General features: G+C 43.2%; 1 protein-coding gene across 1 annotated transcript; it reads right to left on the minus strand.

Annotated features, from left to right (window-relative positions):
- Positions 1-27,263: 27,263 nt before the first annotated feature.
- LOC143788889 (pancreatic alpha-amylase-like) lies at positions 27,264-54,333 on the minus strand. Its single transcript, XM_077278814.1, has 10 exons — positions 54,154-54,333; positions 35,433-35,579; positions 34,959-35,156; positions 34,439-34,669; positions 31,972-32,105; positions 29,985-30,107; positions 28,583-28,682; positions 28,391-28,512; positions 27,970-28,095; positions 27,264-27,639 (listed from the first exon to the last, which is right to left on the minus strand). Exons 1-10 carry the CDS (start codon positions 54,319-54,321, stop codon positions 27,450-27,452), a joined length of 1,539 nt encoding a protein of 512 aa, XP_077134929.1. The 5' UTR covers positions 54,322-54,333; the 3' UTR covers positions 27,264-27,449.
- Positions 54,334-72,089: the final 17,756 nt, after the last annotated feature.

Genomic DNA, 72,089 nt, shown 5'->3' on the forward strand with positions numbered 1-72,089 from the left:
CGTGGAACTAGCGGTGGTGCCGGTGGACATGGGTGAGTGAGAGAGGGTTGGAGATGGTATTCTTGCCGGTGCCCTACATGCAGTGTTTCCTACTACTAACCTGGTGATTCCCTGACTGCTTTGGCTTGGCGACGAAAGCTGCACAGATACTGCAGGTGGCGCGGGAAATGGTGGGCTTACAGGGAGGGAAGGGATGTAGCGTTGCTGACTAGCTTCATTGGCCGAGGGTGCTGCAACCTTTAGGGACGTTTGGTAGTTAGTCCAGGCTTGCAAATGCATGGTGGATAAATGTCTATGCATGCAACTTGTATTTAGACTTTTAAGATTCTGACCTCTGCTTAAGGTAGTTGAACATTTTTGACAGATGACTTTGCGCTGATCATTTGGATGTTGTTTAAAAAAATGCCAGACTGCACTCTTTCTACTATCGGATACCTTTTCAGGCATTGCAGACTGAGCTTCTTTAACTGGATGGCCACGCTGTCCTCCAACTGGTTTTGTTTTTGCCACGCGTTTTTTCCCAGATACGGGCCCGGTAGATGGAACCTGTTGTGATGTTGATGCCTGCTGCGGCTCCTCCTCCTCCACTTCAGAACTACTGCTGCCTGCACCCTGTTCCCCCAATGGCTGCCAATCGGGGTCCACAACTGGGTCATCTATGACCTCCTCTTCTATGTCGTGTGCAATTTCGTCTGTGTCACCGTGTAAGCCGGTGGTATAGCGTTCGTGACGGGGCACCATAGTCTCCGCTGGGTTTGATTCTGCCTCAGTACACTGCGAGGGCAATGTTCTGGTCTGAGTCAAAGGAACAGCATAGTAATCTGGCTGTGGCTGTGCATCTGTGCACTCCATGTCCGATTCAACTTCTAATGGGCATGGCCTGTTAACTGTTTCACTGTCTAACCCAGGAACGGTATGTGTAAAGAGCTCCATGGAGTAACCTGTTGTGTCGACTGACGCATCCTTAACTGTTGTTTTTAGTGAAGAACACAAGGAAGCGACTTGTTCCTGACTGGGAGCATCCACTGACGATGCACTGCTCTGACATTTGGCACTTTCCGAGGAGGAGGCGAAAGAGTTAGAGGCAGAGTCAGCAATGAAAGCCAATACTTGTTCCTCCTGCTCCGGCTTCAAAAGTGGTTTTCCTACTCCCAGAAAAGAGAGCGTTCAAGGCCTTGTGTAGCCAGACAACGAACCTGGCTCAACAACTCGAGACTTAGGTGCTGTACTGCTTTTACCACGACCACCTGATACTCCACCACCACTACCATCATTACCAGCTGACAATGACCGCCCACGGCCACGACCTCTTCCACTAGACTTCCTCATTGTTTCCAAAACGTAACCAAAGTAACGCTATTTGTTACTGTAAAACAACTTATCAGGTGAACTCAAACTTCTGTAGGATTTATATATACCTTTATAGGTGCCTGACACTGAAAGGAAAATCAGGCCCAATGTTACACACTAGGTTTTCTGTGCCCCAATAATTTGAGACAGGACAGGACCAGCACTCAAGCAGAAATGCCAATCTTAATCTCCCACTATTTTTATTTTTTTTTCTGGGAGAATTTACCCTAAAAAAAAAAAAAGGCCCAGTATTACACAGTGGTTTTCGGTGGCACACAATGAGAGACAGATGCCACACACAGCAATGGCACGGAGGCAGACTTGCCAATATTTATCTCCCACTAATTTTTTTTGGGGAAAAGGGAGAATGTACCCCCCAAAAAAAAAAAATGGCCAAGTATTACACAGTGTTTTCGGTGCCACACAATGAGAGACAGATGCCACACACAGCAATGGCACAGAGGCAGACTTGCCAATATTTATCTCCCACTAATTTTTTTTTTGGAAAAGGGAGAATTTAGCAAAAAAAAAAAAATGGCCAAGTATTACACAGTGTTTTTGGTGGCACACAATGAGACAGATACCACACAAAGCAATGGCACGGAGGCAGACGTGTCAATATTTATCTCCCACTAATTTGTTTTTTGGAAAAGGGAGAATGTACCCAAAAAAAAAAAAAAATGGCCAAGTATTGCACAGTGTTTTCGGTGCCACACAATGAGAGACAGATGCCACACACAGCAATGGCACGGAGGCAGACTTGCCAATATTTATCTCCCACTAATTTTTTTTTTGGAAAAGGGAGAATTTAGCAAAAAAAAAAAATGGCCAAGTATTACACAGTGTTTTCGGTGGCACACAATGAGAGACAGATACCACACACAGCAATGGCACGGAGGCAGACTTGCCAATATTTATCTCCCACTAAATTTTTTTTGGGAAAAGGGAGAATTTAGCAAAAAAAAATGGCCAAGTATTACACAGTGTTTTCGCTGGCACACAATGAGAGACAGATACCACACACAGCAATGGCACGGAGGCAGACTTGCCAATATTTATCTCCCACTAATTTTTTTTTTTTGGAAAAGGGAGAATTTAGCAAAAAAAAAAAAAATGGCCAAGTATTACACAGTGTTTTCGGTGCCACACAATGAGAGACAGATGCCACACACAGCAATGGCACGGAGGCAGACTTGCCAATATTTATCTCTCTGCAGTTATCTCAGAAAAGTATGGCAGGCAGCTATAAAAAGGACTGCTGCACACAAAAGTGTGGACAAACACACAAGATAGCTGTGCAGAAAGGAAGGAAAAACAGGATTTGTGCTTTGAAAAAAGCAGTTGGTTTGCACAGCGGCGTACACACAGGCACAGCAACGCAGCTATCAGGGTCAGGGAGCCTTCTAGTGCAGCCCAATGAGCTACAGCGCTGAGGAAAAAAAAATGTAGCTTCCACTGTCCCTGCAATCAAAAAGTGGTGTTGGACAGTGGAAATCGCTACAGCACAAGCGGTTTGTAGCTTTATGTACCCTGCCTATCACTATCCCTGCTTCCGAAGAAGCTGCAGCAACCTCTCCCTACGCTCAGATCAGCAGCAGTAAGATGGCGGTCGGCGGGAATGCCCCTTTATAGCCCCTGTGACGCCGCAGAAAGCAAGCCAATCACTGCAATGCCCTTCTCTAAGATGGTGGGGACTGAGATCTATGTCATCACGCTGCCCACACTCTGCGTGCACCTTCATTGGCTGAGAAATGGCGCTTTTAGCATCATTGAAACGCGACTTTGGCGCGAAAGTCGCGTACGGCATGGCCGACCCCACACAGGGATCGGCTCGGTTTCATGAGACGCCGACTTTGCCAAAAGTCGGCGACTTATGAAAATGAACGATCCGTTTCGCTCAACCCTAGTCTGCTGGCGTCACATTTCGTTTGCAGAGCCCCTAATGTACCTAAACAGTAGAAATCCCCCACAAGTGAAACCATTTTGGAAAGTAGACCCCCTAAGAAACTCATCTAGATGTGTTGTGAGAGCCGTGCAAATAAAAAATATATTTTTTCCACAAAAATTATTTTTTAGCCCGCAGTTTTGTATTTTCCCAAGGATAACAGGAGAAATTGGACCCCAAAAGTTGTTCTCCAATGTGTTCCGAGTACGCTGATACCCCATATGTTTGGGTAAACCCCTGTTTGGGCGCACGGGAGAGCTCGGAAGTGAAGGAGCAGTTTTACTTTTTCAACGCAGAATTTGCTGGAATTGAGATCGGACGCCATGTTGCGTTTGGAGAGCCCCTGATGTGCCTAAACAGTGGAAACCCCCCAATTATAACTGAAACCCTAATCCAAACACACCCCTAACCCTAATCCCAACGGTAACCCTAACCACACCTCTAACCCAGACACACCCCCAACCCTAATCCCAACCAAATTCCCAACCGTAAATGTATTCCAACCCTAACCCTAACTTTAGCCCCAACCCTTACCCTAACTTTAGCCCCAACCCTAACTGTAGCCTTAACCCTAGCCCCAACCCTAACCCTAGTCCTAACCCTAACCCTAGCCCTAACCCTAACCCTAACCCTAGCCCTAACCCTAGCCCTAACCCTAACCCTAGCCCTAACCCTAGCCTTAAACCTAGCCCTAACCCTAACCCTAGCCTTAACCCTAACCCTAGCCCTAACCCTAACCCTAGCCCTAACCCTAGCCCTAACCCTAACCCTAGCCCTAACCCTAACCCTAGCCCTAACCCTAGCCCTAGCCCTAACCCTAGCCCTAACCCTAATGGGAAAATGGAAATAAATACATTTTTAAATTTTTTTAATTTTTCCCTAACTAAGCGGGTGATGAAGGGGGGTTTGATTTACTTTTATAGTGGGTTTTTTAGAGGATTTTTATGATTGGCAGCCGTCACACACTGAAAGACGCTTTTTATTGCAAAAAATATTTTTTGCGTTACCACATTTTGAGAGCTATAATTTTTCCATATTTGAGTCCACAAAGTCATGTGAGGTCTTGTTTTTTGCTGGACAAGTTGACGTTTTTTGTTGGTAACATGTTCAGGCATGGGAGATTTTTTGATCGTTTTTTATTCCGATTTTTGTGAGGCAGAATGACCAAAAAACAGCAATTCATGAATTTCTTTTGGGGGAGGCGTTTATACCGTTCCGCGTTTGGTAAAGTGGATAAAGCATTTTTATTCTTCGGGTCAGTACAATTACAGCGATACCTCATTTATACCATATATTTATGTTTTGGCGCTTTTATACGATAAAAACTATTTTATAGAAAAAATAATTATTTTGGCATCGCTTTATTATAAACTATAACTTTTTTCTTTTTTCTTTGATGATGCTGTATGGTGGCTCGTTTTTTGTGGGATAAGATGTCGTTTTCAGCGGTACCATGGTTATTTATATCCGTCTTTTTGGTCGCGTGTTATTCCACTTTTTGTTTGGCAGTATGAGAATAAAGCGTTGTTTTTTGCCTCGTTTTTTTTTTTTTTTACTGAAGGGGTTAACTAGTGATATAGTTTTATAGGTGGGGTCGTTACGGACGCGGCAATACTAAATATGTGTACTTTTATTGTTTGATTTTTTTTTATTTAGATAAAGAAATGTATTTATTGGGAATAATATATATATTTTTTTTCTTTATTTGGGAATTTTTTTTTCTTTTTTTTACACATGTGGAAATTTTTTTTTTTACTGTTTTACTTTGTCCCGGGGGGGAGACATTACAGATCGCTGATCTGACAGTTTGCACAGCACTCTGTCAGATCGGCGATCTGACTCACAGTGCTGCAGGCTTACCAAGCGCTTGCTCTGAGCAGGCACTCGGTAAGCCACCTCCCTCCCTGCAGGACCCGGATGCCACGGCCATTTTGGATCTGGGCCTGCTGCAGGGAGGAGAGGTAAGAGACCCTCGCAGCAACACGATCACATCGCGTTGCTCCGGGGGTCTCAGGGAAGCCCGCAGGGAGCCCCCTCCCTGCGCGATGCTTCCCTGTACCGCCGGCACACCGCGATCATGTTTGATCGCGGTGTGCCGGGGGTTAATGTGCCGGGGGCGGTCCGTGACCGCTCCTGGCACATAGTGCCGGATGTCAGCTGCGATAGGCAGCTGACACCCGGCCACGATCGGCCGCGCTCCCCCCGTGAGCGCGGCCGATCGCGCTGGACGTACTATTCCATCCTTGGGAATTAGGGCCCACCCCACATGGACGGAATAGTACGTCCAATGGCAGAAAGGGGTTAAAAACAGGGTGGCACATGTTAAGGAGATGAAACTCCTAAACCCTTCATCCAATTTTAATGTGGATACCCTCAAATGAAAGCTGAAAGTCTGAACTTCAACTGCATCTGAATTGTTTTGTTTAAAATTCATTGTGGTAATGTCTATAACCAAAATTAGAAACATGTTGTCTCTGTCCAAATATATATAGACTTAACTGTAGGGTATTGGAGTACTCTTGAGAAATTGCCCTACAATTTCTATGGTGCAATATCTCCTGTTACCATTACGTAAATGCAATATTTTGTGCTAAAAACATTTGTGGGGAAAATATGATTTTTTTTACTTTTATAGCTCAACGTTATAAACTTCTGTGAAGCACCTGAGGGTTCAATATGCTCACCACACATCTAGATCAGCTTTCTGTGGGGTCTAGTTTCCAAAATGGTGTCAATTGTGGGGGATTTTCACTGTGTAGGCACATCAGGGGCTCTCCAAACGCGACATGGCTTCCACCAATTGTTCCAGCAAATTTTGCATTCAAAAAGTCAAATGGCGCCTCTTTCCTTATGAGCTCTGCCGTGTGCCCATACAGTGGTTTCCTCCCTCATATGGGGTATTGATATACTCAGGAGAAATTGCACAACAAATTGTATCATGCAATTTCTCCAGTTACCCTTATGAAAATGTAATATTTTGTGCTGAAAACATATTTGTGGGGAAAATTAGATTTTTTCTATTTTTACGGCTCAATGTTATAAACTTCTGTGAAGCACCTGATGGTTCAATGTGCTCACCACACTTATAGATCAGTTCCCTGAGGGGTCTAGTTTCCAAAATGCTGTCAATTGTGGGGGATTTTTACTGTTTAGGCACATCAGAGGATCTCCAAACGCAACATTGCGCCTGCCAATTGTTCCAGCAAAGTTTGCATTCAAAAAGTGAAATGGCGCTCCTTCCCATCGAAGATCTTCCGTGCGCACAAACAGTGGTTTTCTCCCTCATATGGGGTATTGGCATGCTCAGGAGAAATTACACAACAAATTTTGGGGACTATTTCTTCCTGTTACCTATGTCAAAATGAAAAAATTGGATCTGAATAAATATTTTGTGAAAAAAGTTAAATGGTCATTTCTTTTCCACATTCCAAAAATTCCTGTGAAGCACCTGAAGGGTTAATAAACTTCTTGAATGTGGTTTTGAGCACTTTGAGGGTATGTTTCCACAGTCCGGATATGCAGCGCTTTGGATGCAGCAGATAACCGCTCCGTCCAAAGTGCTGCCGGCTTTTGTACGTGCGGTGATTCCGCATGTGTTCATTGAACACATGCAGAATCACCGCATCTTATACATAGACTGTGTAATTTATCTTGCGGAGACTAAGCGTCTCCGCAAGATAAATAGACATGCTGCGGTCAATAAAGACGCGCCACATGTGCGTATACGCAGGTCTCCACTATGCTGTAACATCTGGCGGCTGTACGCAGCGTCCAATCCGCAGCGTTTCCTGACCTTGGAAACATAACCTGAGGGATGCAGTTTTTAGAATGGTGTCACTTTTGGGTATTTTCTGTTATATTGACCCCCCAAACTCACTTCAAATGTGAGGTGGTCCCTAAAAAATATGGTTTTGTAAATTTTGTTGGAAAAATGAGAAATCGCTGGTCAACTTTTAACCCTTATAACGTCCTAACAAAAAAAAATTATGTTTCAAAAATTGTGCTGGTGTAAAGTAGACATGTGGGAAATGTTGCTTATTAACTTCTTAACCCCCGGAGGTATTTTTGTTTTTGCGCTTTCATTTTTTGCTCCCCTTCTTCCCAGAGCCATAACTTTTTTGTTTTTCTGTAAATATGGCCGTATGATAGCTTGTTTTTTGCAGGATGAGTTGTACTTATGAACGATACCAGTGGTTTTACCATTTTATGTACTAGAAGACAAGAAAAAGATTCCAAGTGCGGTGAAATTGCAAAAAAGTGCAATCCTACACTCGTTTTTTGTTGTTTTTTTTTTGCTAGGTTCACTAAATGCTAAAACTAACCTGCCATTATGATTCTTCAGGTAATTAGAAATTCATAGACATGAAACATGTTTAGGTTCTGCTTTATGTAAGTGAAAAAAAAATCCAAACTTTGTTAAAAAAAAACTGCGCCATTTTCCGATACCTGTAGCATCTCCATTTTTCAGGTTCTCGTGTCGGGTGAGGGCTTACTTTTTGCGTGCTGAGCTGATGTTTTTAATGATACCATTTTGGTGCAGATACGATCTTTCCATCGCCCATTATTGCATTTTAATGCAATGTCGCAGCGACCAAAAAAACGTAATTCTGTTGTTTTGACTTTTTTTTCGCTTTGCTGTTTAGCAATCAGGTTAATCTTTTTTTTATATTGATAGATCGGATGATTCTGAATGCAGCGATGCAAATATGTGTATGTTTAATTTTTTTGTATTGTTTTATATTAAATGGGGTGAAAAGAGGCTGATTTGAACTTTTTTTTATATATATAATGTCAGCTGCCGAACCCGATTGGCTCAGCTACAAACAGGCAATGATCAGATTGCCTATATGAAGCTGAATTACTCACTTGATATGAGCGCCGACCACTGGGCGGTGCTCACAGCAAGCCGGCAGTGACAACCATAGAGGTCTCCAGGAGACTTCTGGTTGACATGCAAAACCCACCGGTGACCCACTATCACATGACGGGGGTCACCGATGGGTGGATTTCCGGCGCTATTTCCGGAAGTGCTTGTTAAATGCCGTTGTCAGTGTTTGATAGCGGCATATAATGGGTTAATAGCCGGAAGTGGATTGCGATTCTACCTGCGGCTGTTCCGGGCACGACAGCTGTTCAAAACAGCAGACATGTCCTGGAAAGGATGTGGGCTCACCGCCGGAGCCCACATCAAAGGGAGGGAGTCCGACATCAGTGTAAATATACGCCCGATGTCGGAAAGGGGTTAAGCATTTTGTGTGACATTTAAGGGCATGAAAATTGGAAAAAAAAGTTGGAAAATTGAGAAATTTTCAAAATGTTTTCCAAATTTCCATTCTTTCCACGAATAATCGGAAGTCATATCAAAAAATTTTTACCACTATCATGAAGTGCAACATGTCACAAAAAAACATTCTCAGAATCACCGGGATCTGTTGAAGCATTCCAAAATTATTACCTCATAAAGTGACAGTGGTCAGAATTGTAAAAATTTGCCTGGTCATTAACGTGCAAACCACGTGGGTAAAGGGGTTAAATCTCATTTGCCAAATGTCTGCCCATTCAGTCATCTTATTCAGATTGTTTTGCAATATTGTTATGTCAAGTCATATTTTAGCATCCTACATAGTTTGCTGTCGTCAGCAAAGATTGCCACTTTACTCTCAATCGCATCCACAAGGTTATTAATAAAGAGGTTAAAAAGAATCGGTCCTAGCACGCATCCCTGTGTTCCCCACTGCTGACTGTATCCCATTTAGAGAATGTACCATTTATGACAACTCTTTGTTTCCGGTCATTTAGCCAATTCCTTACCCATCTGCATATAGTTTCCCTCGGTCCTTGCTTCTGTAGCTTCAGTATAAGGTTATTATGTGGAACTAATTTTATTTAACATACAAATACAAAAAATAGTCATTTTACCTCAGTGGTAAGAAAGGGATTTGCCGTGTCTCCCACCCCAACGCACGTTTCGCCGATTCTTATTCCGGGGGTGTGTATGGTAAGAGAAACTGGATGTATATTTAAATATACATTTGTATATATATTATGTGTTGAACGATCTAGGTGTATTTGGGGCAAGAAATTTCCTGTGACCACTGGTAGTTGCTTTTTGCCTAGTCTTTATTCTGGATATGAGGCATCTGTTGATCAATTTATATCAATTTTTTGTATCTGTATGTTAATTTGTAAGAAACACTCCTTTTTTCCTTGCGTTGTGTGTGAGGGTAGGTTGGGTATATTGTGATATGGAGTGTGACCTGTGACACAAAGGTTATTTATGGACTAATATGCATGTATATTAGGTGGAACGTTAGACACGACTTATTCTACATGAATCCAAGCTGGTTGTCCGTTATTATATTATTATCTACAATATTGCCATCCCCATGTACATTTACCCATAGTGATTCTACATTGCTGTGACTCCCCCAATGTCTTCATTGAGCACAGGTTTTAATGTGGATTTTACGAAGATTCACACACCGTCACCTTTTTTATCTTTCCTGTCCTTTCTAAATGTAGAGTAACTTTCTACGTTTGTTACCCAGTCATGGCTCTCATCAAGCCCTCTTTCCGTAATGCCCACCACATCGTATTCTGTGACCGTCACAAGAGTCTCCAGTTCATCCATTTTGCTTGCTAGACTTCTTGCATTTGCCAGAAGACATTTAATATTATTAGCACATTTGTTACTCCTACTCAGCTCCCTGCTTTACTTGCATATCTCAGCCCCCTAAATCCTCATTTACCCCTACTGCCTCCTTCTCTCAGTCTACTCTATCTATCCCCTTATTAACACAACCACCCTCACTTCCCCTCAGATCCCAGTTTAAAAGCTCCTCGAGCCGTCTTACCACTTTTTCCCCAAGCAATGCTGCACCCTCCCCATTAGGTGCAGCCTGTCCATACCGTAGAGCCTGCAGCTGACAGAGAAGTTGTCCAGGAACCCAAACTCTTTCTTCCTGCACCAATTTCTAAGCTACTTACCTATCTCCCTAAGCAACCACTGCCTATCTAGTGATGCTCGTCACACTGACAGTATTTCTGAAAACACCACCTTGGAGGTCTTGTCCTTCAGCTTCTCTCCTAGTTCCCTGTAATCATTCTTAAGGACCTTCCACCTCCCTCTAAATTTGTCATTGGTACCAATGTGTACCATGACCGCTGGGTTTTACCAAGCCCCACCCAGCAATCTGTCTATCCGATCCCCAATATGTCGAACCCAAGCACCCACAGGCAACACAAAGTTTGGCATTCACCGTATTGATGGCAGATGACCCTGTCTGTCCTCCTAATTATAGAGTCCCTTACCACCAACATCTGTCTGGCCTTTGCTGCACTCCTATTTAACTCCTTCATACAGCAGTCATTTTCCTGGTTACTAGGAGCAACATCCTGCTGTAATGATCCCAGTCCGGGGCTTGCATTCCTACTATCACTAAACAGCAAGCGCACAAAAAGAGGATTCAGGGATCCTCCAAAAATTCAGAAAAAAACAGCAGAAAGGCAGAGAAAGACTTGTGTGTGGAGCTGTTCACACAATGAAGATACACAGCATCCAGGCTAACAGCCTAATAGTGACACCCTTCTATTAGATCAGGCAGGCTGCCAAGCGATATCCAAATGCACCCCATGTGAACAGACACCAGAGTTCACAAGACAAAATGGGCCAACTGCACCCCAAAAAAAGTGCAAACTATTATGGAAACAACAAAAGTTGCAATTTTGTTGCACAACTCCGCGTTCTGGAAAAAAAATTTCAACTACTCAAAGCTTTTCAAAGTCCCTTTCAAAGCTATTTTTCTGATATAAAAGCTTTGAATCAGACCCAAAATGTTGGACTCTAATTAACCTCTTTTCCAGTGCTGACTGCATTTTTGTAACTGTACACAATAGTAAGCTTGTTTTCTATTGCTTATGTCATGATTCCACCACTCACACTGTCCTAGGGATGCTGTGGCTGACATCTCTACTATTCTTTGGATTCAATGGCTGGCTAAGCTATCAGTATTGTGAATGACATCTCTACCACCCAAACTGAGACAGGTGTGTTAATATTCTGATTGACAGCTAAGCTGTCCTATCTGGCTGGGTCTGTGGGATTTTATGAAGGTGTCATCTATTCTGGGTAATTACATGGCTATTTAGAACTGTGTTAATTGTCAGACCTTACCAATTGTAGCTTTGCTCAAGTGGTGTGTGTATGCTTTCTCTATACTCTGAGTTGTACTCTGATCTTCTTTGCCAACCAGGGATTTACCTTTTTGACAATTGGTCATACCCCTTCCTGATTCTCTGACCTTGGACTGTTATCTGACTACACTTTGTCTCACGCCTCTGCTTATTACGAGCACTGTTGATTTTGACCCAGGACCTCTTGACTATTCTGCCCCACAGAATGTCCGTGAGTAGTGACTATCATCACATTGAGTAGTGACTAGCATCACAGCTTAGGGCCGTGGTACTAAGTAGGATTTTTTATTCTGTAGTTCTCTCGGAGAGTGAATGCAGACTACATTAAAAGCTGCTTAAAGCACTTGATTTTCTGCTACTTCACTGTTTCCAATCTAAATATCCACATACCCAGACAAAGGATTTGTGCCGAAGCAAGGTTGTCGACATGCCAGCAGGAGAACATTACATAGAATTGAATGCAGTGTCAGTTGTTGGGACTCATCAGAGAAATTGATGTTGGGGGCTTATCCAAAAGCTAAGATATTTCTCTTTCATTTTTAGGTCTGATGCATATACAATGAGCAAATCTGCATTGTGTTGTGCACTGTAACAAAATGAGTTAAGTTCCCCATTAAACTAATACCCTTAATGTATTTATATGGCTGCAATTAGGGATGGACGAACCCATGGATGTTTGGGTCTGTAGGATTCGCCTGAACTTTATAGAAAAGTTTGGTTTGGGTACTAAAACTGTACCCGAACTTGATGCCGAACCCAAACCCCATTCAAGTGAATAGGGGGCCCAAACAGCCAGGTGTTCCCTTGCTTTCCCCTGTGTGAGAGCATGGGAAACAGTGACTTTAACTGGCGGTAACCTTTCAAAAGTCAATTCCAGTGACAGCCACTGGGTATCGCAGTTCCCTTGCTGTCACACAAATGACAGCATGTGAACCAGCGGCTGTGACCAGCTGTGACAATGTTACTGCCATTCAGGCTTCAGCTGATGTTTACTTCTGCCATCAGCATCGCCTGCTCTAACATATAGCAGCAAGAGCAGGGGATGCTGATGAGAGTATTCATCAGCCGGTGCCTATGCATAGCTTAGCTTTACTGCTAAACAACAATTACCCTGATTGCTAACGCACCAGGGCAATCGAGGAGAGCTGAGTAAAAGTGCCAGAATTGACTCATCAAATATGATGCTATACTTTTGGGGCAGCTACAGGCTAATATTTGTAGGCTGGGAAAGGCCCAATAACCTGTGAGTACCGGACTAATGAGCAACCACAACTTTGTCCCTCAACACTCTGGCACTCCCTCATGAGACTCGGCCACTGTGAACTTGGAGCACCCCCAGACGCAGGGCCGTGGGGTATTCGGTACCGGGCCTCTCTGTCTCGGTCCTGGGGTTGTCACGGTGGCTAGACCCGGTCCGTGACCCTGCTAAGGGGCGTCCAATGAAAGGTGTGATGATGGTGCGTGGTGCAAGGTGCGATGAATAACGAGGACACAGGGTTGCAGTCTCTTTACTTCTTTACTGAAGGCTTTGGAATTCGCAATCCAGAGCACTGCTAACAGGGCTGGCTGAGACCGGCCAGTACGAAGGCACATCCAGAGTTTCCCTTTGCAGGTGGAAATCAGTGCCTACCTTCTAGCGCCTGTGTGTTGTAGTACCTCCCTGCTGTCCTCACAACTGTTGTGTCTGTTTCTGATGTTCTTTCTCTCTCCGTCCTCCAGATGATATGGTTAGGACGCACCCGTATGACGGGGTAGGCCTGGAGTTATTTTATAGGGACCCTAGAGACGCCCCTCTCCCACAATTGCCTCCGTTGTCTGCTTAGGTGATTTAGGTGAGACAGCCAACCTAAAGTTAACTGTCCTGCTGCTGTTTGAAGTAATGCTTGGAGCCCAATACTTCCTCGGCGTTCCGGCCACCGGCTACGCGCCTCAGTAGGATGTTGCCACGATCTTAGGGCACGACTCCTACTGGTTCTATTCTCCTTTTTGCTGTGATCTCGTTTCTCACTTCTCCACAATAAACCTCGCTTCTTATCCTTTCTTAAGATACCGCCGCAATGAAGTGCAGGCGCGGTTCCGTAGCGATCTGTCCTTTTCGCTAGGCCTCTGTCAGAATCCCACCCCTGACAGGGACCCCCCTGAATCTTCCCAGGAACTCCCTCTCTCACAGGATGTTGCCTGGGCAAAACCCAGTCAGCTTCTCTCTCACTTCCTATCCAACCCCCAGTTTTACCAGAGTGTGAGGAGTGGCCTAATACATAGAACCCTTTGCTCCCCCTGGAGGCCAGAGTGTGAAGTGTAATGTGTGACTGTGATACCTGGTCAGGTAAACTCCTTTAGTGCAATCAGACATAACATCACTCCCCTTAGTGGCAGAGCGACATTACTGCAACGACTAGGACTCTGGGGCGCTGCAAACTGAGGTGACATCAGTAATGTTACGTCAGTTCACAGCAGCGCTGGTTTTGTAAAGGGGGTATCTGAATTTTTTAAATTTATTTATTAGTATTTTTAATATGTTTATGAGTAATTAAAAATAAATAAATGGTCCCCCCTATTTCTTGATAACCAGCCAAGGTAAAGAAGACAGCTGGGGGCTGGTATTCTCAGGCTGGGAAGGTCCATGGGTATTTGGCTCTCTCCTGCCTAAAAATAGCAGCCCGCATCCATTATGTGTGCCAATTCTGGCGATTTGCCCAGATCTTCCTGCTTTCCATGATGCATTGGCAAGCGGCGTAATATTTTGGGGTTGATGTCAGCTGTGTAATGTCCGCTGACATCAAGCCCAGAGGTTAGCAATGAGGCGCCGTCTGTCAGACACCCCCATCACTAACCTGGTAAGTGAATAGTTAAAAAAAACACAGACACACAGGAAAAATTACTTTATTTGAATAAAGACTCCCCAACACTTGGTCGTTTGCCCATTTATTAATTTTAAAAAATGTCCTACGACGCCCATGGAATCCTATGGAGTCTCGTTCTGAGACAGGTCTCAGAACAAGACTCCATAGTTCATTCCCGTTCAGTGCAGGCACGGAAATTTTCTCGCTTCTGCTTGCTGCAAGTAACCCTTTGGAGTCTCATTCTCAGAACGTTCCCAGACTCCATAGAGTTACTCATAGTCAGTGACAGGCACAGGCTTGAGAAACTCTGTGCGCCGCTGACCTGTAAGGAGCCCGAATTTTACCATTTGGGTTTGCCCATCACTAACTGCAATGTTTCCCACCTAGAGATTTTGAAATTCAAAGGCCCCTGCATATTTAAATGCTGTGCTATTTCATTTATGAAGATGTGAAAAAATAAATAAATGCCTGGCATCATTATACAGCATGGGAGGTAATGCAGGGGTCATCATACAACATGCCAGCTGATGCAGGAGTCATTATACTGCGTGGGAGTTATTGCAGGATCCTTATACAGCATGGGAGGTAATGCGGGGGTCGTTATACAGCATGGGAGGTAATGGGAGGGTCATTATACAGCATGGGAGCTAATACGAGGGTCATCATACAGCGCTGGAGGTAATTCAGGGGTCAATATACAATGTTGGATCTAATACAAGGGCCATAATACAGTTTAAAGGCTACTGACAGGCAGGGCTGGCATTAGGGGCAGGCAGACCAGGTAGCTGCCTAGCCCCCATCTCCTCCAGGGGCCCCCAGCTGAGCCAGTGGTATGCCGCTAGCGGCACACCACATGGCCACTGAGAGGTCCAGCAACGCCCCTCCCATGGCTGATTCAACTTATCAGCATCATAAACGCTGATACAGTTGAAAGCAGTGATGGAGCAGAGAGCGTCTGCTGACACTCCCTCTCCCATCACTCCCCCTCTGCTTGTGACTCAGCGGTCTAACGATGACATCACTTCATCGTGTGACACTCTGTGTTAGCAGTGGAGCCGATGAGACTGCAGAGCAGCAGAGCCTGGAGCAGCATGGGGAACATGGAGGAGGGGTGAGCATTGTGCAAGTGTGTGGATGAACAATGCATTATTGTGTGTGTGAGAGTGCAGGGGCTGCATTATTCTGTGTGTTGGGAGGGAGCTGCGCTGTACTGTGTGTTGGGGAGCTGCACTGTATTGTGTGTTGGGGGAGCTTCACTGTACTGTGTGATGGGGTAGCTGCACTGTACTGTGTGATGTGGTAGCTGCACTCTACTGTGTGTTGGGGGAGCTTCACTGTACTGTGTGTTGGGGGAGCTACACTGCACTGTGTGTTGGGGGGAGCTGCACTGTACTGTGTTGGAGGAGCTGCACTGTACTGTGTGTTGGAGGGGACCTGAACTGTACTGTGTGTTATGGAGCTGCACTGTACTATGTGTTGGGGAGCTGCACTGTACTGTGTGTTGGGAGGGAGCTGCACTGTACTATGTGTAGGGGAGCTGCACTGTACTGTGTGTTGGGAGGGAGCTGCACTGTACTGTGTGTTGGGTGGAGCTGCACTGTACTGTGTTTTGGGAGGGGAGCTGCAATATACTGTGTGCTGGGAGGGAGCTGCACTGTACTGTGTGTTGCAGTGGAGCTGCACTATACTGTGTGTTGGGGAGATGCACTATTCTGTATGTTGGGGGAACTGCATTATACTATATGTTGGGGGAGCTGCACTATACTGTGTGTGAAGGAGAGCTGCACTATAATTTATGTGGAGAGGGACTGCATTTTACTGTGTGTGGAGGGGGGCTGCATTATACTGTGTGTGGAGGAGATGCACTATACTGTGTATGTGTGTAAAGCTGCAGTATATTCTGAGGGGAGTTGCAGTACACTCTATGAGGGGGGCTGCAGTATACTCTATGAGGGAGGTTGCAGTATACTTTATGACGGGGGCTGCAGTATACCCTGAGGGAGACTGCATTATACTGTATGTGTGGGGTTGCAGTATACTCTGTGTGTGGGGCTGCAGTATTCTCTATGAGGGGGCTGTAGTGTACCCTGAGGGGGGCAACAGTATACTCTATGAGGGGGTTGCAGTATACTCTGAAGGGGGTTGCAGTATACTTTATGAGGGAAGCTGCAGTATACTCTGAGGGGCGCTGCATTATACTCTATCAAGGACCATCGGAGTGCTGTATGGAAGCTGCATTATACTGTTTCGAGGACTATCTGTCCCCGTCATTCTTCCTCAGCCATTGTAAAAAATCTCGGGAACAGGCGTTTAACAACTTCAATGCCATCGATCACGCTCGTTTAGCGGCCTGAACTCTGCACCTGTAACTACAGCCTAAATGTTTGTGTGATGTGGAATATGTGAGCATTTGGGGTCCCACTTTCTCTAAAACCGGCCCTGTTGACAGGCCATCATACAGTGTAGGGGCCTATATACATTAATAATTCACTTATTGCACTTTGGCATTCTATGGGCGTTTTCTGTGGGTCTTCAAGGGATGTCTGATTGAAATTTTCCATAGCGATGAGCACTATTGCACTTTATTGGCTCCCTTCTAGATAGATTGATTGGTGGATTAACATTGTGCTTCGGCACTAATGAAACATATCCCGTGGTGGACATTTTTTCCATGCGTTACCTCATAGTGAACCACAGTGCGCATGTCCTCTGCTGTCTGCGCCTGGGGCATGGCAGATGGTGCCCGGAAGTGACGTGTGCGGTCCAGTGACATAATCTCGATGAATTTATATAAATGGGAGGACACAGAGTTAAACTGAACATACAATTTATTGAAATTGAAGATAAATACACAAAAACTATCTATTTTACATAAAAAATGGATAATACATCTCAAGATGCAATAAGTGAACTACCCAGGTGAGTATATATGACCTATGGGCCACACAGAGAGCCAAAAAAGAGCCTGCTACTAATCAATGATAACGTAGTGAGCATGATTTAATCATACATCTATGCTTCAGCTTATGACTAGCTGGCCACCAAACAACACATAAATGTCCTATCAACTTCCTTGGCAAGATATCATCATGCACGGTATATTTGTCTCAATATTTACCCATTTTGGTGTTGGCACAGTTGAATCAAACAACTATTGATGTCTTGGATAAAGAGATAGAGGATATCCAGATTAAACTTAAACAGGACATATCAAGTGAAATGTTAACAGCCTTTAATGTGGAATTAGAGCAAGAATATGTGAAGTGGGAGAAAAACATATGTGACACAAAGTCAAAAAATTCCAGAGAGATATTGGAGATCTACAATCTAATACAGTATATAAATGGAACAGAAGGACATATCGACAGAGGGGATCCTCCCGTGCCAGATCAGCTTCCAATGTCTCAATAACCTCGAGTGAGGAATCAGTGAGATCGAGACCCAAATACTATGATTTAAGGAATTCAGGCTTGAATCAGGAGAAGAGAAACGGTAGAAATAAGAATATTCAGAGTAACCAACTGACAAAAAAAGACAAAAAGGGATTAGAGGTGATTAATTTATCCCATTACGTGTTGAATAATGACCAAATTAATGTTCTCCAAAAAGGTCTAACCTTCTCTCCCACAAATAATTTTGATTTATTCACAGCTACCAAAGACCTTTATCTCTTCTCAAGAAAATTGATTTTAAAAAAACTATTTGAAAAAGATGGGTCTATGTCAAATGATGATCAAATTGAAAGGGAGGCACAGCAGGCATTGGAGGATCTCCTGGAAGAACAAACATCAGGTCCCACTGGTAGGTTTCCTAAAAGCTGTTACCCCAAATCAACAAGGTTTCCCCCCTTGTCCCTGAGCCCGGCAGTGGAGATTTTCACCCGATTGGTAAAACAGGATTTTGAAAAAATAAGTACAAGGCGTCAATATGACAACTTGACAGCAAAACAACGGGCAGCCCTACAACAATTGAGGGCTTATGATGATGTTGTAATTAAACCAGCGGACAAGGGGGGAAACATTGTTATATGGCCTAAAGTCCTCTATGAAAAAGAGGCAATGAGACACTTGAGAAATAGGGATACCTATCTTAAATTGGAACATAATCCAATGGATGAGTTCTCTCATGAATTACAGGATATCTTGGAACAAGCCCTGAGTACAGGACTCATTCCTAAAAAAATCTATGATGGACTGCTGACTAGGTTCCCCAAAGTACCCACTCTATACTTCATCCCAAAAGTTCATAAAAATCCCATTGATCCCCCCGGCCGTCCAATTGTCTCTGGCGTGGGGGGTTTGAATGATCCCATTTGTAAATTTGTTGATTTCTACCTCAAACCTTTGGTGGAGACCCTCCCCTCCTACGCCAGGGACACATCGGACGTGCTGAGCAGGATCAATGGGATTCAGTTGGAGGAAGATATGATTCTAGTCACAGCTGACATAGAATCACTGTACACATGTATACGACATGAAGATGGTCTGGAGGCGGTCCGCTTCTTCCTGGGGTCTGACAGCCGGGATGGCCTGATGTGTGACTTTATATTGGAGCTGCTCACATTCATTCTCACAAAAAATTTTTTTGTTTTCAAGGATGTCTTTTACCTTCAGCAGCGCGGCACTGCCATGGGCGCGGCCTGTGCGCCTTCGTTCGCCAATCTCTTCCTAGGATATTGGGAGAGAGAGATTTTTGGCGGGGGGGGCGCCCGGGCCGCAGACCATGTGCAGTGCTGGCTGAGGTATATTGATGACCTACTGATAATATGGCAAGGATCGGAGAGTGAATTACAGAGCTTCATGCAGAATTTGAATCTTAACAGATTCAATATTAAATTGACATATCAGATGAGTAAAGTGGCGGTGGACTTTCTAGATGTCAAAATTGAGGTGGATGAACATCGTTACCTGCAGACTGATGTCTTTAGGAAGTCCACTTCTGTTAATTCACTGCTACATGCAGATTCAAGTCACCCAGGAAGTACCATCAGGGCCATCCCGGTTGGGCAGCACCTCAGGATGAGGAGGATTTGTTCCTCGGAACATAAATTTGAACAACAATCTGAAGACCTCCGAGAAAGATTTAGATCTAGGGGTTACAGTAATAGAAGTATTAAGAGAGGGTACTTGAGGGCAAAATCACAAACACGAGAGGCATTACTGTATCCCCATAATAGAGTGAAACCCAAGCAGGATAATGTTATCCGATTTATATCGACATATAATGGAGAATGGAGTACCATGAGAGAGTGTCTTCAAAAACACTGGGAAGTATTGATGACGGACCCAACACTCTCTAGATATCTGACGGAACGTCCCATGATGACATCCAGAAGGAGCAGAAATCTTAGAGACATGTTGGTTTCTAGTCACTATGTCCCCTCCCCCCAAAAAAATACATTTGGCTCTAGAGGCCCACCCATGGGATGTTACCCATGTGGAGACTGCATTTCGTGCAAAAACATCACTCGAACATCAGTTTCTGAATCAGTAGATGGGAAGAACTATCGCATTAAACAACATATCACTTGCCAGACGACTCAGGTTATCTACTATGCAGAGTGCAGCTGTCCAAAGATTTATATCGGGCTGACGTCAAGACGTTTGGGTATCCGTACTCGTGAGCATGTCAGGGACATCATGGCAGCAAAAACAGAAAAGGATATCACGAAGTTGAAAACTATCCCGCGCCATTTTAAGGAACATCATAGATGCGACCCTGGCATGCTCCGAGTTAGGGGTATCGAACATATCCAATGTGGGATTAGAGGGGGCGATATACGTCGGGTATTGGCACAGAGGGAATGTAAGTGGATAACCATTTTAGGGACCATTACTCCCAAAGGGTTAAACGAGGCGTATGGCTTCTCATCCTATTTATAATGTTCTAGTCAGTTCCTCCATCTCTCCTGTTTTGAAATAACCCATTCCACCAAAATATACCTCATCCAGAGTTTACGGTCTATCTTGGTTCTTTTATGTGTTTTTAAGTGATTTTAATAGTGTTTTTGTTTTCTTTAGTTTATTTTCTTAGTCTAGTTAGAAAGGTTGGAGACATTGCGGATGTACGTGGATATAATTGGAAGATGCTCTATGAAGAAAAAAAAGGGGAAAAATAAGGGAAAAAAAAGGTGATAAGAAGAAGATGCAGTGGATTCGTGTGTCATAAAAAAGGAAGTGATTAGAAAGGGACATCGTGGACATTAAAGTCACACCACTGGATACTATGGACACAACTGCTGGTGAACAATCCACTGTATTTATGAAACTGAGGGAATACATATGAGTGACTTCCCCCGCAATTACATCTTAATGTATCCCATTATTTGATTATTGTTTTTTTCTTGTTGTATGGATAATAGTATCAATGGTAAATTTATAATGTCACCATTTATGTAAGGGCACTAATTGCACTTTATTAGCCATACATGTTATGGAATTATATATTCAACTTTTCTTCTTTTTTCTAAAATTATTGAATAGTAATGGTATTTATTGAACATTAATAATTGTATATTGCACAGTTGTTATATTTATATACACTAGCACTAAGTCACTAATTGATTACATGCCTTTCAGTATGGTTTGCTTTGCTTGACCGCTGCAGTTCCCTTTGCACGCTGTGAATCTCATCCCTTCTGGGGGCGTGGTGCGAGCCTGGCGCCGGCTCGCTCACGTGACCCGGGTGGGCGGGGTTGCGACGTGTGGGGGATGACGCGCGGATATGTAAGATCAATGCTGTATAGTAGGTTTATATCAGAGCGGTTAGATAATGTGCGATTAGGTTCATAGCGGTATTATACCGCATTTACATCACCGCATTTTACCGCATGTATGTGAGGAATCTATTGGCAACGGATATGCACTGATGCGGGGGCATTGTACTTAACCATGGGTTACCATGGTAATTGAACACTAGACACACGCAAGCGCACTAAAGGTTAACACCAATAGGTGGCCGCACGGTCAGGTGACCGGAACGGCGTAATATTTAAAGAGGACTAGGAAGGGATTCAAGCCACGCCCCCTGAGGAAGCGAGGCTACTGATAGCACGCGAAACGCGCGTTGGGGAGACTGAGGTCCACACAGGAAGCTGAGAAACACCAAAATGGGTAAATATTGAGACAAATATACCGTGCATGATGATATCTTGCCAAGGAAGTTGATAGGACATTTATGTGTTGTTTGGTGGCCAGCTAGTCATAAGCTGAAGCATAGATGTATGATTAAATCATGCTCACTACGTTATCATTGATTAGTAGCAGGCTCTTTTTTGGCTCTCTGTGTGGCCCATAGGTCATATATACTCACCTGGGTAGTTCACTTATTGCATCTTGAGATGTATTATCCATTTTTTATGTAAAATAGATAGTTTTTGTGTATTTATCTTCAATTTCAATAAATTGTATGTTCAGTTTAACTCTGTGTCCTCCCATTTATATAAATTTATGCATGAGTTGTTTGAACAAACTAGATGTTAGTATATAGCTGGTATTTTGTCTAATGATAATCTCGATGAAGCTGTGAACCGCAGCGCCATCGTGGACGCCGGAAGCAATGCAACTACCGGCGGGATGGACGGAACACATGCGCCGCAATCAGTGGCACTTTATGGATAATTGGGGGTTCTATAAGAACATGCCTCACATATCTTGCATCACCGCCCCCTGACAAAGCCGATGCGAAACGGTGTTGGGGCTACGGTGTGGACCCCTCTGATGCTGCAGAGTGGGTAAGGAATTCAGGGCTAGGCAGGACTTCTAAACTTTGGAACACTTGATTCCGGTTCCATAACGGGACTTATACACTATCTATACCTATTACCCTGTCCTGATATTTTATTCAATATGCACTATGCACTTTACTGATATTTGCATGTAGTATCATTTGGGGTTCACATTGTTTTTCTGTGCTATCTTTGTTTCCCACGCTGAAAAAACAAAAACCTATTGATTTTTTTATTTAATTCTTCTTATTATATTTTTTGTATGTGATTTATTTTGTAATAAAATTTATACTTTTTTTAATGAATCTGGACTTGAACTCCACTTTTCTTGGGTATGTTGGTTCATGTTTTGGAGTGTCAAAACAGTATTTTTGTGTGATCTCTCTGCCAGTAGCTCTTCCATTTGTTGATGAGCATGTGTGAGAGATCTGGTTTCATGTTCTACATCTTGGGCTGTATTTATTATTCTATGAGGGAGGTTGCAGTATACTCTGAGGGGGGTTGCAGTATAATTTATGAGGGGGGCTGCAGTATACTCTGGGGTGCTGCATTATACTCTATCAAGGACCATCGGAGTGCTGTATGGGAGCTACATTATACTGTTTCGAGGACTATCTGTCCCCATCATTCTTCCTCAGCCGGTGTAAAGAAACTCGGGAACAGGCGTCTAACAACTTCAATGCCGTTGATCATGCTCGTTTAGCGGCCTGAACTCTGCACCTGTAAATACAGCCTAAATGTTTGTGTGATGTGGAATATGTGAGCATTTGGGGTCCCACTTTAAACTTTTGCCCAGGGTCCCACTTTCTCTAAAACCGGCCCTGTTGACAGGCCATCATACAGTGTAGGGGCCTATATACAGTGTAGGAGACATTTTAGACATTTTACGATGTAAGGGGCTCAGTGGTGGCATTACTATGAGAAGCAGTATGAGGAGCATTGCTTTTGTACCACACAGCAGGTGCAGTAATAGGGACACAGCAGCAGTTGCTCAGTATTGGGGTTCCAGGATGAGGAGTTTTGTACCGGTTGGGACTAGATAGAGATGGTGCTGGAAATGTGAGACGTGAAATATATCTGTGCTGTCAGACGAGTCCTGGCTGGAGAAGTTGCAATGTCGGTCTGGGCATAATGGAAGAAATGTGAAAAGTGAGTAACTTTATCAGAAAGAACGTCCTCTGTAAGTCACTATATATAACTGTACTGTAATCTATTACATGTTCTGGAGGACTGGTATCTACCACTATATGGTCACAATATGGCGGTAATATAAGTGATGGTCTTTGTGAAGATTTTTTTTATCAGTTACAGCAGGGTCATCTGCTGAGGTTCCCCTATACCCACAATTATTGGGCGCCACCGTAGTTATAATCAGGGGTTAGGGGTCCACTCAGGTGTTTCGTCACCCTGAGCTGAACCACTAGCTACGCCACTGCCTGTCCTATATACTAAACCTATTATCCATACCTTATGTCCTTGATATACCACTTACTATATAAACAGTACTTATCCCTTGTCTAACCCTGTGCTTACCCTGCACTATGCACTTCTCATATTATATATTAACACTATACATTCTTATACGCTGTACACTACCATCACACAATATAGAAGACACACATCACTACTCACATTACATAGAGAAACCGCGTAATACTTAGTGCGATTGTTGTTTTCAGTAGTAGGAACCCAGCAGAAGTCCATCATTATTACAAAATCATACTCCACTTCCTTGGTAACTATTGCAAAATAAACATCAGCCAATACATAGTATAGGTAAACCTTGTCTGTCAATATGAGCAGTTCTGGCGTATTTTGCAGAATGTTAATATTGGCAATAGTTATATACAGTCCACAGGTTTTGCAAACAGAAGTTTCTATTTTCTTAAGTAAATACACAGTTTCCAGATAACCCACCTTCTCCAGGAATTGTAGCCCTGAATGGTTGTTATGAAACCTTGACTGTTATGTAACTTTGTTAGATGTTCCACTTAAAACACATCCAAGGACAAACCGCCCAGCGCAATCTGCTCTGTTTCACATTGTAGACTTTATGAAATACGACTTACCCATTGCAAGCAAGAACCACAATATTCATAAATAATAGAAACAGGTCTGATCTCCACTGTATAAGTTATTAGTGGTTTATATCAAAATATTTTATTCAATGGTTTTGAAAAGTATTTTCAGTATTCTGGGTTTTTTTGCGGTTTACTGTATACCAACATTAAATTACCTAAAAATGATCCTCTTCTGGCACTGGTACACATAGCACAATGTATAGGTTACAAAAATGAGTCTTTATTTTTCAGAAAATAGACCTGCTCTTGAGATTATGTCTGATTTGCACTTAATCCCCATCCAAGTTAACTAAAAAATATCATCTACACCAAACAAATCCCATGAACAACATGGGAGCAGTTTCTCGCAAAAATAAAAATTGATGTTTTCCATACATCTAGCCAAAATGTTCATTGACGAAGGGAAATAAAAATTATCAAATGGATTTTAGACATCAGATTATTGGTACAGTTAGTCCAAGTAGATTTACAAGTCCCAGTCCAGCAGCCACGACAGTGGTCTATGGTCGCTAGGCAGGAGAAGGTGTTACGCCTCTTACATGCTGGCTTCTGAAGCTCTTCTTTTGATTAGCTGGCCTGACATCATTTGTTGCTGCGTAACGCACATGTAATGTTGGTCTGGCTAATCAAAAGAAAAGGCATGGAAGCTATCAAATAAGAGGTACTCTTCCCATCCAGCAGCAAGAGACCACTCTCATGGCCAATAGAATGGGACATGCCAAGAGATATGCACCAACTCAAATTATTGGTCAAGGAGGATCTCCTGTAAAGTTATAAGGGTTGCACCCTTTCAGAAAATCTCGGTTGGAGCAGCATACAATCACTGAGCGCCTACTCTCTGCATGTTTAGACACAAAACTCCTTTTAAAGCCATTAAGTTCACTGGCTGATATCAAATCAATGCAAACAGCAGTGGAGACCCATTACTGGACCTCGCGAGGGTGAGTAAATTGTGGTTTCTGTCTTTATAAAAAAAAACTGTAATGGAGGACTGGTATTTTTTGTAAGTCGAAGATAACTTCAAATTAGCAAATTAGTTCCTTATTGCATTCTTTATTATGCTGTGAGGTTTTCTCAAATCCAAAACCATAATAAACATAGTATAAAAAAAGCAACAAAAAAACCCTCACATCATGGCTTATTTGTCCTGCCACTTCTGCCCAATATCTGGTGATCCATACATCCTCTTGAATTTGCTTCTCAATATCTACTATTGTCTCAAAAGTCATGAAACCATAACATCATTACACACAATGCCTATGGCCTAGTATAGCATCTCGAAGGACGTGCATTGTGACATCATGACTAGACTTCGGGCTATGTACGTGATGACGTCATGACGAGTATCGTGACATCCGAGGCCTACTCGGCACCAGGAGCCTGGTGTTGAGTTAAGCTAGGAAGAAGACCCAAAAGGATGCAAAGAGCAGCGGATGGTGAGCTATGGTGGCAGGATAGGTAAACCGAGTGGTATTTATTTTCTTCTATTTTCCTCATTTAAATCAGCAGAATCCTGGAGAGTGAAGACTAGTCAGTCTAGTCAAATCCCAAAGAAAGACTATTGTACAACAAATCATAGGATAATGCACCCTAGCACATTGCAAACATAGTTTGGGAGCTGCTTCAGGAACACTAAAACCAGTTCAGATGTTGATCTTTGCCTTCAATCTCCCCAAATATCAATACAATCAGACATGTTTGGGAAATATTGGAAAAAACATATCTAATCCATGAAGAACTTCTTGCTGACAGACACCACAGGACACTTTTAGAAATTTTATAGGGTTCGCGCCTCAGCCAGTTTGTGCTATTTTTGAGACATGAGGGGATCTGCACAATATTATACAGGTGACTTTAATGTTACAAGCTTCCATAGCTAAGAACTGTAGGAGAGATCAGCACAAATAGGGTCTTATCTGAGAAATACAGTAAGCTTTTATGCTCAGATTAAACTCACCTGTTTAATCCATTCAAAAGGCATATATATGAAGAACTCAGCTGCAGCGGATCCATTGGTTAACAAGTGACCATCAGACATCAAAGTGTAAAGGAGTTGGTGGACAGATTCCGCGCTACTGACAAAAACTGAGACGTATATCCCAGTGAAGTAAAATAAGGAAGTGGTTTATTTCGACGCGTTTTGAAGTATACAACTACTTCTTCTGGAAGGACCACATGTATGACAAGCCAGCAAGGGTATCATATAAATAGCTTTTTGGAGCCCACATTCAAAACCCTAACCTATTTAAATGATAACTTTTCTGGCTTGTCATACATGTGTTTCTTCCTGAAGAAGTAATTGTATACTTTGAAAAGCATCAAAATATACCATCTCCTTATTTTACTTCACTGGGATATATGTCTCAATTTTGTCAGTAGCTCGAACTCTGTCCACCAGCTCCTTTACACTTTGAAACTTCCATAGCTGGTATGTAAGAAACTATATGCACAATAGTTGTTCAGGTGCAAGAATCTGTAATATCTGTGATAATTATATGGTTTATTTACATGTATAGATGGTATGTAGTGATGAGCGAATATACTCGTTACTCGAGATTTCCCGAGCACGCTCGGGTGACCTCCGAGTATTTTTTAGTGCTCGGAGATTTAGTTTTCCTCACCTCAGCTGAATGATTTACATCTCTTAGTCTGCATAAGTATATGTGGGGATTCCCTAGCAACCCTGGCAACCCCCACATGTACTTATGCTGGCTAACAGATGTAATTCATTCAGCTGAGGTGAGGAAAACTAAATCTCCGAGCACTAAATAATACTTGGAGGACCCCCGAGCGTGCTCGAGAAATCTCGAGTAACGAGTATATTCGCTCATCACTAATGGTATGTCGTTTTCACAATGTAAGTCTATTGAGTATGAGAAAGAGGTTCCGATGAGTAGGAATTCTAGTCACATGAGTGAGAAGAGGTTCATAGTGGCACTGAAAACCAGGAACCACGGCAATCGGTAAGTATTGTATTGTACCAAACATACATATTTAGGTTTATCAGACAAAATGTTTTTTTGGAGTTCTTCTTCAAATAGAATGTAATGATTTCCTTGATTAGTTTTCACAATTCTGAAACCATTATCTCAAAACTGCTCACACCTAGTCAGGGCCTTTATTTTGTGATAGTCAATATTCCTTTAATTATATTGAAAATATAAAAAGGATTAACAACAAAGAAGATACTGTGAAAAAAACCAATCTACTCCACATGAGGCTAGTCAATGTCTCCTAATGTTCCTCCAGACTATGGAGGTCACTTCACAACATATAGTTTAGAAGGTTTAAGTTTTTCTTTAATTGAGAATTTACAATTTGGCATCGACATGAATTGCTGCGAAAGGATCTTCATCATTGTTGCTGATCTGGAAGCGACCATTGCCATTGCCGTCTACACTGATCTGTCTGCCAGTGCAGCGACCATCCTCCTTTTGTCCAGAAATCACATCACAATAGGTTCCAGCTGGAAGACCTGTGTAAAGTGTGACATCCATATACCTGAAAGAGAAAAAAAATAGGTTTAAGTGTGAAATATGTAATAACCGTTAATTTTATTTCATGCATTTCTCAGGTATTTAGGTTAACTGGAACATGTTATTCAAATGCGTGGTGGAGATATCAAATTCATTTATTAAAATGAGCTAAAAAGAATTCAGCCAGACATAGATTTATGCGTTTCTCATTATTAAAAAACGATATTTTTACCTACAGAATTGTTTTACATTTTAATTCCTCTGAAATAAATGTGATTATTACTATTATTATTTAAAATATAGCATTTTATTAATATAATATTACATTTCATATAAAGCCAAATAATTTTCCTACCAATCATCATTATTAAAGACAATGAATCCTTTGTTTCCACGTCCAAATGCAACTTGATTGCTATCATTGTCCCACCAGTTGGAAAAGGGCTGTCCATCTACCACATTACGGAAAATAGCCATGTTTCTGTACAGAAATAGATCAGAATCTTTACGCTGTGCACAATATTGAGACATTACCACATCCAGCTGTAACATAGCCTGCTTACATTATAATGAACATGACCACTGGCTTCCAAAATTTTACATTGATAAAAGTAAAGGCAATGACTGTTTCGATGGCTACTCCACATGCACAAGATTTCTATTAGGTACATTTTGTATATTAATTTACAAAGAAAAAGCATAAGAAGTGAACACAGTATACCAAACACATTTTGATTGTTGTGTAATATACATTTTGGAGTTATTTTATAACTTGCTTAATCTGGCGCCATCTGTGTTCACAGACCCAGTCATTGCCACATGTTGTGTCAGCATTGATAGTAACAGGTTTTGTGGAGCCGTCAGAGTAGCTTGGTGGTCCAATCCAGTCATTTTCATCCTATAAAATATAGTAAGAGCTATCATAGTTGATTTGAGCTTGGACCTACATTTTCTGCAAGTAATTTTACCTTGCCATTGACCCAGTTTCTAGACCACCTAAAACTGGACATGATACGTGTGAATCCATAGGGATGAGCCAACATGAAGCCAACTCCCATCTTGTAGATACTGTAGAGCAAGAAATAAATCATAGGAATTAAGCAAAAATGAATTGTTAATAATTAATAAATATTAAAAATACAGTCATTTTTATTTTCATTTCAATTATTTTTAAACCCCTTTACGACATATGACACATGTATACGTCAAAGGTCGCCTCCCTCCCATTGATGCAGGCTCCGTGCCCCTGAGCTGCGTCTTTTCAGGTACACGAAAGCTGATCTTATTCAGCTGTCATGTGTCCCTAACAGCAGCGGGTGGAATCGCAATCCACCCACTGCTGTTATCAAGATAAATGCCGCTGTCAATCTCTGAAAGCGGCATTTATAGTGCGCACACCAGAAGCGCATCACAAACCACATCCATCGGTGTCCCTGTCACATGATCACAGGGCACCTTTGAGTTGGTATGAAAACCAGGGACCTGCTGGAGCCTCCCGCTTGTCATTGCAGATCTGCTATGAGCACCACCACATGGCCGGCGTTCATAGCAGATAATCATTTCTGCCCTGCTATGTGTAGCACAAGCAATCAGAAAGCTATTGTAGCAAATAAAAAGTAAAGAAAAAAGTAAAAAAAAATAAATATATATTAAAGTTGAAATCACCCCCCTTTTGCCCCATTCAAAATAAAACAATAAATAAAAAACACATGTTTGGTATCCCTGTGTTCAGAAACACCCGATTTATCAAAATGTAAAAAGAATTAATGTTCGATAAACAGCATAATGAGAAAACAATCAAAACGCAAGAAATACGTTTTTTTTTTGGTCTCCACAACATTGCAATAAAATGCAATTACAGGAGACCAAAACATTGTATGTAGGTCACAATGGTATCAATAAAAACATCAGCTCAGTGCACAAAAAATAAGTCCTCACCCAGCCCCAGATCCGAAAAATGCACGATTTTTTATTCTCTTTTTCAAACTTTGGATTTCTTTTTCATCAGTTAAATAAAAAAGAACCAATACATGATTGGTTTCCACGATCTCATAATGACCTGGAGAATCGTAATGGCAGGTCAGGTTTAACATTTAGTGAAAATGTTACAAAAAAAACAACTGTAGAATTGCACTTTTTTGCAAACTCACTGCACTTGGATTTTTTCCCCTTTTCCCCTTTTCCAGTACATTATACAGTAAAATTAATGGTGTTGTTCAAAAGTACAACTCTTCCTGCAAAAAACAAGACCTCACATGGTCATATTGATGGAAAAATAAAAAAAGTTATGATTCTGGGGAGAAGAGGAATAAAAAATGAAAGAGCAAAAACAAAAAATTCCAAGCTGGTGAAGGGGTTAAGTAACATTACCGAGAATCAAAGAAGGTAAGAATTGAGGCTCCTCCGGCACCGTGTCCTCTCTGGTTATCATGGTTGTCTACAAATACCAGCGCTCTGTCGGATGGCATAAAACCCCATCCTTCTCCCCAGTTCCTAGAGAGAGTGGAAATAATAATAGTACATTAAATTGTAACTTTTTCTGCATTTCTTATTATATACATAAAATTATGCCTCAACAGTTTAGAGGAAAATATATTTATTTTTTACGTATTTTTTCCTGCTTTGCATTTATTTTTATTTTTAAAGAGAAACTGTCCCCACTTCTGACATATCTGTTTATATAAATTCTTGTGCTTCCATAAAATCACAATGCTGGTGCACCTATGACAAAATGCTGCATTGTATCATCACTAGAACATACAAATAAAAAGGGGGGAAATGTGCTCCAAAAAAGAGTAACACTGAATTATCGGTCATGGTAGTAATAAAAAAATTCTGAATTGTATTTATCAATAAATAAAAATTGATGACAAACAGTAATACTATAATACAAACAAGTATAGTGGATTGATGGTGAGGACACAATTAGAACATCACCGTGGGTAATGATAGGTATAAGAAGCAAGCTTATAGGGACAATGAACATTCATCATATATCAAAGTAAAAGCGCTCAGTATGTATAACAACGACAAGTCCTGATCTTGAGAGAAAATGTATACAGATGGACAGCAATCTGATGCGGCCACAAGATGGCACCTAAGTGCAGAAACAATGTTCTCACAAACTTGTCCAAGTATAAAATCAAAGAAACAGGCTACATAAATGAACTGGAAATCTTGATAAATTGTCATCAAGTATAATAAAGTGCAATGCTGTGTTTACATATGTGGGAAATGACCCAGGTGTATGTCCGTCACCCCGACGCACGTTTCGCGTTAGGCTTCCTCAGGGGGCTGTGACACAGCTCTGTGATTTTTATCTAGGTTTTGTTTATCTAGGGAGTTGCCCTTTCCTCATAGGGATTATGGTTCTTATGTATACCCATTGTGTCAGTTTCGTTTATTGTACCATCACTGTAAATTTATTAATAAATTGCAAGCTAGGTGTTACCATTGCTTTTTTCGAAGAAGTGTCTCTGCACAGTCTTACACTTTCAGCACTGATTGGATTGTGTTAGATTGCAAAAGGACACCCCACCAACTGGTAATGCCCATTTGTCAATGTATTCTTTCTTGGAGGAATCCATAGCTAGTCACATTATAGCATTAAAAGAAAAAGCTGTTCCATATTTGTAATTCATGAAGAATATAACTTTTTTTTTAAACATAGTAATAAATCACTTGGCACTCAAATGGTTTCTTTCAGATGAAAAAAGTGAACATCCCATTTATTTGTGCATCCAGTTCAAAGATTATTTAAACGTTTTCGGTCAAATCACAAGACCTTCATCAGAAATATCCTTAACAAAACTGGAAGCATAGGACAATGAGGTATATGAGCCTAGGCAACCCGGGATGGAAAGCGCACCTGGAGCGTCTCAGATCCTTGAAGAGAGAAGGAGGGTGTGTATCCACCGCTGCATATGGCACTTATAGACGTCCGGTCCGTCACGCTGTGTGGAGTGATCCCGGGGGCTGCTCCAGGTGCGCTTTCCATCCCGGGTTGCCTAGGCTCATATACCTCATTGTCCTATGCTTCCAGTTTTGTTAAGGATATTTCTGATGAAGGTCTTGTGATTTGACCGAAAACGTTTAAATAATCTTTGAACTGGATGCACAAATAAATGGGATGTTCACTTTTTTCATCTGAAAGAAACCATTTGAGTGCCAAGTGATTTATTACTATTGGATTAACGGGCTGGAAACCTGACTTGGGCACCACACAGGATCCTTGAGTGCCGTGTGTTTTGTCGTTATCTTTTTTTTTAAACATGTCACAAGATCTGACTGATACTCTTTAGTGGATTATTAAATTATTACTTGCAGTGCAAATCTACTGATCAATGTTACAACTTACTTCAGGTAAGCCATCTTCTCACCATCCCACTTGCGGATAACTTTTCCAAGTTTGGCACCATACTTAAATTCTGTTACTCTTCCAATTCCAAAGTATTCACTGGAGGAAATGGCCTCACCTCCAAGATCAATGACCTATACCATAAAGACAGAAATTTAAATATTCTTACTGCAAAGAGAATCTTAAATGTCCAAATCCTGTCATACAGCCAAATCATCTCCCATGCTTTGCACTGACGAAGGGCAACGCACTGAAACAATGTGTCTGCAAATTGAGATTTTGTAAATAACATAAATCCCAATTGTTTTGAATACCTCAACAGTATATGATAAGACAAGATTTCCCTTGGGTGCATAGGGAAATAAAGGTATATACACTATGATTAAAATTGGAAAGCTTTATTAAATACAATATATAAAAAACATCAGACAGAAATAAACAAATAGGGAACCTATAAAAACCAAGGCAACTATAATGCCAACACTGCAAGCATACAGTACTATTACACGTGAATGTACAATACGACATCCGAAAAGTACTGAGCCATGGAAACGCTATGTGATTGCAAATGCAATGCCCCGTGTCTATGAATTGGATATAACTGGACTAAATATTGCACTAAAAACAGACCTTTGTCACAAATGGATAAATATAAAGTGCAAGTGTGCTACAGGCTCCTGGTCAGGGAAGTTTGTGGGCCACAATACAGGCCTCATATGCCACAAGCATACTGCTATAGTCCTAACCAAAGTGAAACAAAATATACATAGAAACAACAGGCTATAAGCGTTTCTGAATGCCGACTTACATGTGAGATGCAAGCGTGCTGAGTATCTTTGTCGCCACCCCGACAGCGCCGTTTCGCCACTAGGGCTTCTTCCTTATGGGGGCACGTGCATCTCACATGTAAGTCGGCATTCAGAAACGCTTATAGCCTGTTGTTTCTATGTATATTTTGTTTCACTTTGGTTAGGACTATAGCAGTATGCTTGTGGCATATGAGGCCTGTATTGTGGCCCACAAACTTCCCTGACCAGGAGCCTGTAGCACACTTGCACTTTATATTTATCCATTTGTGACAAAGGTCTGTTTTTAGTGCAATATTTAGTCCAGTTATATCCAATTCATAGACACGGGGCATTGCATTTGCAATCACATAGCGTTTCCATGGCTCAGTACTTTTCGGATGTTGTATTGTACATTCACGTGTAATAGTACTGTATGCTTGCAGTGTTGGCATTATAGTTGCCTTGGTTTTTATAGGTTCCCTATTTGTTTATTTCTGTCTGATGTTTTTTATATATTGTATTTAATAAAGCTTTCCAATTTTAATCATAGTGTATATACCTTTATTTCCCTATGCACCCAAGGGAAATCTTGTCTTATCACAAATTGAGATTTTGGTATGGATTTTATTCTAAGTCATATGGCAAGGCTCGTTAAAGGGTCGATATTGACCTGTAGGATTGCTACTTCCAATAGGTGGCACTAAGTTCTCTTTCTCTCTAAAGAGACAATTTGTATATTTAATTTTGCAGAGGAGCATTGCATGGCTTATAAGCCTTCTCACACTGGCATGCCAGGCCTGGTATGTCACTCTCCAAAAAGAGACATTTTACCCCTTAGATAACATCTGTAGACAGTGTAATGACATGACATAATTTAACAACATATGCCCCGTACAAACCCCAACTACATTGGAAAACGGCATAGTAAAGGTGAGTTAAAGGGAATCTGTCACCAGATTTTTGCTACCCCATCTCAGAGCACCATGATGTAGGGGCAGAGACTCTGATTCCAGAGATGTATTACTTACTGGCCTGCATGCTGCAGCTTTGATGAAATTGCTGTTTTGTCTGCTGCAGAGCTAGCAGTTCTCTGAATGCTGAGCTCTGTATAACCCCGCCCACATCACTGATAACAGTCGCAGAAGTCACAAAAAAAGTACAGAGTAAAATACACACTAACACTGCCAAGCTGTCCTGTAAACATATTGTACCTGAGTCATCATTTTATTTCATTTCAGTGTGAATCTCCTATATTAAAAAATAAAGGAATTTCAAAAATACAATTGATGTACTTTATGCACAGCTAACAACCAAAAAACTTAATAAATTAAATTGTTGCATAAAAACTGTCCTCTATGGTACAAAAAATGACCCACAAATGGTATTGGTATCTCAGTAAGCAAAAAAAAGTTTTCCAAAATTGTTAAAAATTGTCTGTCAGTGATGACCAAAGGAACTAGCTGTGCATCAGAAACAAAAGCAGCAAAGATTCTGATTTTGTTTTTCCTTACTTAGATTCTGTTCTGTATTATGAATTTGATTACATGGTTACATTTCTGAGTACATCGAAACTGTTGTGCAGAAATGCTGTGAATTGAACGATTTTTTATTTTTACTAGGAGTTATAAAAGGGAAAAATATAATATTGGGAAAAATTGGATGTGAAATGAAAACATTACCTCCTGGAAAATAAAGGGTTTTGTACCATCAGCAAACCACTGTGTGTTGAGATTGTTCAGTCTGTCAGTGATAGCCTTGAGGTCTCCTGGCCACATGTGTTTGGCAGCATCAAATCTAAAGCCGGCAACACCAATATTAATGAGATTGTTCAAAAATTCAGCAATCTTTCCACGGACATAATCTTTTTCCAAGGCAAGATCCAAAAGACTAACAAGACGACAGTCTCTGACCTATGGAGAAAAAAATTGATGTCTTCATGAAGGGAATGATGAACAGACTTAGGCCACGGTCACAGGCTCAGCATTTGGTCAGTATTTTACCTCAGTATTTGTAAGCCAAAACCAGATAAATACAGAATTGGTGAGGTGTTTCTATTATGCTTTTTCTCTGGCTGTTCCACTCCTAGTTTTAGCTTACAAATACTGAGGTAAAATACTGACCAAATACTGAACGTGTGAACGTGGCCTAACAAATACTGTATGTAAATGTCCGGTATTAGGTAAAAATATGTATGTATACCTGGTAGGCATCACTATAATTTTCAATTTCTCCACTGCCAGTTTGACACTTGCCATCATTAAAGTCCCAGCCAGAATATGGTACAGAAGGGAAATCTCTTGATCCAGCATTGAAATAGGAGCCACAGGATGAATGAGTCCCGGCACCACCGCCAGAGCCACACATGTGATTAATGATGGCGTCCACATAGATATGTACCTAAAATCCGTGGAACAAGGAGACATTATTATTAAGGTACAGCAAGTAGAGCCAACTGGATGTAGTAATTTTGCCACAGTTATCATACATTTTTCTATACAGTGGGGATGTTTCAATTGTTGGACTAAACTTTTTAAAATCCAAATAAGATTTTGTCTATAAGATGCAGAGGCTAGGACAATTGACAGTGTTATAATATAATATACCGTTAATTTTATGTTCAGAGACTATTATATTATATTATATTATATTATATTATATTATATTTTAACTTACCCCAACATTGTTACATCTGGTCACCATGTCTCTGAACTGCTGCTCATTACCAGAGCGAGAGCAGAGGTTGTAGCTGATCGGTTGGTATCTTTCCCACCAAGGTCTCCATGGACTGGTAATAATGATATTATCATTTGGTGGAGAAATCTACAACATGCAGAAAAACATAAATAGTAATGGTACTGTATATGTTTAACAATGGAGTTATCATTTTAAACATTTTGTAGCTACATTCATAATGTAAATTCTAAAGTGCAAAAGCCGGAAGAACAATAACACAAATAGAGTCTCGTGTGAATATAAATTGGAATGGGTTTGTGGAACAACCTGCTCACCTCTTCAGGATTTGGCTTGGATTTGGCTGCTGCAGATCCACCAAAGGAAGGATGATGATTGCAGGAATAATGGGTTAAATTCTAAATAACGGATTAAATTCTGTGCTGATGTACCAAGGAATTAAACATGAATGAGGCCAAGGATCCAGGAAATAAAATATGGGGTTTATTTATCTACGCGTTTCTAAGTAACAACATTTCTTCTTCAGCACAAACCACAGATAATGTAAATTATTATATATGAGCAATAACTTTGACTAATCTCTCATGACCCTCGGTCCCCGGTGACATTTAAAATATGTTGTGTTCTGAAACTCCACAGCGTTCCATAGTCATTCATGCATTACTGACATCATACAGCCAGTGTGTGATATATGATGCTCATGGATCAGTCAGCACGTATCAGCTGCCAGGTTCCCTTCAAGCTTTACTTTAATGTTAAAGCAGCTCTAACCCTCTGTTAAAAAACTTAAAAGTGTACCTCCTTTTTGAAATCTGATTTGGTTGGCCTATTTCTACATCAATTTTTTGCATCAACATTTTGGGAACATTGGCTCATGATACTTACCTGTCTCAGGCCCAGTGTCATGCTCTGCTTCCTATGTGCCTTCAAATTATCCCTCACCTCTGCTAAACAGACCTATTTCACAAACCTTGTATCTTCATTATCCTACAACCCAAAACAACTGTTCAGCATATTTAACTCTCTCCTCCGACCACCACTGCCACCTCCAACTCCCCTCATCTCTTCCGAGGACTTTGCCACCTACTTCAAAAACAAGATCGACCAAACAAGGCAAACCTTTACTGTTCCACTACCCCAACCACTCCATATACCAGACCTCTGCTCTTCCCTAATAACCTCCCTCTCCAACATCACTGAAGGAGAGCTTACTCACCTCCTTTCCAAATTACACCTCACCACCTGTCCACTTGACCCCATCCCTTCCCACCTGCTCCCCAACCTCACTAACACGCTCATTCCAGCCCTAACCCATCTTTTCAACCTATCGCTGTCTTCTGGTACCTTCCCCTCTGCCTTCAAACATGCCACCATCACACCCATCCTCAAAAAAACTAACCTTGACCCAACTGCTACACCCAGCTATCGCCCTATATCACTGCTCCCGTTTGCTTCAAAACTCCTTGAGCAGCATGTCCATGCTCAACTTTCCTCCCACCTCTCATCTAACTCTCTCCTTGACAACCTCCATTCTGGCTTCCACCCCCACCACTCCACCAAAACTGCCCTGACAAAAATTACTAATGGCTTACAGCCAAAGCTAACAGACAGTTCTCCATCCTCCTGCTTCTCGACCTGTCCTCTGCCTTTGACACAGTCGACCACTGCCTACTGCTACAGATTCTTTCTTCCCTTGGCATCAAAGACCTTGCCCTGTCCTGGATTGCCTCATACCTTTCCGACCACACATTCAGCGTCTCCCACTACCACACTACCTCCTTATCCCGCCCTCTCTCTGTTGGAGTCCCTCAAGACTCTGTCCTAGGGCCCCTACTTTTTTCCATCCATACCCTTGGCCTAAGACAACTCATAAAGTCCCATGGCTTCCTGTACCACCTGTATGCGGACGACACTCAGATCTACCTCTCTGGCCCAGATGTCACCTCTCTGCTGTCCAGAATCCCGAAGTGTCTGTCAGCCATATCCTCCTTCTTCACCTTTGGCTTCCTAAAACTCAATGTAGACAAAGCCAAACTCATCATCTTTCCCCCATCTTGCATATCCCCCCTACCTGATCTATCTATTATGGTAAATGGCATCAAAATCTCTCCTGCACCTGAAATCCGCTGCCTTGGGGTAATTCTCGACTCTGCCCTGTCCTTCAAACCACACGTCCAAACTCCTGCCACCTCCTGTCGCCTCCAACTCAAACATATTGCTAGAATCCATCCCTTCCTCAGCCCACAATCTACCAAAACTCTTGTGCATGCCCACATCATCTCCTGCCTTGATTACTGCAACAGCCTTCTCTGTGGCCTCTCTGCTAACTCTCTTGCACCACTCCAGTCTGTCCTCAACTCTGTTGCCTGGCTAATCCACCTCTCTCCTCGCTACTCCCCTGCTTCTCCCCTCTGCAAATCGCGCCACTGGCTCCCAATTCCCCAATGGATCCAGTTCAAACTACTAACACTGGCCTACAAAGCCATCCACAACCTGTCCCCTCCCTATATCACTGAACTAATCTCCCAATATCTTCCTTCACGTAATCTCCGATCCTCCCAAGACCTCCTACTCTCCTCCACACTTATTCGTTCCTCACACAACCGCCTCCAAGATTTCTCCCGAATATCCCCCATCCTCTGGTATTCCACGCCTCAACAGGTCCGATTATCCACCTCCCTTGGATCCTTCATACAGAACCTGAAAACCCATCTCTTCAGGAAAGCCTACAGCCTGCAATAACCATTCTGCCTCCTTACCACCACCCGAGCTGCCTCCTCACGACCACCTGAGCTGCCACCTCAGAATCACCCGAGCTGCCGCCTCACCACCACCCGAGCTGCCGCACCCCCGACCTTCTGTCTCTTCCCCATTATCCCATAGAATGTAAGTCCACAAGGACAGGGTCCTCTCCTGTCTGTACCAGTTTCTCATTGTAAATTTGTTTACAGTAAACGATATCTATAACTCTGTATGTAACCCCTTTCTCATGTACAGCACCATGGAATTAATGGCGCTATATAAATAAATAATAATAATATGTGTTAGTCAGTCCATAAAGGATTGCTATCCTAACCCAGAGCACACTTCGGTTGTCATTATCTATGGCCTTAAAAGGACAGTTCAGGTGGCTACATGCTGCTTGATTATTCGGGTAGCAAATTCAAGCTGCTATCATATGTTTTCCATACGTTAATCGCACTTCCCACTTTACTCTGTTACAGCCAGGCATCTGAATAAGCAGTTGCCACTGACTACTATTTGCACATTGAGATATACTTTTATCAGGTGCATGATTGTCTCTTAAACTCTGCTATTCCTGCATGCTACTTGCACATTCAGCTCTGCCACAACAAGGTGCCTGATTGTGTTTTCAGCTCTAATTCGCACATCCGGATTGGCTAGAGCAAGGTGCTTGATTGCTTACATAGCTCTGCTTTTCCTAAGTGCTTTCTAATCATCCATGACTACAATAAGGTAACTTGATTGTCTTCTCATCTTTGCTGTTCCTGAGTGTTACCCACTCCTCCATCACTGCTACCGTATGTGCTTTATTGTCTTCTGAACTCTATCTGTACATTAATATCTGCTACATCAAGGTACTGCCTACTTTTCTCTGTAGAGTCAAGGTGTTATCCATACTCTACTGTATCTAGGCGTTCATATGCCTTCTTTTATCTACTGATCCCTGGTGCTATTCGCATACTAGGCTCTGCTGTATCTAGTACTTCCATTTCTGCTGAACCACATGCTAACCTGCATACCCAGCTCTACTCATCTTTGTTATTCCACATTCTATTTAACTAATCCAGCTTCACTGAATCACCCCTTCAAGTCTTTCTTAGTCACTCTGGTCTACTTTTCAACTAAGCCAAACCTCTTCTTCTGTTTTGGACACCAAATAATACTAGAGTTTGTGCCAAAATTAGCAAAATTTTGTTCTATTATCTGCCAAAGGCTCATTAAGCAGCCTGATTTTATTGGGAAATTTCACATTATCACATAACATATGCATGATCAATTTGGTTGCATGTGCATATTTTTTCAGTACCTGTAGAAGAGAATAGCAACTTTTTGATAGACATCTCTGTTGTTGCAGCTTAGTGAGTACAATGGATGAAGCAAGTTAAAATCTAATATGGTCAACTTTTCAGTGCTTCCTTAGCCTACCATAATCTGTCATGGGAAACTATTGCAACCAATCACATGCTTGCATTATTTCAAAAGATTCCCATGTAAATGGAGCAATGGATGGTCAATCATGCACAGGGTCACTCCATTCATTCTTCTGGGAGTGCCGAACACCAATCAAGTGCATCATTTAGCTATCTCCATCTAATATGGTAAGCCTTTTCAATCCTTCCTTTGCCCACCATCATCTGTCAAGGGAAAATATTGCAACTAATCACATTCTAGCATTAGTTCTGAGGTCAGTGATTTGCTGCAGTAGTTACATATAACACAAAAGCACCAAAAATTGCAGTCAAGCAAAGTCCAAGTAATGAAAAATAGAAAAACCTTTATTGAATAAAAACACACACATATAGGTGCACAGTAATGGCAGGCAGCAGAATCCCCTAATCAGGTCCGCATCCACAGACACTAAACCCAGGACTAAACCACAGTACATAGATATTGGTTATAGCAATGCAGCACACATAGGTAATCAGTCTAAGTACATATACAATATTAGCAAGTTTATAAGGATATTAACTGACTACCTATGTGGCCCCATAAACTCATGTCATATATATGGTACATACCGTACTATCAGAAAGGGGAAATATGCACCGTGGTCGCGTCCTCCCCGACGCGCGTTTCGGCCAGGTGGCCTTCCTCAGGGGGATCCCCCTGAGGAAGGCCACCTGGCCGAAACGCGCGTCGGGGAGGACGCGACCACGGTGCATATTTCCCCTTTCTGATAGTACGGTATGTACCATATATATGACATGAGTTTATGGGGCCACATAGGTAGTCAGTTAATATCCTTATAAACTTGCTAATATTGTATATGTACTTAGACTGATTACCTATGTGTGCTGCATTGCTATAACCAATATCTATGTACTGTGGTTTAGTCCTGGGTTTAGTGTCTGTGGATGCGGACCTGATTAGGGGATTCTGCTGCCTGCCATTACTGTGCACCTATATGTGTGTGTTTTTATTCAATAAAGGTTTTTCTATTTTTCATTACTTGGACTTTGCTTGACTGCAATTTTTGGTGCTTTTGTGTTATATATAGATATATGCAGTTGTCCTTTGTGGTCCTAGGTCTGTCTTATTTTTCATTGGTCATTTTATGCCTTATGTGTTGTGAATTTGGATTCTGGGCTCCCCCGGTGGCCGCTTGTGGAATTGGACTTGTCATCCTCTTTCCTGTTTCACCTGGTTCCATCAGTAGTGGGTGTCGCTATTTAAGCTCATTTCTCTGGTGGTTTCTTGCCGGTCAACAATGTTATCTGATGCCTCTCAGTGCTTGTTCCTGCTTCTAGACAACTACTAGATAAGTTGGACTTTTGTCCATGTTTTGTTTTGCCTATTTGTTCCAGTTCACAGCTGAAGTTTTGTTACTGTGTCTGGAAAGCTCTCGTTGATCAGGGATTGCTACTCTGGCGTTATGAGTTAATGCCAGAGTTTAAGGTAATCTCTGGATGGTGTTTTGTTAGTGTTTTTCTGCTGACCATGAAAGTATACTATCTGTCTTCTGCTATCTAGTAAGCGGACCTCAAATTTGCTAAGACTATTTTCCTGCTGCGTTTGTTGTTTCATCTGAACTCACCGTCATTATATGTGGGGGGCTACTGTCTTCTTTGGAATATTTCTCTAGAGGTGAGCCAGGTCTTATATTTCCCTCTGCTAGCTATTTAGGTCTTAGGCCAGAGCTGGGCATCTAGCGATAAATAGGAAATGCTACCTGGCTATTTCTAGTTGCGCGGCAGGCTTAGTTCATGGTCAGTATAGTTCCATCTTCCGAGAGCTTGTCCCTCTATAGGCTTGCTATGATCTCTGCCTGCAGAGATCATGACAGTTTGACCGGCCCGTAAAGTGTTAAAGACCCAGGTTTAGAAAGGAGAGTTATAAGAAGTCTGCTGGAATTTTTTTTTTTTTTTTTCCTCCAGTCTGCCTTGCTGCAGTCTTTTTTCTCTCTCTCCTCCTAATCTCTGTATGCTCTGTGTGCACCTGACAATAATGGATCTCCAGAGTGTAACTGCGGGTTTGAATAATCTCATCACGAAAGTACAAAATTTACAAGATTTTGTGGTACATGCTCCGGTATCTGAGCCGAGAATTCCTTTGCCGGAGTTCTTCACAGGGAATAGAGCTAGCTTCCAGAATTTCCGAAATAATTGTAAGCTTTATTTGTCCCTGAAGTCTCGTTCAGCTGGAGACCCTGCTCAGCAGGTTAGGATTGTGATTTCCTTGCTCAGGGGTGACCCTCAAGATTGGGCCTTCTCATTGCCAGCAGGGGATCCTGCGTTACGCGATGTGGATGCGTTTTTTCTGGCCTTGGGCTTGCTTTATGAGGAACCTCATTTGGAACTTCAGGCAGAAAAAACTTTGATGGCACTATCTCAGGGGCAAGACGAAGCTGAAGTTTTCTGCCAAAAATTCCGTAAATGGTCTGTGCTTACTCAGTGGAATGAGTGCGCCTTGGCGGCAACTTTCAGAGAAGGTCTCTCTGATGCCGTTAAGGATGTTATGGTGGGGTTCCCTTTGCCTGCAGGTCTGAATGAGTCCATGACAATGGCTATTCAGATTGATAGGCGTCTGCGGGAGCGCAAACCGGTGCACCATCTGGCGGTGTCTATGGAAAAGACGCCAGAAAGTATGCAGTGTGATAGAATTCTGTCCAGGAGCGAGCGACAGAATTTTAGACGGAAGAATGGATTGTGTTTCTATTGTGGGGATTCTACTCATGTTATATCAGCATGCTCTAGGCGTACAAAGAAGCTTGATAAGTCTGTTTCCATTGGCACCATTCAGTCTAAGTTTATTTTGTCTGTAACCCTGATTTGTTCTTTGTCATCCATTGCCACGGACGCCTATGTTGACTCTGGCGCCGCTCTGAGTCTTATGGATTGGTCCTTTGCCAATCGTTGTGGTTTTGATTTAGAGCCTTTGGAGACTCTTATTCCTCTGAAGGGGATTGACTCCACCCCATTGGCTAATAATAAACCACAATACTGGACACAAGTAACCATGCGTATCGATCCGGATCACCAGGAGATTATTCGTTTCCTGGTGCTGTATAATTTACATGACGATTTGGTACTGGGATTGCCATGGTTGCAGTCTCACAACCCAGTCTTGGACTGGAGAGCAATGTCTGTGTTGAGCTGGGGATGTAAGGGTATTCATGGGGACGTACCTTTGGTTTCTATTTCGTCGTCCATTCCCTCTGAAGTCCCTGAGTTCCTCTCTGATTATCAAGACGTCTTTGACGAACCCAAGCTTGGGTCGTTACCTCCGCACCGTGAGTGCGATTGTGCCATAGATTTGATACCGGGTTGTAAATATCCAAAGGGTCGTTTGTTTAATTTGTCTGTGCCGGAACATGCTGCTATGCGGGAATATATAAAGGAGTCTTTGGAAAAGGGACATATTCGTCCATCTTCTTCTCCCTTGGGAGCTGGGTTTTTCTTTGTCTCAAAAAAAGACGGCTCTTTGAGACCATGTATTGATTATCGGCTTCTGAATAAGATCACTGTTAAGTATCAATACCCATTGCCATTGCTTACTGATTTGTTTGCTCGTATTGAGGGTGCTAAGTGGTTCTCTAAAATTGATCTTCGTGGGGCGTATAATTTGGTGCGGATCAGGCAGGGGGATGAGTGGAAGACCGCATTTAATACGCCCGAGGGCCACTTTGAGTATTTGGTCATGCCTTTTGGTCTTTCTAATGCCCCTTCAGTTTTCCAGTCTTTTATGCATGATATTTTCCGCGATTTTCTGGATAAATTTATGATAATATATCTGGATGATATTCTGATTTTTTCTGATGACTGGGACTCTCATGTCCAGCAGGTCAGGAGAGTTTTTCAGGTTCTGCGGTCTAATTCTTTATGTGTGAAGGGGTCTAAGTGCGTTTTTGGGGTCCAGAAAATTTCCTTTTTGGGGTATATTTTTTCTCCCTCTTCCATTGAGATGGATCCCGTCAAGGTGCAAGCTATTTGTGACTGGACTCAGCCCTCCTCTCTTAAGGGTCTTCAGAGATTTTTGGGCTTTGCCAACTTTTACCGCCGATTTATTGCTGGTTTTTCGGATGTCGTTAAACCACTGACTGATGTGACCAGACAAGGCGCTGATGTTGCTAATTGGTCCCCTCATGCTGTAGAGGCCTTTCAGGAGCTTAAGCGCCGTTTTGCCTCTGCCCCTGTGTTGCGTCAGCCTGATGTGAATCTGCCTTTTCAGGTTGAGGTTGACGCTTCGGAGATCGGAGCTGGGGCAGTGTTGTCGCAGAAAGGTTCCGACTGCTCCGTCATTAGGCCTTGTGCCTTCTTTTCTCGCAAATTTTCGCCCGCAGAGCGGAATTATGATGTTGGGAATCGGGAGCTTTTGGCCATGAAGTGGGCTTTTGAGGAGTGGCGCCATTGGCTCGAGGGGGCTAGGCATCAGGTGGTGGTATTGACTGACCACAAAAATTTGATTTATCTTGAGACTGCCAGACGCCTGAATCCTAGACAGGCGCGCTGGTCTTTATTTTTTTCTCGCTTTAATTTTGTGGTGTCATACCTACCGGGTTCTAAGAATGTTAAGGCAGATGCCCTTTCTAGGAGTTTTGACCCGGACTCTCCTGGTAATTCTGAACCCACAGGTATCCTTAGGGAGGGAGTAATTTTGTCGGCCGTTTCTCCTGATCTGCGGCGGTCCTTGCAAGAGTTTCAGGCGGATAGACCGGATCGTTGTCCGCCTGATAGACTGTTTGTTCCGGATGATTGGACCAGCAGAGTCATCTCTGAGGTACATTCTTCTGCATTGGCAGGTCATCCCGGAATTTTTGGTACCAGGGATTTGGTGGCAAGATCCTTCTGGTGGCCTTCCCTGTCACGAGATGTGCGAGTCTTTGTGCAGTCATGTGACGTTTGTGCTCGGGCCAAGTCTTGTAGTTCTCGGGCTAGCGGACTGCTGTTGCCCTTGCCTATTCCTAAGAGGCCTTGGACACACATCTCGATGGATTTTATTTCAGATCTGCCTGTTTCCCAGAAGATGTCTGTCATCTGGGTGGTCTGTGACCGTTTCTCTAAAATGGTCCATTTGGTTCCTCTGCCCAAGTTGCCTTCTTCTTCTGAGTTGGTTCCTCTGTTTTTTCAGAATGTTGTCCGATTGCACGGTATTCCTGAGAATATTGTTTCTGACAGAGGTACCCAATTTGTGTCTAGATTTTGGCGGGCATTCTGTGCTAGGATGGGCATAGATTTGTCTTTTTCATCTGCTTTTCACCCTCAGACTAATGGCCAGACCGAGCGGACTAATCAGACCCTTGAGACATATCTGAGGTGTTTTGTCTCTGCTGACCAGGATGATTGGGTTGCTTTTTTGCCATTGGCAGAGTTCGCCCTCAATAATCGGGCCAGTTCTTCCACCTTGGTGTCCCCGTTTTTCTGTAATTCGGGGTTTCACCCTCGATTTTCCTCCGGTCAGGTGGAATCCTCGGATTGTCCTGGAGTGGATGCGGTGGTGGAGAGATTGCATCACATCTGGGGGCAGGTTATGGACAATTTGAAGTTGTCCCAGGAGAAGACTCAGCGTTTTGCCAACCGTCATCGTCGTGTTGGTTCTCGGCTTTGTGTTGGAGATTTGGTGTGGTTGTCTTCTCGTTTTGTCCCTATGAGGGCCTCTTCTCCTAAGTTTAAACCTCGGTTCATCGGCCCTTATAGAATATTGGAGATTCTTAATCCTGTTTCTTTCCGTTTGGACCTCCCTGCGTCCTTTTCCATTCATAACGTTTTTCATCGGTCGTTATTGCGCAGGTATGAGGTACCTGTTGTACCTTCAGTTGAGCCTCCTGCTCCGGTGTTGGTTGAGGGTGAGTTGGAGTACGTTGTGGAGAAAATTTTGGACTCTCGTGTTTCCAGACGGAAACTCCAGTATCTGGTCAACTGGAAGGGTTACGGCCAGGAGGATAATTCTTGGGTCAATGCATCTGATGTTCATGCTTCTGATCTTGTTCGTGCCTTCCATAGGGCTCATCCTGGTCGCCCTGGTGGATCTGGTGAGGGTTCGGTGCCCCCTCCTTGAGGGGGGGGTACTGTTGTGAATTTGGATTCTGGGCTCCCCCGGTGGCCGCTTGTGGAATTGGACTTGTCATCCTCTTTCCTGTTTCACCTGGTTCCATCAGTAGTGGGTGTCGCTATTTAAGCTCATTTCTCTGGTGGTTTCTTGCCGGTCAACAATGTTATCTGATGCCTCTCAGTGCTTGTTCCTGCTTCTAGACAACTTCTAGATAAGTTGGACTTTTGTCCATGTTTTGTTTTGCCTATTTGTTCCAGTTCACAGCTGAAGTTTTGTTACTGTGTCTGGAAAGCTCTCGTTGATCAGGGATTGCTACTCTGGCGTTATGAGTTAATGCCAGAGTTTAAGGTAATCTCTGGATGGTGTTTTGTTAGTGTTTTTCTGCTGACCATGAAAGTATACTATCTGTCTTCTGCTATCTAGTAAGCGGACCTCAAATTTGCTAAGACTATTTTCCTGCTGCGTTTGTTGTTTCATCTGAACTCACCGTCATTATATGTGGGGGGCTACTGTCTTCTTTGGAATATTTCTCTAGAGGTGAGCCAGGTCTTATATTTCCCTCTGCTAGCTATTTAGGTCTTAGGCCAGAGCTGGGCATCTAGCGATAAATAGGAAATGCTACCTGGCTATTTCTAGTTGCGCGGCAGGCTTAGTTCATGGTCAGTATAGTTCCATCTTCCGAGAGCTTGTCCCTCTATAGGCTTGCTATGATCTCTGCCTGCAGAGATCATGACACTTATGGGTTTATCTATTAGGACAGACTATGTATGCCACTGAATATTGCAGTAGTTACATGTCATCAATGCACCTGGAAAATAAAAAACAATATGCGGGAACTGCTTGAGTATCAGTACTGGAGAAAAAGAGGAATTAGTTGATAAGTAATGTTTGTTTTTGTTTTTATTATTTTTATTATCTTAATGTATTATGTTACATTTTTGGTATGTAAACATCTTTAAAACATTATTCCCATAATATTCCCTATATCCATTTGGTCCCACTGCTGGGGCTCCAGAAATCCCAAGATTGAGGCTCTGGAAGCTCACCAATCATGCTATGAAGTGCTGTCTGGAGTAGAGTGTAGGTACCCAAGCTCGACCTCTGTTACATTCATTGTCCAGGAGAGTGTAACACCCCAAGAAGTCGGTTGTAACAGTGGTATTGCCTTCCTCACGGGGAGGGTGATGCCATGCCTGGAAACGAGGAAGTATCCCTTTAACAGGTAACACGTACATACAACACTTTTCTGACTGCAGGCCAGAAGGGGGAGCTCTGATCCAGTTTGTGGGTGGCTTCCCTATATATTCTGGCTGGAGGAGGAGTTAGGAGGGCAGTCTAGAGAAGAGCTGGAGCCGTGCAGACACGAAATTCTGCAGCTCCTGACAGAGCAGATTGTAAGAGACTGTGAGGGGAGATGAGGCAAAGGAGATGAAAGATACTGGGAGTGGAGCTGCGAGTAGGCTAACTCCAGAATCAGCACAGAAACCGGAGCCCGGAATTCTGAGGTTGTGGGGGTAACTGTATGCCCCACAGCAGAAACCGGCAGGCAGGAGATTTCAAGTCTCCTGGCCACCATTAACACCCGAAGGCACAGCAGCATATAGAGCCCAGAATCACCACAAGAAAGGACACCTGTAAAACGGCTTGAGTTTTAGAAAGGGGACAGAGAGAAAGAGAGGACCTTGTGAGAAGACTCAGGCAACAAGGGACATACACTACAGCGCAGTAAGGAAGGCTTCCAACCCCACCTGGCTAGGGGATCTCCGAATCGCTTCCAGGCTGGCCGGACCTTACCATCATCTGCTACCGGTACCCTGGACTGTGGCTGCATACTACCAGTGAAAGGTAAAGAGACTGCAACCTTGTGTCCTCTAATTCTTTCTGGCACCACACCATCTACCATCTTTGTCTACTACACCGGGAGCCCTGGGGACTAAGCTTCACCTGTGGGAAGCCATTCCATCCCTGCTGCAATAACATCATCCCCAGAGGGCCCCTTTAAGCAACGTCAGTCATCCCTGACTGAATAACACAGGTGGCGTCACGAACATTCTTTATTTTCTTTCAAAACAACCCCTTTAAAGACCTTCCCTTTAACTTGGACACCCAGGGCCATGGACCAGGTCGCTGCCACTGTGACTATCCCTTTAATGACTGCCGGACCCGGTACCGAGTATCCCCTAGGCCCTAGCGAGGCGCTCCAAGGGTTTTAGAGAAAGTCAAGTGCTGTACTACAGTAGGCTTTCTCCAGCAGCCCACTTAACAATTAATGGATTGGAGGCAAATCATGCGCACCACCACTCCATTCAATATGAGGCTGTAGATCCCTGTTCTCAAGGTTCATGAGCTTCAATCACAGGGCAATTGGGTGCCCCAGCAGTCAAACCACCAGCAATTCAATAAGTTTTCCACTATCTTGTGTATAATGGATAATTTGATTTTTGGGAAATACCATATTTTTTGAACTATAAGATGCAGGTGACTATAAGATGCACTTAGGTTTTAAGAGGACGAAATTAGGGAAAAAAAATGTAAGTAAAAAATGTGGTCAATTCTGTACTTAATATCCCCTATCCTGGTATATATAGTCCCTTCATCCCCATCCTGATAAACATGGCCCCCTCATTCCTATCCTGGTATGCCCCCTCATCCCTATCCCGGTGTGCATGGCCCCCTCATCCTTTTCCTGGTGTGCATGTCCCCCTCATCCCTATCCTGGCAGGAATGATCGCCCTCATCCCTATACTAGTATGCATGGCCCCATCCCTATCCTGGTATTCAGGGCCCCCATCTCCTCCTAGTATGCATGGCCCCATCCTTATCCTGGTATGCAGGGCCCCCATCCCGGTCCTGGTATGCATGGCCCCATTCTTATGATTGGCCCTCACCCACATCCTGGTATGCATGGCCCCACGAGAAAACATTTAAAAAAAAACATTACACTTGGGGCTATGCATACCGGGACAGGGTAGGAGGCCACTCATACCAATATACTATTATTAAAGAGAAATGAATATTCATTGCCCTCCACGCCCATGGGTGTGGAATGCAGTGAATATTCATTTCTCTTTAGCAGAAGGCACAGGAATTAGACGGAGCCGCCGGCTCCAGCCTCCTGTGACTCACTGCTCTGCTGGTGCCGCTCCCTCACCTCTCCACCACAGCCAGAGCTGGTACATCCGGACTATAAGACACATCCCCCATTTTCCTCCACATTTTGGAGGAAAAAAGTACATCTTATAGTCCGCAAAATACGGTAAGTTGTCAATTTTACTAAATTCATATTATATCCATTATAGGGAATCTGTCACTAGGTTTTGGATTGTAATCTGAGAGCACCATGATGTAGTAGAAGACTGCTTGATTACTGTGATGTGTCATTTACTAAGCTGTGTTTTGCTGTGTCAATACAATCAGTGCTTTATGAGCAGGAAATTATCACTACAGGACAACTGACCTCATGTCTCCAAATCCAACCACACCCTCACCAATGATTAGCAGCTTTCTGCCACTATACAATGTACACAGAAAACTGCCCATCAGTGGTGTGATTTATTAACTACTCCACCCTCTCTGTATTAACACCTTTTTTTCTTTTACTTTCTCACCTAACCCTTTACAAGTGTTTGTCATGCTTTTTGTAGTCATCTTTTTACCTATTTAAGGCCTCCAGTTGTTGAACCTTGTTGCCTTGGTTTTCATACCTTGAGAAAAGTGCCGATCCAACGCAGAAACGCGATGGTATTAATAAAAAACATTTTGGAATCCCAAGCCGCTTCATTCTCCCAGCGCAGCCTGCTTAAACATGCCAGCATCCATTTTTGCCAATCAGTGGTGTGGGCATATAATATAAGCTATCTTTTACCAATGGCCTCCTCTCAATAAATAAATATATAAAAATATAAGGGCAGTAAATGCAGTTTATAAAAAATAAATATAAATAATGTAATACTGTTCTTTTATGTCTTGTGCACTTGATGACCTAATCTTGACATATTCTTGATGCATTCATTTGACCAGCCCTATTTTTTTAATCTTTCATATGCACTTGTTTTTTTATATACTGTTTATAAGTACTGGCCTTATATTTTGATATATTTATTGTGAGGAGGCTACTTTTGCCTATATTATATCTGTATAATTTACCGTATTTCTTGTGAATTTTGTTTACTCCTATGCTTACCTACCAATTTTTATGTTTGTTTTCCTGTATGAGTTTTTTTTTTCACCCCAAAGCATGTTTTCACCTTCCAGACCAGGCCAATTTTTTCAATTCTGACCACTGTCAATTTACAAGGTAATAACTCTGGAACATTTCAATGGATCCCACTGATTCTGAGAATGTTTTTCAAGACATATTGTACTTCATGATAGTGGTAAAATTTCTTTGATATGACTTACGTTTATTTGTGAAAAAAATTGCAAATTTGACAAAAATGTTGCATTTTCATAATTGTAACAGAAGAAATTGCACCATTCAATTTGATGTGCCATTTCATCTAAGTACACTGATACCTTATATGTGGAGGAAAACTGTTTGGGTGCACAGAAGGGCTTGAAAGGGAAGGAGCGCCATTTGACTTTCTGAATGCAAAATTTACTGGACTAATCAGCGGACACCATGTTGCATATGGAATGCCCCTGATATGCCTAAACAGTGGAAAAAACCCACAAGTGACACCATTTTAGAAATTAGATCCTCCCAGGGACTTCACAAAAGTTTAAAATGTTGAGCCGTGAAAATAAAAAAAATCAAATGTTTCCCACAAAAATGCTTTTTAGCACTGAATGTTTTGGGATGTCATTATGATTTAAAAAGAGAAAACACAATAGTTTGACAATAAATGGCTTCACCCAACCAAAACTGTGGTCCACCTCGCTTTTATGCTTGCTTAAAAAGACTGACACCGCTGGATCACTGGTCCTATAGCATCAATAGTGCCTTTATCTGCCTCATTATAGGGAATCTTCCATTGGATGTTCCATCTGAATCACATATTTCAGAGATTTACACAGAAATCCCGGGATATATGTGAGCCAAGACTTACTGCGATCTTTAGGAGGCAGAATGAACAAATCAACAGCAGGTAAATAATTGGTTTTATTTCTTTTTTATGCCATTCCTTGTGTGGTATAAGTGATTAAACAACTTTATTCTTTGGGACAGTGTGATTACAGCGATGCCAAATTTATATAGAGTTTTTATGTTTGGCAACTGTCACACAGTAAAGGACGTTTCTTTATTGCAAAGTTTTTGCAACAAGTTTTTGCATCACTATATTTAGACACCTATAACATTTCCAGATTATGACAGACAGAGTCATGTGACAGCTTATTTTTATTCTGTTTTAATTGGTACCATTTCTGGACACGTGACATTTTTTTTAATCACTTTCGATTCTGATTTTTGGGAGGTAGAATAAACAAAAAAACAGCAATTAAGGAATTCTTTTTGTGTTTTTTTAATACCGTTCCGTGTTTGGTAAAATTGATAAAGCAGCTTTATTCTTCATGTCAGCACGATTACAGCGATACCCCATTTATATCTTTTTTTATGTTTTGGAAAACTATTTATAGAAAAAATAACCATTTTTGCATGGCTCTATTCTGAGAGCTATTAATTTTTTATTTTTCTGCTGATGGAGCTTTATGGTGGTGTGTTTTTTGTGGGACAAGATGATATTTTCAGCGGTACCATATTTACCGTATATACTCGAGTATAAGCCGACCCGATTATAAGCCGACCCCCCTAATTTTGCCACAAAAAAACTGGGAAAACTTAATGACTTGAGTATGTCTAGGGTGGAAAATGCAGCAGCTACCGGTAAATTTCAAAAGTAAAAATAGATACCAATAAAAGTAAAATTACTTGAGACATCAGTAGGTTAAGTGTTTTTGAATATCCATATTGAATCAGGAGCCCCATATAATGCTCCATAAAGTTTGATGGGCCCCATTAGATGCTCCATATTAAAATATGACTCATATAATCCTGCATAAAGGGTAATAAGGGCCCCATAAGATGCTCCATAGAGATATTTGCCCTATATAGTGCTGCACAAACGTTATGGCCCCATAAGATGCTCCATACAGACACTTGCCCCATATAATGCTGCACAAATGTTATGGCCCCATAAGATCATCCATACAGTCACTTGCCCCATATAGTGCTGCACAAGCGTTATGGCCCCATAAGATGCTCCGTACAGTCACTTGCCCCATATAGTGCTGCACAAGCGTTATGGCCCCATAAGATGCTCCATACAGTCACTTGCCCCATTATAATGCTGCACAAGTGTTATGGCCCCATAAGATCATCCGTACAGACACTTGCCCCTTATAGTGCTGCACAATCGTTATGGCCCCATAAGATGCTCCGTACAGTCACTGCCCCTTATAGTGCTGCACAATCGTTATGGCCCCATAAGATGCTCCATACAGTCACTGCCCCTTATAGTGCTGCACAATCATTATGGCCCCATAAGATGCTCCATACAGTCACTGCCCCTTATAATGCTGCACAAGCGTTATGGCCCCATACAGATGCTCCGTACAGTCACTGCCCCATATGCTTTTGCTGCGATAAAAAAAAAAATCACATACTCACCTCTCTTCGCTCAGGACCCCCGGCACTTTCAATATTTACCTGCTCCTCGTGCGGCTCCGTCTTCAGCACTGACGTTCAGCAGAAGGCGCGCACTGACTACGTCACTGCACCCTCTGACCTGAGCGTCACAGCCAGAGGATGCAGATGACGGAGCTGCTCCGGAACGAGGAGCGGTAAATATCATTCAGCGCCGTATACTCACCTACTGCTGGTGCTGTGCAGTCCCTGCTTCTTCCAGTGCTGCATCTTCTTCCTGTATTGAGTGGTCACAGTTACCGCTCATTACCGAAATTATTATGCGGCTCCACCTCTATGGGAGGTGGAGCCGCATATTCATTGCTGTAATGAGCGGGACCATGTGACCGCTCAGTACAAGAAGACTACGCAGCGCTGGAAGAAGCAGGGGCGCGCAGGGACCGCGCCAGCAGTAGGTGAGTATAATTAGATAGCCCCCGCCCCCCCTCCCCTGCCGACCCCCGGGTATGACTCGAGTATAAGCATAGAGGGGGACTTTCAGCCCCAAAAAATGGGCTGAAAATCTCGGCTTATATACGGTATTTACATTCATCTTTTTGATCACGTTTTATTGCACTTTTTGTTTGATGGTATGATGATAAAGCATAGTTTTTTGCCTGTTTTTTTGTGGTGTTCACTTATGGGGTTAACTAGTGGGATAGTTTTATTGGTCGGGTCGTTACGAACATGGCGATACCAAATATGTGCACGGATTTTGTTTATATTTTCTTTACATAAATAAATGTAATATTTATTATTGAATTAATATTTTTTCATAATAATCTAATAATAATCTTTATTTTTCTAAAGCGACAACATATTCTGCAGTGCTTTACAGTTTGCACGCATTATCATCGCTGTCCCCGATGGGGCTCACAATCTAAATTCCTTATCAGTATGTCTTTGAAATGTGGGAGGAAACCAGAGTACCGGAGGAAACCCACGCAAACACGGGGAGAACATACAAACTCCTTGCAGATGTCCTTGGTGTTATTTTCATTTTGTTTTGTTCTTCATTTTTAATAACTTTTTTTTACTTTTTTACATTGTTCTAGAATGTGACATCAACAGTATAGTGACAGATCACTGATCTGACACTCTGCAATACTTCTGCACTGAAGGGCATCGGAGCAGTATTTGACGGGCAGGGAAGGAGGCATGTTAGCTCCTGCTCTTAGCAGGCGTTCACAGGCTACCATTCCTGCAGGACCCTGTAGGACCCTGCGGCCATCTTGTGGCCCTAGGTCACAATGGAGACCATCAGCACAATGTGATCATATTGGAAGCTCACTCCCACTGCGATGCTCCTCGATGTCGCTGTAATCAGATCATGGGCGTTGCTGCAGGATGTTAGCTCTCACATAGGTTTACCACCCACACCCAATTGCTGCAGTGCTTAGTGTGAGCCCATTCGATCGCGGCACCATATTTATATGGTGGTTTGCGGTAGCACCACTTCCATGGCACCGTATATATACAGCGCATGTCAAGAAGGGATTAATAGATGTGATTTTAACAGTAATATTATAAAGTAATTATCAGGGGGTTTTTTTATCATGCTGTTATCTTAGTTTGTACATATTTTTTGTAGGCTTATTGATTTTTTTATGTGAATTGGCCATTTACTGTTTACTGAATATTTTTCATAGATTTTGCCAAATTCAAATTATTGTAGTAAATAATTTATAATTTATGACATTTAAAGGGCAGAGCATAATGATAGCAAAGTAGACAGCTATCTTTCTGTAGTCATTTTAAACAACATAATAAACCTAACAAATCAGTTAATACAAAAATGTAAAACCCATAACATTTAACATTCCTACTGATTTATATTGACCTACCCACCTGGATGCCTCCAAATCCATTGGGTCCCAAGTATCTTTCACATTCTTCTGCAATGTCATCCCACCTCCACTCAAATAAATGAACGATTGATGTTCGTCCATATTTAGTGTTGGGATTGTACTGAGCTGAGCATAGCCCAATAGCCACCAACAGTAGAAGGAGCTTCATCCTGCCCGCTAATGTGACAGCATACAGTTTTGGCATACTCTTTTATACTATGAGTTACGCAATGGGTTGTGTTTCTAAGTGGCCACCTGCAAATCTTTTTTTGTGATATATGAAGCCAGATGATAATATTCAGGAAATTCCCACAAGTAGACAGGTTTTATCATATTTGTAGTATATTCATATCAAGTGAACAGGATAAACAGAACTCATGTAAGCAAGGACAACTTACAGGGCAACATTCTGCAAGAAGGTTGAAAAAATAGACATGATCAACCTACTTCAACCTGTTTACTATGAGGTACAGAAGAGAGTAAAATGTCCTCCAGGAGGCAGTTTAAAATTATCCTCATATTAGAGAAACCAATCCTTCCAAAATGTAACTTTAGCGGAAAAAAGCAAAATAAGTCCAAAATTATGTGTGAATCGATCTCATAACATATGCAAGTACTTCTCACTAAATTAGAATATCATCAAAAAGTAAATTTATTTAAGTTCTTCAATACAAAAAGTGAAACTCACATACTATATATAGTCATTACAAACAGAGTGATCTATTTGAAGTGTTTATTTCTGATAATAAATAATTTAAAAAAAAACCCGACCTGGTTTCCCCTGTATTTTTGATAACCAGCCAGGCAAAACTCACAGCTGGAGGCTGAATCTCTCAGCTGTCAGCTTCAGCAAGGCTGGTTATCAAGAATAGAGGGGTCCCCATGCCATATTTTTTAATTATTTCAATAAACAATTTTTAAAATGGCAGGGGGTCCCCCATTTTTGACAACCAGCCTTGCTAAAGTAGACAGCTGGGGGCTGGTATTCTCAGGCTGGTAAGGGGCCATGGATATGGCCCCCAGCCTAAAAATAGCAGCCTGCAGCAGCCCAGAAAAAGCACAACTATTAGATGTGCCAATTCTGGTGCTTTGCCCTGCTCTTCCCACTTGCCCTGTAGCGGTGGCAAGTGGCGTTAATATTTGTGGGGTTGATGTCACCTTTGTATTGTCCACTGACATCAAGCCCAAGGCTTAGTAATGGAGAGGCGTATATAAGACACCTATCCATTTGTTAGGGTTAGCGGAACGCACCGAGTAAATATAGAGGTTTTATTATAATTGATGCGTTCGCAGCCCGGGGTCCACCGTGCAGGAGAACCTGCTGCTAGCAAACGGCGGAACTATAAGGTGGTATGAGCTAACCCTGTTACTTCACAGAGTAGTTGAAACTCAAAGCACTGCGCCCTGTTTGACTTCACAGTGGCACAGGCTAACTACCCAACTGAGAGCAGTCAGTGGTCATGCATGCACACAAACTCCTCGCCGGAGGTGCCAGCATTCTACGGGCTTATTTCAGCCAGGTCCCTGAATACATTCACACAAAATCTCCTCGCCGGAGGTGCCAGCATTCTAGGGGCTTATTTCAGCCGGGTCCCTGAACACAAACTCACATGACCACACTGGCGCAAAGCACATAACATAGAACAATACTAGCGCATGGCCGTGCAGCCATGCGAGCCTTAAATAGTTGCAGCACGTACAGGACCTTCCTAGAAGGACCAATGAGAGGCTGCCACAAAGCGTGAGCACCTACAGGACCTTCCTGAAGGACCAATGGCCTTAGCTGCAGTATCTGATCATGTGACCATCGATCTCCACTGAGAGATCTTACTCTGGGCATGCTCAGAATGAGAAAAGCAGGACTTAGTCCCAGAAGTGTCTGCTCGCTGCTGCCCAGCACTGACTTCAATGGCAGAAGCAGGAAAAGCAGCAGTAACTCTTTGTACAGAGTCAGACTGAGCGAGACACTGGGACCGAAGTCTCCGCTGAGCAGGCTCCACTGCGGCAGGAGGAGAATGGGAGACCCCAGCAGAGATGGCCTGAGATTCCCCCTGTGCAGAGGCGGGAACTCGACTCCTAACATTACCCCCCTCCTAGGGCCCCCCTCCTTGGGCCTCGCTATGTTCGAAGGCAGCAATGAGCTGCGGAGCCCGAATGTGCTCAGCACGCTCCCAGGACCTATCCTCAGGACCGTAACCCTTCCAGTCCACCAAATAAAATTTTTTGCCACGAACCACCTTGCACCCCAAAATAGCGTTCACCTCGTAATCGTCCGTAGACGAACCCGATGTCCCGGCAGACGACTCCGAAAACCGGGACATGTATATGGGCTTAAGGAGGGACACATGAAAGGTGTTGGTGATACCTAGGCATGGAGGAAGGGCTAGACGATAGACCACAGGATTAATCTGTTCGAGGACCTTGAAGGGACCCAAGTAGCGAGGTGCAAACTTAGTGGACTCAACACGCAGCCTGATGTTATGAGCGGAGAGCCACACTAAGTCGCCAGGAGCAAAGGTCGGGGCAGGGCGCCGATGTGCATCGGCGGAGGACCTCATTCTCTCCTTGGAGGCCTGGATGGTATCCTGAGTGCGGTCCCAAATGTCTCGTGCCTCCACTGCCCAGTCTGCCAACCTGGAGACAGCAGAGGACACGGGCATAGGCACAGGAACCCGCGGATGTTGGCCGTAATTAAGGAGGAAAGGAGTCTGACCGGTGGAGTCGGCTACAGTGTTGTTAAGGGCAAACTCAGCCCACAGTAACAAGGATGCCCAGTCATCCTGCCTGGCAGAAACAAAATGTCGTAAATAAGTGATCAGAGTCTGATTGGCCCTCTCAACCAACCCATTTGTCTCGGGATGATAAGCCGAGGAGAGATTTAACTCAATACTGAGTAGATGACAAAGCTCCCTCCAGAATCGAGACGCAAACTGGGGACCCCGGTCACTGACAATCTTGTCCGGCATACCGTGTAAGCGAAAGATATGCTTGATGAACAAGGCTGCCAGAGCCCGTGCAGAAGGTAGTCGTGGAAGAGGCACCAAATGAACCATTTTGGAAAAATGGTCGGTGTTCACCCAGATAATGGTGCAGTTACGAGACTTGGGTAAGCCCACCACAAAGTCCATCCTGACCATCTCCCAGGGCCTGTCTGCCACCGGCAGAGGGTAAAGCAACCCAGCTGGCTGTTGCTGAGGGGACTTGTTCTTGGCGCAAGAGACACACACACGAACATAGTCTGCGACATCACGAGCCATGTGTGGCCACCAGTACTGTCCTCGCCAGTAACTCAGATGTCCTTTTGGAACCAAAATATCCCCCCACCCTGGACGAGTGTGCCCAAGAGAGAACCTCCGGTCGCAAACTGGATGGTACAAAAGTCTTGCCCGGAGGCACAGACTCTAGCCAAACCGGGGCCACAGTTCTCTGGCTCTCAGTGGGGACAATAAGCCGAGGCTCATCTTCCTCCTCCACAGATGACACAACGGAGTGAGAGAGAGCGTCGGCACGAATGTTCTTCTCCCCAGAAAGGAAATGGAGGGTGAAATGAAACCGGGAGAAGAACAAGGACCATCTGGCCTGGCGAGAATTTAACCGCTGGGCTGTCTGCAGGTACACCAAATTTTTATGATCTGTGAAGACTTGGAAGGGAAAACGAGCTCCCTCCAAGAGATGTCTCCACTCCGAGAAAGCCAACTTCATGGCTAACAACTCCCTTTCCCCGATGGAATAATTCCTCTCTGCTGGTGAGAAGGTTTTAGAAAAGAAGAAGCAAGGATACTTCCGACCTTGAGCATCCTTTTGGAAGAGGACTGCTCCAGCACCAACAGATGAGGCATCCACCTCCATGATAGCTGGCTTATCTACATCGGGGCGATGTAGGATGGGAGCGCTAGTGAAGTGTGACTTTATGGAGTTGAAGGCCTTGGAGACCTTCTCAGACCACAATTTGGGATTTGCTCCCTTCTTGGTGAGAGCAACCAAGGGAGCTACCAAAGTTGAGAAGTGCGGAATGAACTGGTGATAATAATTAATGAACCCCATAAAGCGCTGTACCACTTTAAGAGAATGTGGTTCTTGCCAGTCCATCACAGCCTGTAGTTTGGCAGGATCCATAGCCAATCCCTGGGTGGAGATGATATAGCCTAGGAAAGGTAAGGACTCCTACTCGAACATACACTTCTCCAACTTGGCATAGAGGGAGTTTGCCCGTAGGAGGTCGAAGACTTTGCAAACATCTCTCCGGTGGGAGTCAATATCTGGAGAGTAGATGAGAATATCATCCAGATAGACTACGACCGAGGTGGAGAGCATATCCCGGAAGATGTCGTTCACAAAGTCTTGGAAAATGGCTGGGGCATTACAGAGCCCGAAGGGCATTACCAGATATTCATAGTGCCCAACCCTGGTGTTAAAAGCCGTCTTCCATTCGTCCCCCTCATGGATGCGAATCAGGTTGTAAGCACCCCGCAGATCTAATTTAGTAAATACCCTTGCTCCCCGAAGCCTATCGAAGAGCTCAGATATCAAGGGCAAAGGATACTTATTCTTAGCGGTGATGGCGTTAAGACCCCTGTAATCTATGCATGGACGCAGTTCCCCATTCTTCTTCTGCACGAAGAAGAACCCAGCCCCAGCAGGTGACACTGACTTCCTGATGAACCCTCTTGCCAGATTCTCTTGAATGTACTGAGACATTGCCTCCGTCTCCAGGAGAGATAACGGATAGACTCGACCCCAGGGAGGCTCAGCACCAGGCAAGAGGTCAATAGGACAGTCATAGGGGCGATGGGGCAGAAGGGTCTCCGCTAGTGTTGAGCATTCCGATGCTGCAAGTATCGGGTATCGGCCGATACTTGCTGTATCGGAATTCCGATACCGGGATTCCGATACTCTTGTGGTATCGGGTATCGGGTATCGCAACAACATTAATGTTAAAATGTGTAAAAGAGAGAATTAAAATAAAAAATATCGCTATACTCACCTCTCCGACGCAGCCGGGACTTCAGCGAGGGAACCGGCAGCGTTGTTTGTTTAAAATTCGCGCTATTACTTGGTTACGTGAATTCCCGGCTTGTGATTGGTCAGGTCGGCCACGTTGCCGGGACGCGGACCAATCACAGCAAGCCGTGACGAAATTACGTCACGGCTTGCTGTGATTGGTCCGCGTCCCGGCAATATGGCCGCCCTGACCAATCACAAGCCGTGACGTCACGGGAGGCTGGACACGCGCCCATTTTAAAATGAGCGCGTCCAGCCTCCCGGCTTGTGATTGGTTGACCGCGGCGCAACCAATCACAAGCCGTGACGTCACGGGAGGCTGGACACGCGCCCATTTTAAAATGAGCGCGTCCAGCCTCCCGGCTTGTGATTGGTTGACCGCGGCGCAACCAATCACAAGCCGTGACGTCACGGGAGGCTGGACACGCGCCCATTTTAAAATGAGCGCGTGTCCAGCCTCCCGTGACGTCACGGCTTGTGATTGGTCAGGGCGGCCATATTGCCGGGACGCGGACCAATCACAGCAAGCCGTGACGTAATTTCGTCACGGCTTGCTGTGATTGGTCCGCGTCCCGGCAACATGGCCGACCTGACCAATCACAAGCCGGGAATTCACTTAACCAAGTAATAGCGCGAATTTTAAACAAACAACGCTGCCGGTTCCCTCGCTGAGGTCCAGGCTGCGTCGGAGGGTGAGTATAGCGATATTTTTTATTTTAATTCTTTCTTTTACACATTTATATGGTTCCCAGGGCCTGAAGGAGAGTTTCCTCTCCTTCAGACCCTGGGAACCATCAGGAATACCGTCCGATACATGAGTCCCATTGACTTGTATTGGTATCGGGTATCGGTATCGGATTGGATCCGATACTTTGCCGGTATCGGCCGATACTTTCCGATACCGATACTTTCAAGTATCGGACGGTATCGCTCAACACTAGTCTCCGCTGCTTTTTTGGAGAACACGTCCGCATAAGACCAATATTGCTTGGGGAGAGAGGATAGATCTGCGGGTACCTCTGTAGTAGCAACCTGAACGCACTCCCTCTGACACCTACCCCCACAAGCTTCACCCCATCCCAAAATTCTGCCTGAGGACCACTCGATATGAGGAGAGTGGTACCGTAGTCAAGGTATCCCCAACAGGACCTCATTAATTCCCTCAGGAATGACGAGCAGAGATATAATCTCCTGATGGGATGGTGACATGGACAGAGTAAAAGGGATGGTCTGGTGCGTTATCTGTGAGGGCAGTGTCGACCCATTCACCACTCGTACCGTTACTGTTGAGCTAGCATAACCAGGGGTATTGCGTGACGTTGGGTGAAGGCAGAAGACATAAAATTGCCCTCCGCCCCAGAATCCACACAGAGCTCTACCGAGTGGGAGGATGAGCCTATAATAATTGTCCCCTTAAAGGGACACCATTACTAATCCTATAGTTGTATAGTAAATAAAGACACAGCCAAAATAAAGTCCTTTATTAGAAATAAAACAAAACACACTTTTACTTTTTTATTTAAAAATAACAAACACAGTTATGCTCACCTAATGCCTAATTCCACTGAATCCCTTGGCTTCTGTAATAAAACTAAAATAAAAAACAATATCCCTTACCTGTCTGTCCCATGCTGTAATCCATGTCTGGGGGATAAAGTTTTCAATCTGGACGATGCCAAGATGCGGCTATCCAGGCTGAGTACCACTGGTGACTGAACTGCTGCATGGTGCTAGCGGGGATCTCACTGAGGTCACCACAGTTCAGCCCAGCTGGGAATGCAGCCTCAGTTACCAGAGTGTTGTGGATTCTGTTTGTGGGCTCCCTCTGGTGGTTACTGCTGGTACTGGGTGACTTTGGTGGGTTGCGGCCTTTGGTTTCCACCTGTCCATCAGTGGCTGGGTGTTTCCTATTTTACCTGGCCTTTCTGTCATTTCCCTTGCCGGCTATCAATGTATTCAGATGTGCTCTGTTTGGTTCCTGCCTACCTGCTCCCAGATCTTTCAGGATAAGCTAAGTGCTGATTTTCAGTTGTTTGGTTTTTTTGTCCAGCTTGCTTATTATGTCTCTATGCTAGCTGGTAGCTCTAGTGGACTGAGGTTCTCCCCATGTGCCATGAGTTGGCACATGGGTTCTTGTAATCTCAGGATGGTTTTTTTTTTGATTAGGGTTTTTTGCTGACCGCTCAGTCCCCTTTTGTATCGTTCTGCTTTCTAGTTTACAGCGGGCCTCAATTTGCTAAAACTATATATATCATCTCTATGTGTGTGCCTTCCTCTCATTTCACCGTCAATACATGTGGGGGGCAACTATATCTTTTGGGGTTCATTCCGCTGGGGGCAAGTGAGGTCTTTATTTTCTCTGCAGTGCTAGTTAGCTCTTAGGCTGGTGCGTGGCGTCTAGAACCAACGTAGGCACGCTCCCTGGCTATCTCTAGTTGCGTTTGTCAGGCGTAGGGCAGCGGTCAGCCCAGGTTCCATCACCCTAGAGCTCGTCCGTAATATATTTGTACTTTGCTTGTCCTGTGCTATCCCTAGCCATTGGGATTCATGACAGTATAGCCGGCCCACAAAGTGTTAATTGTTTGGGCTGAAGCAGGAGAAAGAGAAGTGTTTAAGGGAATTTTTTTTTTTTTTTTCCTTCAGAGTTTTGCTGCCTAGCCCTTAATTGCTGTCTAGCTGCTTCTTACCTCCTCTTAACCCTTGAATGGCTCTGATCTTAGCTGTTTAACATGGATGTCCAGAGTTTGGCTTCCAGCCTGAGTAATCTCGCGGCAAAAGTTCAAAACATACAGGATTTTGTTGTTCACACTCCCATGTCTGAACCTAGAATTCCTATTCCAGAGTTCTTTTCTGGAGATAGATCTACCTTCCTGAATTTCAGGAACAATTGTAAATTGTTTCTTTCTTTAAAATCTCGCTCCTCTGGAGACCCTGCTCAACAGGTCAAGATTGTAATATCTTTCCTGCGGGGCGACCCTCAGAATTGGGCATTTGCATTGGCACCAGGGGATCCTGCATTGCTCAGTGTGGATGCGTTTTTTCTGGCATTGGGATTGCTCTATGAGGAACCTAACTTGGAGATTCAGGCTGAAAAGGCTTTATTAGCCCTCTCTCAGGGGCATGATGAAGCGGAGATATATTGTCAGAAGTTTCGGAAATGGTCGGTGCTTACTCAGTGGAATGAGTGCGCCCTGGCTGCAAACTTCAGAAATGGTCTTTCTGAGGCCATTAAGGATATTATGGTGGGGTTCCCTACGCCTACAGGTCTGAATGAGTCTATGGCTATGGCCATTCAGATTGATCGGCGTTTACGGGAGCGCAAACCCGTGCACCAGTTGGCGGTGTCTTCTGAACAGGCACCTGAGACTATGCAATGTGATAGAATTCAGTCCAGAAGTGAACGGCAAAATTATAGGCGGAAAAATGGATTGTGTTTCTATTGTGGTGATTCAGCTCATGTTATATCAGCATGCTCTAAACGCACAAAAAGGGTTGATAAATCTTTTGCCATTGGTACTCTGCAGCCTAAGTTCATTTTGTCTGTGACTCTGATTTTTTCACTGTCTTCTATTTCCGTCGATGCCTATGTGGATTCGGGCGCTGCCCTGAGTCTTATGGATTGGTCATTTGCTAAACGCTGCGGTTTTAGTCTGGAACCTCTGGAAGTTCCTATTCCTCTGAAGGGAATTGACTCTACACCATTGGCTATGAATAAACCGCAGTATTGGACACAAGTGACCATGCGCATGACTCCCGTTCATCAGGAGGTGATTCGCTTCCTTGTACTTTATAATTTACATGATGTACTAGTGCTTGGTCTGCCATGGTTACAAACTCATAATCCTGTCCTGGACTGGAAAACAATGTCTGTGTTAAGCTGGGGATGTCAGGGGGTTCATGATGATGCACCTCCGATTTCAATCGCTTCATCTACTCCTTCTGAGATCCCTGCGTTTTTGTCTGACTATAGGGATGTTTTTGAGGAGCCTAAGCTCAATTCGCTCCCTCCGCATAGAGATTGTGACTGTGCTATAGAATTGATTCCTGGCAGTAAGTTCCCTAAGGGTCGTTTATTTAATCTGTCACTGCCAGAGCATACTGCTATGCGGAATTATATTAAGGAGTCCTTGGAAAAGGGACATATTCGTCCATCTTCGTCCCCTCTGGGAGCAGGTTTTTTTTTCGTGGCAAAAAAAGATGGTTCCCTGAGGCCTTGTATAGATTATCGCCTTCTGAATAAGATTACAGTCAAGTATCAGTATCCATTGCCATTATTGACTGATTTGTTTGCTCGCATTAAGGGGGCTAGGTGGTTCACTAAGATAGATCTTCGCGGTGCGTATAATCTGGTGCGGATAAAACAGGGTGATGAGTGGAAAACCGCATTTAATACGCCTGAGGGCCATTTTGAGTATTTGGTAATGCCTTTTGGACTCTCCAATGCTCCGTCAGTCTTTCAGTCCTTTATGCACAATATTTTCCGTGAATATCTGGATAAGTTTATGATTGTGTATTTGGATGATATTTTGGTGTTTTCTGATGACTGGGAGTCTCATGTTCTACAGGTCAGGAAGGTGTTTCAGGTTCTGCGGGCCAATTCTCTGTTTGTGAAGGGCTCAAAGTGTCTCTTCGGAGTCCAGAAGATTTCTTTTTTGGGGTACATTTTTTCTCCTTCTACTATTGAGATGGATCCCGTCAAGGTTCAGGCGATTTGTGACTGGACACAACCTACATCTGTTAAGAGCCTTCAGAAGTTCTTGGGGTTTGCTAATTTTTATCGTCGGTTCATTGCTAATTTTTCCAGTATTGTTAAACCTTTGACTGATTTGACTAAAAAGGGTGCTGATGTTGCTGATTGGTCTCCTGCGGCCGTGGAGGCCTTTCAGGAACTTAAGCGCCGGTTTTCTTCTGCTCCTGTGTTGTGTCAACCAGATGTTTCACTTCCTTTTCAGGTTGAGGTTGATGCTTCCGAGATTGGAGCGGGGGCGGTTTTGTCACAGAGAAGTTCTAATGGCTCGGTGATGAAGCCGTGTGCATTCTTCTCTAGAAAATTCTCGCCCGCCGAGCGCAATTATGATGTGGGTAATCGGGAGCTTTTGGCCATGAAGTGGGCATTTGAGGAGTGGCGTCATTGGCTTGAGGGTGCTAAACATCGTGTGGTGGTCTTGACTGATCACAAGAATCTCATTTACCTTGAGTCTGCCAGGCGTTTGAATCCTAGACAGGCTCGTTGGTCGTTGTTTTTTTCTCGTTTCAATTTCGTGGTTTCATACCTGCCAGGTTCAAAGAATGTGAAGGCAGATGCTCTTTCCAGGAGTTTTGTGCCTGACTCTCCTGGAGACTCTGGGCCTACTGGTATCCTTAGGGATGGGGTAATATTGTCCGCCGTATCCCCAGACTTGCGACGTGCATTGCAGGAGTTTCAGGTGGATAAACCGGATCGTTGTCCACCAGAAAGACTGTTTGTTCCAGATGATTGGACCAGTAGAGTCATCTCCGAGGTCCATTCTTCTGTGTTGGCTGGTCATCCTGGAATATTTGGTACTAGAGGCTTGGTGGCCAGGTCTTTTTGGTGGCCTTCCTTGTCTAGGGATGTGCGTACCTTTGTGCAGTCTTGTGAAGTGTGTGCTCGAGCTAAGCCTTGCTGTTCTCGGGCCAGTGGGTTGTTGTTATCCTTGCCCATCCCGAAGAGGCCTTGGACGCACATTTCCATGGATTTTATTTCTGATCTCCCGGTTTCACAGAAAATGTCCGTTATCTGGGTTGTGTGTGACCGCTTTTCTAAGATGGTTCATTTGGTGCCCTTGCCTAAGTTGCCTTCCTCCTCTGAGTTGGTCCCTTTATTTTTTCAGAATGTGGTTCGTTTGCATGGGATTCCGGAGAATATCGTTTCTGACAGGGGATCCCAGTTTGTGTCTAGATTTTGGCGGACGTTTTGTGCCAAGATGGGCATTGATTTGTCTTTCTCGTCTGCATTCCATCCTCAGACGAATGGCCAGACGGAGCGAACTAATCAGACCTTGGAAACTTATTTGAGGTGTTTTGTTTCTGCTGATCAAGATGACTGGGTTGCTTTTTTTTTGCCACTGGCCGAATTTGCTCTTAATAATCGGGCTAGTTCTGCCACGTTGGTCTCTCCTTTTTTTTGTAATTCGGGGTTTCATCCTCGTTTTTCCTCTGGTCAGGTGGAGTCTTCGGATTGTCCTGGAGTGGACGTGGTGGTGGACAGGCTGCATCAGATTTGGAACCAGGTGGTGGACAATTTGAAGTTATCTCAGGAGAAGACTCAGCAGTTTGCTAATCGCCGTCGCCGCGTGGGTCCCCGACTTCTTGTTGGGGATTTGGTGTGGTTGTCTTCTCGTTTTGTCCCTATGAAGGTCTCTTCTCCTAAGTTCAAGCCTCGGTTCATCGGTCCTTATAGGATCTCGGAGATTCTTAACCCTGTATCTTTTCGTTTGGATCTCCCAGCATCGTTTGCTATTCATAATGTGTTCCATCGGTCGTTGTTGCGGAGGTATGAGGTGCCCGTTGTTCCTTCGGTTGAGCCTCCTGCTCCGGTGCTGGTGGAGGGAGAATTGGAGTATGTTGTTGAGAAGATCTTGGATTCTCGTGTTTCCAGACGCAAACTCCAGTATTTGGTTAAGTGGAAGGGTTATGGTCAGGAGGATAATTCCTGGGTGGTCGCCTCCGATGTTCATGCGACTGATTTGGTCCGCGCCTTCCATAGAGCTCACCCTGATCGCCCTGGGGGTTCTCGTGAGGGTTCGGTGACCCCTCCTCAAGGGGGGGGGTACTGTTGTGGATTCTGTTTGTGGGCTCCCTCTGGTGGTTACTGCTGGTACTGGGTGACTTTGGTGGGTTGCGGCCTTTGGTTTCCACCTGTCCATCAGAGGCTGGGTGTTTCCTATTTTACCTGGCCTTTCTGTCATTCCCTTGCCGGCTATCAATGTGTTCAGATGTGCTCTGTTTGGTTCCTGCCTACCTGCTCCCAGATCTTTCAGGATAAGCTAAGTGCTGATTTTCAGTTGTTGGTTTTTTTTTCCAGCTTGCTTATTATGTCTCTATGCTAGCTGGTAGCTCTAGTGGACTGAGGTTCTCCCCATGTGCCATGAGTTGGCACATGGGTTCTTGTAATCTCAGGATGGTTTTTTGATTAGGGTTTTTTGCTGACCGCTCAGACCCCTTTTGTATCGTTCTGCTTTCTAGTTTACAGCGGGCCTCAATTTGCTGAACCTATATATATCATCTCTATGTGTGTGCCTTCCTCTCATTTCACCGTCAATACATGTGGGGGGCAACTATACCTTTTGGGGTTCATTCCTCTGGAGGCAAGTGAGGTCTTTATTTTCTCTGCAGTACTAGTTAGCTCTTAGGCTGGTGCGTGGCGTCTAGAACTAACGTAGGCACGCTCCCTGGCTATCTCTAGTTGCGTTTGTCAGGCGTAGGGCAGCGGTCAGCCCAGGTTCCATCACCCTAGAGCTCGTCCGATATTTTGTATTACTTTGCTTGTCCCTTGCTATCCCTAGCCATTGGGATTCATGACACTTGGGCCAGTGAGAGAGGCTACCCTTGGTGAGAGTATTCCCACTCCATCTATGTCTGTGACTGTAGCCTCTGGTCAGTTGACTTTCTTGATAAACTGGTATGTGGGCAACCATGGCTATATAAAAATACATCTTTTTCAGGAAAAATTAATCAGCCAATACCTTACTACATGCAAACTCTGCACTTTCAATGTGTTTAATTTACAATGCAACAAACAATATTTATGGATTTGCTACATACTGTATGCTCAGAAGACATTACACCAGATAGAGGCTACAGAAATAATTCCTGAGAAGAGCATACACAAAATTAAAAATGATTTTATTTGCATCTCTACGTAATTCAAATACATTATCCAGAAATATTGTCCAATTTTAATCCAAGATGCAAGCTTTCAGGAATATATAGGTTCAAATCCATTATTTACATAGTACAGATCCAAAAATTTAAATGTTGGTTCATGCCTACCACAGGGAGACAAAACCAAGATCTTTCGTTGAACCTTGTAGTCCCAGATGGGGTTGTTCTAACTGTGATAGTTCTGTCACATGTCATAATGTGGGTGGTAACCACTATAGTTTTATGGGACTCTACACATGACAAGTCCTACAGTATCATCCATCACTAGTGTTGAGCATTCCGATACCGAGTTCCGATATTTTTGCGATATCGGAAATCGGAATCGGAAGTGTTCCCAGTCATCTTCGGCGTGTGCGGTGCATATGGTTCCCAGGGTCTGAAGGAGAGGAAACTCTCCTTCAGGCCCTGGGATCCATATTCATGTAAAAAATGAAGAATAAAAATAAAAAACATGGATATACTCACCCCTCCGAGAACCCTGGCTGTCACCGCTGCAAGCGTCTGCCTCCGTTCCTGAGAATGCAGAGGGTGAAGGACCTTCGATGATGTCACGGTCTTGTGATTGGTCCGTGACTGCTCATGTGAACGGTCACCTGACCGCGACATCATCGAAGGTCCTTCACACTCTGCATTCTTAGGAACAGAGGCAGACGCTTGCAGCGGTGACAGCCAGGGTTTTTGGAGGGGTGAGTATATCCATATTTTTTATTTTTATTCTTTATTTTGTACATGAATATGGATCCCAGTGCCTGAAGGAGAGTTTCCTCTCCTTCAGACCCTGGGTACCATCCAGGATAGCTTCCGATACTTGTGTCCCATTGACTTGCATTGGTATCGGGTATCGGTATCGGCGATATCCGATATTTTTTGGATATCGGCCGATCCCATCCGATACCGATACCTTTGAGTATCGGAAGGTATCGCTCAACACTATCCATCACATCTCTGTGATGTTATCCATACTGCCACGTATCCGTGCATTAAGCTATATGGTGGCATGATGACTCGTCCATTCAAATGGTGTACATGTTAACAAGTTTTGGATATTGAGGATTCACAAGAAGAACAAGATTCAAATAAGCTAAAAAACATTCCTCAAAAATTTAAAGTTTTGCACAGTTGTGACCCAGCAACATCCCATATTTGTAGTTATTATTCAGATAACAGCAGGCCCAAAGAATCTCCCAGTTATGCTGTACTCTGCCATATGATGAGCGATGATGTCAGAGCTGCACAACTTAACTTTTCTCTGCTTAGGTGTGACATTTGTTCATGTGGGACCTCTACTTTTGGAAAACAAGAATCTTTTCTGTTCTCAACCATGCTTCCAGGGGGCCTGTATGTACTTTTGGTCCTGATCCAACTAGCATCTCAACACCAACTCATTGTTGTGCATTATCAATATAAGGACGCAGCACAACTTTCACATTTCTTGGGCATTGTTTGTAAAATTTGTTGCACATCCACTGCGGAAACCATAGAAAATAAATTCACATATATCACAGTGTGTACCTAACTAAAATAGCATTATAGCAATAGTACATTGTTAGCAGATAGAACATGGCACATTTAGTTGCATAACCTTTGCATTGATATAAGGCCACTTAGGACAGTTTTACACTTTTGCAAGAGGGTGGGGTACTCATTTTCTAACCCCTTAGTGAAAAAGCCAAATTTGAAAAATCTGACCAGTGTCACTTTATGTGGTAATAACTCTAGAACGCTTAGACAAATTCCAGTGATTTTGAGATTATTTTTTCGTGACACATAATACTTTATGATAATGGTAAATTTAGGTTGATATGTTTTGTGTTTATTTATAAAAAATATCAGAAATTTGACAAAAATGTTAAAAAATTTGCAATTTTTAGACTTTGAATGATTATCCCTTTAATCCAGATAGTCATACCACAGAAATACATCAATACAGTTAGGTCCATATATATTTGGACAAAGACAACATTTTTCTAATTTTGGTTATAGACATTACCACAATGAATTTTAAACAAAACAATTCAGATGCAGTTGAAGTTCAGACTTTCAGCTTTCATTTGAGGGTATCCACATTAAAATTGGATGAAGGGTTTAGGAGTTTCAGCTCCCTAATATGTGCCACCCTGTTTTTAAAGGGGCCAAAAGTAGTTGGACAGATTAAATAATTTTAAATAAAATGTTCATTTCTAGTACTTGGTTGAAAACCCTTTATTGGCAATGACTGCCTGAAGTCTTGAACTCATGGACATCACCAGACGCTGTTTCCTCCTTTTTGATGCTCTGCGAGGCTTTCACTGCGGTGGTTTTCAGTTGCTGTTTGTTTGTGGGCCTTTGTGTCTGAAGTTTAGTTTTTAACAAGTGAAATGCATGCTCAATTGGGTTGAGATCAGGTGACTGACTTGGCCATTCAAGAATATTCCACTTCTTTGCATTAATAAACTCTTGTGTTGCTTTGGCTTTATATTTTGGGTCATTGTCCATCTGTAGTATGAAATGACGACCAATCAGTTTTGCTGCATTTGGCTGTATCTCAGCACACAGTATGTCTCTGAATACCTCAGAATTAATTCGGCTGCTTTTGTCCTGTGTCACGTCATCAATAAACACCAGTGACCCAGTGCCACTGGCAGCCATGCATGCCCAAGCCATCACACTGCCTCCACCGTGTTTTACAGATGAAGTGGTATGCTTTGGATCATGAGCTGTACCACGCCTTCGCCATACTTTTCTCTTTCCATCATTCTGGTAGAGGTTGATCTTGGTTTCATCTGTCCAAAGAATGTTCTTCCAGAACTGTGCTGGCTTTTTTAGATGTTTTTTAGCAAAGTCCAGTATAGCCTTTTTATTCTTGATGCTTATGAGTGGCTTGCACCGTGCAGTGAACCGTCTGTATTTACTTCCATGCAGTCTTCTCTTTATGGTAGATTTGGATATTGATATGCCAACCTCCTGGAGAGTGTTGTTCACTTGGTTGGCTGTTGTGAAGGGGTTTCTCTTCACCATGGAGATTATTCTGCGATCATCCACCACTGTTGTCTTCTGTGGGCGCCCAGGTCTTTTTGCATTGATGAGTTCACCAGTGCTTTCTTTCTCAGGATGTACCAAACTGTAGATTTTGCCACTCCTAATATTGTAGCAATTTCTCGGATGGGTTTTTTCTGTTTTTGCAACTTAAGGATGGCTTGTTTCACCTGCATGGAGAGCTTCTTTAACCGCATGTTTACTTCACAGTAAAACCTTCCAAATGCAAGCACCACGCCTCAAATCAACTCCAGGCCTTTTATCTGCTTAATTGAGAATGACATAACGAAGGGATTACCCACACCTGTCCATGAAATAGCCTTGAAGTCAATTGTCCAATTACTTTTGGTCCCTTTAAAAACAGGGTGACACATGTTAAAGAGCTGAAACTCCTAAACCCTTCATCCAATTTTAATGTGGATACCCTCAAATGAAAGCTGAAAGTCTGAACTTCAACTGCATCTGAATTGTTTTGTTTAAAATTCATTGTGGTAATGTCTATAACCAAAATTAGAAAAATGTTGTCTCTGTTCAAATATATATGGACCTAACTGTAAATAATATTTCCCAAATGTCTGCTTTACATCAGCACCATTTGTAAAATATTATTTTATTTTAACATTTTAGGAGGTTTACAAATGTAGCAGTATTTTTTCATTTGTTTCAAGGAACTTTACAAAATTATTTTTTAGGGGCCTATCCAGGTTTGAAGTGACTTTAAGGATCCTATATTTCGGAAAACCCCCCAAACTGATAACATTTTAAAAACAACACCTCCTGACATACGGAAAAATGCAGTCAGGTAGTTTATTAACCCTTCAGGTGCTTTTCAGGAATTAATACAAAGTGGCATGACAGAAATGAAAAAGTTGATATTTACCACCTAAATATCGCAGACTTTTGAACAGGTCAGTGTAGCCGGCAGACTCTAAGGGCGCTATTTGCTCGCGAATTGCCATGACAAACATCAGGACCACACAATCATGATCTCAGGGTGCCGATCAGGATAAAGAGGGAGAAGCCACACTCTTTTAAACATTTATATGATATAGTCATTATTGACAGCAGCATCTAAGGGGTTAAACAGATATGGACAGTGACAACACTGATTGTGGCTGATGCAGAAAATTGCCAGCTAGAGTGTCCAGCCGACAGCTGCTGGATTGTCTCCTGTATGGAGATGCTGTTCTCTTATATCTCAGGTCAGTTAAAAGATATATTGGCGGTCATTAATCTACTTACATGTTTCCCATATACTTGCCCCTTCATTCTCTGCTATTTATTTTAGCCAGACAGCCCCTTTATGTGAAAACCTATAATAATAATAATAATAATAATAATAATAATTTTTATTTATATAGCGCCAACATATTCTGCAGCACTTTACAATTAGCGGACAATAAATTCAATACAAGATAAGACAATTTAAACAGTGACATTAGGAGTGGGGTCCCTGCTCGCAAGCTTACAATCTACAAGGAAATGGGGGGGACACAATAGGTGAAAAGTGCTTGTTATTACAGGTCTGGCAATTGTAATAAATAGGGATTTTCATTTAAAGCTACATGATTTGGTCATCAGCCCGTGTGTTTAAGTGCAATAGTCAAGTATCAAGTGCAGTTATCATTTGCATGGAGGGTGTGGAGACAGATGAATAGTAGGGTGCTGATTCAGAGTAATATTTGGAAGGAGGGAACAGGGCAAAGTTAGTTTACTGAGTAGTTGATGTGGTAGGCTTGTTTGAAGAGATGGGTTTTTAAAGCACGCTTGAATAGGTCGGGGCTAGGTATCAGCCTGATCGTCTGGGGAAGTGCATTCCAGAGAGCTGGCGCAGCACGAGAGAAGTCTTGTAGACGGAGGTGCGAGGTTCGGATTATGGGGGATGTTAGTCTTAGGTCATTTGCAGAATGGAGGGCACTTGTAGGGCGATAGACAGAGATGAGAGAGGAGATATAAGGCGGTGCAGAACTGTGGAGGGCTTTGTGGGTGAGAGAGATTAGTTTATACTGGACCCTG

The sequence above is a fragment of the Ranitomeya variabilis genome, chromosome 8, assembly GCF_051348905.1.
Source record: "Ranitomeya variabilis isolate aRanVar5 chromosome 8, aRanVar5.hap1, whole genome shotgun sequence".
Lineage (NCBI taxonomy): Eukaryota > Metazoa > Chordata > Amphibia > Anura > Dendrobatidae > Ranitomeya > Ranitomeya variabilis.

What these genes read in the sequence shown, in the direction of transcription:
- LOC143788889 (XM_077278814.1), bottom strand. Translation starts at nt 54,321, where the DNA reads ATGAAGCTCCTTCTACTGTTGGTGGCTATTGGGCTATGCTCAGCTCAG. An exon ending in CCAGATGTAACAATGTTGGG is followed by an intron (nt 35,157 to 35,432) that starts GTAAGTTAAAAT and finishes CACGGATTTTAG; the next exon opens with GTACATATCTATGTGGACGC. An exon ending in CTTACCTTCTTTGATTCTCG is followed by an intron (nt 28,683 to 29,984) that starts GTAATGTTACTT and finishes CTTGCTCTACAG; the next exon opens with TATCTACAAGATGGGAGTTG.